We start from the raw sequence: 72,089 nt of genomic DNA, 5'->3' as shown, positions 1-72,089 counted from the left end.
ACATCCTTTTAGGTTGGTTGAAAGGTTGAGATTTTTTTTTTCCTATCGATTGATAAAACCTATTTTTTTTTTTCAATCGCTACTGTCTTTCTTCTGTGTTTGATCAAGCTCAAAAATAGTATGGCTCTTTCCAGCCCAAGGAAGCTCGGAAAGATGAAGATGAAGCAAAGGGTCAATTTAATCACATAGAAGGCAATCATTTTGCTTTGTTGAACTTATATAAGGCCTTCAAGATAAATGGTGAGTTTTTTTTTTTTTTGGGAATAATTACTTGGCATAGCTACTTCTAAGAGGTAATTATTGATAATAATTACCTTTTAATTTATTTATATTTAGTAGCTACAGTGATTTTGTAAATTACCATTCATAGCTATACCAAAATACATCAAGCTTCTGTGGCTGGAGTGGTTATTGGATGTGGCTTTGCCCCTGCGAAAACACTGTCAAATGCACGCGAATACACAAAAGGTAGCTACGAAAGGTAAGAAGGGATAATAAGATAGTTTTATATGTAAGTTTACCTTTTTTTTTTTTTTACCCAATATCTATATGACTCTTTTCTATTTTAATTAAGAAAATAAATAGACATGTGTTTCAATACACTACCTTGGTTCTTATTGCCAAAAAACTTTTAACATATCTAGATATTTGAATAATTTGATTTAAAATTTTAAAATATTAGGCAAAAAAGTCTAATAGTATAAAATTGAAAACTTCAAATTGAGGACATGGCGCTGAATCATGCCTTTATATTATTGAAACAATAGTTTAAAGTTTCTCATTAATGTCCAAGTTGAAATGCAGCTCTATTATATATGGTGTTAATTACTACTCCCTCAGGTTCAAAAAAAGTATCCACTTAGTCATTTACACACCTCTTAAGAAAATATTAATTCTTAGGCAAAAATAGGTAAGTTCACTAAATTATTTCTAATTAATTCGGTATTGAAATTTGGTCACTTAACACTTAATAAGGGAAAATATGAAAAAATAAGGTTAATTATTTCTTGATTTGGTTAGTGGACACTCTTTTTGAACAAAAAAAATAAAAGCTAAGTGAATACTCTTTTTGAACTGGAGAAATATCAATTATGTATTCAATTTGTTTCATGGTGTAACACCTCGTACCTCCTAACTAAGTTACGTTCATGATTCGAGACTTAGAAACCAAGACGGAAGTGTTGGGGTTAGAAAATTTGCCTCAGAACGATAATAGTATGTCTGCGTCAAAATATACGAGCCGTACTTCTTGAACGCACCTCACATAGGAAAATTAGACGTCACTGGAATTTGACAATTCTAGGGAGCCATTTGGACATGATTTCATCTCATGAGATGAAATCATATGATGAAATCGTGAGATGAAATCATGTTTGAACATGCAATTTGGATTTCTTAACTTGCAGTTTTTTTTATAAACATAAAAACCCCACAAGTTGTGAAAACATCAAAATTTTCCCAATTCTTATACAATCTTACCAAATGAGTAAATCATAGTTCATAATAAAATTAATACGCTACTAGAAGGCCTTTCTAAAAAATACAACATCAATTGATCAAACTTTAGTTCAATAAAAAGGAAAATTTAACATGAATAGTAATGTAATTACTCTTTAATATAATCCTCCCACATGGTAAACATGATTGGTACATATATTTTACCAACTTGCAGATTAATATTTAATACAAATGGTTGGTAAATATGATTGGTAAATATATCTACCAACTTATGGGTCTTTTTTTACAAAATATAAACGTATGGGTCAAATTTTACATTTATATTTTTTGAAATCATGATTTCAAATCCCAAATCATGCCTTTTTGGATGATTTGGATTTCATCTCATGAGATGAAATCGCATGTCCAAACGCTGATTCCATCTCATGATTTCATCTCATGAGATGAAATCGCATGTCCAAACGCCTACTAGGTATGGGCAAGTTATACGGGCCGTTCTAAGTACGGGCCGTACTTTTCATCACGTACCTTACAGACTAAAGATAGTGGTTTCTAGAATTTGACACATGAGGTACGCCCAGATTATATGAGACGTACAATATTGTACCAGCGTACATTATGCTCGTACTTTCCCTGTTTCAGCAAATAGTATAAATTCGGGACTTCAGTTTTTAATCTCACTTTTCATATTCTCAAGCCCTAACACGAAGTTCTTCTCCTCTTACCATCAAGATACACTAAGATAAGCCTATTCTAAGTCTTTTGAGTGAATTCTAACATGTATCCACGATTTCTAAATAAGAATTGATTGTTCCTAACCTAGGGTTTTCAAGGAAACCCATCTAAGGGTTTCAAGATTAAGGCTTTTGGATTTCTTCTCCAAGTTCAGATAATTGTTGCAGGTTTTAGAGCGATTAAGGTATGTAGGGTTTTTATCTACGTGTGGGAATATTATTGTTCTTCCCCACGCCACATTCTTCCATGATTATACGAAAGTTCACCAAAAACTAGAGTTCTAGACATATTCATGATAACCCTAAGTACATGTACCATGATATACCATGTTTGCTTTAATAATTCGTTATTGTGTTCTTAATAGTCCATTTTGGTTATTGAGAATCTGTCCGAGATCCATGACAACCCATACATTGCATTCCATGAGTTCTTAAATGCAAGATATGAACTTTTAAGTTTATTTTCATGAACTTCTACATGCTTCCGTGTTTTCATACAAGTTATACTATATATCTATCTTCAGGTTACCATACAATCATAAATCATGTTTACAATCATGTTTATATAATTCATGGGCTACTAAGCGAATTATATCCATGTTCATGTTTTGGGAGTTGCACAGATTACCGAGAAAGTTTAATACCTAAAACTATGTATGCCAGCGTAGGATAAGGTTCGTGCCCAGTTAGGACGATTCCTTCATGTTTACCCATTGCGGGTTATTGGATCCATTCATTTCATGTTCATGTCTTGTACTCCGGCAAGATACAGAATGGCTTAGCAGATCGGGCAGAGATCAGACGCCACGTGCTTACGTGGTGGTTACATGTCGGTTATACTAGTGCTCTCCCACAGATATCTTTACAGACTTAAAATATCTTATTAATGTTATACATATTCATGTTAGATGATATCCATGTTCATGTTTAGCTTACAGATACAGTTTCAGTTTTGTTTTTTCATGTGTCATGCTTGTTTCATTCAGTTGTTTTACCTACAAGTACAATTCGAATGTACTGACGTCCCATTTTATTTGCCTGGGGGCTGCATTTCACGATGCAAATTTACAGGATGACGGATCAACTCGTTAGGACTCTACACTTACCAGCTATTGGTGAGCCCCATCTCATTCAGGATTTTATCTTTATTTATTTATTGTCAGTTATGCAGTAAAGGTATGCCAGACATCTTGTTTCGATAAACAGTTTAGTAGTCAGAGGTTTCATAGACTAGACTAGTTCAATTATGTCATGTCAGATATTCAGAGTCGTATAGTCAGTATTGGCTCAATATTTATCATTTAATTTCAGACTTATGATTACTTAACCTATGCTTCATTCTCATCATGCATGTTATATTATATTCCGCATCAGTACATGCCCCATGTTGATTCAGCAAGCCATGTGGTTCGCTCGGTCACATGCAGTAAGGCACCAAATGTCGTGTTTCGCCCAGACTATGGTTCGGGTAGAAGTTTGCCTTAAGACCTAACTTTTGCCCGAATAGGCCAAATTTTGGACCAAATGTTAGGTCTTAAGGCAGAGGTTTTCCTTAAGGCCTAATTTTGGGTAAAAGTTTGCCTTAATACCTAACTTTTTCCCGAATAGGCTTAATTTTGCTACAAACCTCTGCCTTGTGATTTTTTTTTACTGAGTCGGGGTTTGAACCCAGAACCTCGGGGTATTAGGCGAAAGACAAAAATTAAAGACCAACAATTTGAGGGGCAAAAATTAAAGACCACTGCCTTTGAAGGCAATCGTGCAAATAACCCATTAACTCTTCAGTTATAATTGATGGATTCATAATAGAAGAGTTAAACCTTTCCTGAAATGTTTCTTTTCTGAAGAGTTGTGTATATTCTATTTAAATTTGTTGTGGTCCTGTGCCACACACGTTATTATTGTTCTCTCTCCCCATCACAGAAAAGAATCAGAAAACATTAACGTGTGAAGGCTCAGAAAATCATGACTTCTTCAGTCGATTCTTACAATGGATCAAGGTAAGTGTCTTTACCATTGTTTTAGGTTTAATCATCACTATCTAATGATAATTGAGATTCTGAATTAGTTTTCCAACACAAATTTCACTATTTGGATTATGAGTAATTTTTTTGTTGTTGTTTCAGATTGGACTTCGCCGGAGCGATTCAGTTCATCAAAGGCAACGCCTTTTTTTTTTTTTTTTTTTTTTTTGCTGCTTATAGTTCGGGTTTTTATTATTGTTCAGTTGTTTGGTTATGGATATCAATTTTCTGTTATAGTATTGATTTTGAAACAAAAATGAATGAATGATTTGATTTGATTTATTTTTCGGCTTACTGAGAATTTGTTGATATGCTGCGTGCAGTGGCAATAGTGGAGGAGAAAGAAATTTTAGCAGTGAAAGAACAAATAAAGGGGAGAGATAAATTGGTTAGGGTTGCTGAGGTGGCATGCCAGATGACATACACCTCATCTAATGTGACACGTAGGATTGGATATCCACCTCGAACAATTTTAACGTAGAAGGAATATATTTGAACCAATAATATAATGATAGAGGTATATTTAAACCCAAAGTATAACGAAAAGTATATTTAAACCTTTTGTCATAATAAAGGGGTATATTTGATCCTTTTCTGTTTCTTTTTTAATAATATTTTAATAAGTGTTGTCATGAATTATTGAATGTTTTTTGAAAAATTCAGTGTATGCATCTTTTTCTTCAGTGGACTCTTGTATTTTCCTCTATCAAATTTCGTGCAACTCACCACACATATTTCAATACTATTTATAACATTTTAAAACTTTATTACTGCTCACTCCGTTTATTTTTATTTATTCACTATTTTCTTTCATTTTTACATATCAAGGTAAGACAAAAGAAAAATCATGTTTTACTCTTAGCATTTATTACTCATTTTAAATTATTTTCCCAACTTTAATATAATTATACACCATTTAATAAGGGTATTATGATAAATTACCTACCTTAATTATTATTTTTTAAACAGCACGAAAAGTCAAAATGTGAGAAGTAAAAGTGAACCGGGAGTAATTAACATGAAAGCTCGTGTTCGAAAACTAGTTTTCTTAAAAACAAAATTTTGACCAGTTCTTTTTCCTGTTTTCTTCCGCCATGTTCACTTCTTTCTTTATGGAGTTTCACAGTCCAAGTCTCACAGTCCAAATATGCAAGATCCCTAATTTGTTCAATCACACAGTAATAAATGACTTACAAAAATGAGGGAAATTTAATCATCTTCACCTAAAACAATCCAGTCAACCAACTCTATTATCGAACATGCAAACCAACCGCTACTCGTGGTTTTGTCGTCAATTTCTTCCAACCCTGGAATCACCACGCAATCTCCTTCCAATAATAATGCTGAGGAATTTGACATCTCAACAGCAGCAAATTCAGCACTAAAGCTGGACAAGCTGTTGCAGGGACTGTCCAGTTTAATTTGCAGTCTCAACTTTTGGCTTCAGTAATTCATCAGATGAGGTGTTGTTAGGTAACAGATTCAAATTTGAATACTGATATCTTTTCTCATACTCATTCCTCACCATTTAATGCAGTGTGAGAATAGAAAATGCCTTTTTCCTTTTCATATTATAGTCTTTGGTTAGAAATGGAGTTCAACATGTTAATTTTACTTTTAAATTATATTAGTGGCAATAGAAGAAAACACTAACGTGTTTGTTGAAAAGTTTAATAGAGAAAACATCACATCATAATTTATTTTTATTTTAAAAAAAAGTTCAATGGATTTGAATTCTTGAAAAATGTGAAAGCTGTATTGAAATAGAATGAAACATTTTGCAATGTCCCCAAATAGGAATTGTGTCATATAAATTGCAACTGAGACAGTAACTTATTATGTAACAATTTTTGTTTTGGGCAAGCCATGGTGGCAGGGCTAATGCAGGGTTAGTTTCATCAAGGGAATTTCCAAGAACAGCATTTTCAGGGTTTGCAGGCAACGGGATCTCTCAATTTGAGCTCTCAACTGAGAACAAATGGGCCCCTTGCATATGCCCAAGAAAGGATGAACAAAGGTCAACTAAGGCAGACATTGTCTCAGCAAGCTTCCCTTGCCACCAGTCAGGTGACAAATTTTGATATCTCCAGCAATATATATTTGACTGTAAAATTTAACTGTGGTCGGAATGGATATGATCTCTGTAGGTTGTTTAGTGTATTTATTCTCATAATTGAGGTGAGGTAGTGCCCTCCAAAGAAGTTGCCATAGCTTTGTTTTACAACTTAATATGATCATGAATCTAATTTGTATTTAAAGCCATCAAGCTGAAGAAAATCCGTTGATGTTTTGTTCTTTTGGGAATTTCCTATCACATGAGGTATTTTTCCTTCAGAATGAACAGAATGGCTGCAGGTATTATGTCTTATAGTCGGCTTGAAGTTCCTTCACTCATTTGCTTTTGTCCTTTCAGCTCGGGATGCCTAATGCCTACCTATTATTTAGTGCTATAGGCTATTGCCATAAATCTCCTTTTGGGTCTTCTTCCGTTGCAGGAGGTTAGGCATTTTTCTATGGGACCCCATTTACCTTTGCTACTTTAGTAAATCTACTAAAGGAAAAAAAAAAATACCATTCTAACTGTAATTAAATTTTCTTTCTTGTTGATTCAATGATTAACAATTCGAAACTAGGTCTGACTCTTAAAGATCATTAATTAAGATTTGATAGAAATTAGCTATTCCAAGAGATATGGTGCGACTGCCTCCTAATGGATGTGAAACTTTCCGGTAGGGGCAAGAAGCTTCATAAAGTGGTTCTTGATGGATGAGATGAGTAGAAGTGTTGAGTCCATTTCTATAAACTAACATGAGTGTGAGCCCTCGTGCCCTAGCCTTGATGGATAGGTTTACGTGGAACCTAGATTGTCAGGAGTAGCAAGTTTCCTAGTCAATTATCGAGGTGTGCGCAAGCGGACCCGAACCATAAAGAAAGGAAGTTAGAGAACTCTGTTTGGTGCTTGAAATTAAAGAACGGGCAGGCAGTTGTTCATTTGCATGTTCGATTATCTTGTTCAGTAGCTGATCAGGATCATCACTGTCTATAATAAGAAGAAGCCAGAGAACTCTTTTTGGTGCTTAAAGTTAAAGAACTTGCAGCAGGAAAATGCTTCATTGATGGGGCTTATATTTATCATTTCATGCTCGACTATTTTGGAATCAGTAAAGATGATCCACAAGTATACCTCTTGCACGGTCAAATGTTAATACGATTGGAAATCAAGTGAAATTACGTGTCCCTATATCTTAGACTTGCTTTGCATGTAGGATGATGGTCATTGCTGGCCATCCTTGGAAAGAAAGATGCCCGAAAACTATAAATCCCTTTTTAAGAAAAATGATGTCAGCTAAAGGTCATTGCAATTGTTGCATTTAGGTCCGTATGTACACCTTTAGGTTTTCTTGTTAATTCTCAACACTTAGCGTCATGCTTGTATCCTGCGTGCGTCATGCTATACATTGAAAAGTATATCCTTATTAAAAAAAAAAATGTAGCTCTGGAACAAAAATGTCGGTGTGTGATTGTAATTAAAGTTAGGTCTGCATGTTTTTGCGTGTGCGTTGAAGCTCAGAGTCATTTAAGGCTGTCTTTATTATGTGATTATCTTCCCTTGTTCAAATTTGCTTTCTCCTTTTGGGCAGATCACGTATAAACTTGTTGAATTTAATGTCTTAGCGGTAATTCATGTCGCCTTCTCTATTCTGTTGTGGTAATTTGTTCGTTTCTGCTCACTTTAGTGTTGTAACTTTCTGTAGAAGGACATCATGTGTGAACCCTCGGTTACCAATGGGAAATCTTCTACGATTCAATATACTTCATCACAACCTCAGTGGCTGAAGCAAATGCCTATAATTACTTCTCCAAATTCGGCCTCTTACCGTCTTCAACAGCAGAGGCAGCACCAAATGCTTATGCAGAAATAATTAGCTTCACTTCAACACTTGCGTCAAAAATCAATGTGTTTGAATCCAGAAGAGTTATCCCAAACTGCGCAGCAGGAACAGCAACTGGGGCATCCCGAGATGCATCAGCATCAGCAGTTCCAACAGCAACAACAACAACCTCAGCAGATTTTGCATCGGCAGCAGTCTTCTCCAACAATGGCTGTCCCTACTGACCACAATTCTCTGAGTTTGACTGGATCAGAACCAGATGCCACTGGATCTGAAACAACGACTCCTGGTAGTAGTTCAAGCCAGGGGACTGAAGGAAGCAATCAGCTTCTTGGGAAGAGAAAGATACAGGATTTAGTTTTACAGGTTTTCCCTTCACCTTGTTAATCTCCAAAACTTTCAGTTCTCCTTGGTGGTTACTCAAGCAAACCATTGGAGTCGATTTTCAGTTTTCTTATTTTCACAATCAAAACTTTCAAAAAATTTGGTGCACAAATTATATTAAAAGTGATCTCTCCCTCAGGTTCCTTTTTCACTACCCTCAAACACCAATTGAAGCTTCCAATTTACTTCAAATAACGGCATAGAGTTGTCTGAAGTATTTTGCTGAGGAAGTTGAATTTGACTAAACTGTACTCCAAAAAAAAAAAAAAAATTAATAACAGTTGAGTTCGATATATAGGTTTTGTGGTTATTAATACTGCAACTTTTTTAACGGCTTTCCTCATTCTATGGTAATGTTTCAGGTGGATCCGCAGGGAAAAGTTGATCCTGAAGTTGAAGAGCTTCTTTTAGAGATTGCTGATAACTTTATTGATTCGGTGAGGCACAAACATAATTTGTTCCTAGTTATTGTTATCTTTTTTTTTTTTTTTTTTGATGTGTGAGGATTGGGCTCGGGGGGTGGGGGAAATTGCGTCTATCGTGTTTTTCATGACTGCCAGTTAAAGAGGATTTTTTCTTTTAGGTCATCGTCCGCTGATTCTGGCCTCTTCTTTCTGCACCTCCACGCCACTCAAATTTAAACCAATAATAATAAAGTGAAGAACCCCCTCAACTGGGAAATGAATTTAATCTTTCGGAAACAGCCTCTCTGCCCCTCAAAGGTAGGGGAAAGGTCTGCGTAGATCCTACCCTCCCCAGACCCCACTTGTGTAAACCCCACTTGTGGGATTACACTGGGTATGTTATTGTTGTAATTTATTTTGATGCATGAAACAGTAAGATCAATAGCCTCCTTTTGAAATACTTTCTGCCGAAAATAACTTATGAAAGTCAACATATATGATATATGCATTACCATTGATTGTTTGTCATTTTCTTTTGCTAAGTTTCATGTTCCATTCCTCTTTGTAGGTTACTACATTTGCTTGCAATTTGGCAAAGCATCGGAAATCTTCGACTCTGGAGTCCAAAGATGTATTGTTACATTTAGGTTTGGGCCACCAACTGCTAAAGATGCAGACTTGTTTACTTTGTTTTGTTTTCTTAAGGAAAAACAATCAACTCATCACTTTTTTAGTATGTAAGATAAATCATTTCAGACTTTTTCAAATATAATAGAATAACAGAAATTAATGGTCGTCGTGCTGCGTATATTTTCATAACGAGATCATTTTTATTGATTTCAGTTTATGAGTGTTTTCTTTATGTGATTATATGATAAGATCCTCCGCATTTAGTCTGTACACATGTTTTCTATCTGGAATGTAATTAGAGTCACAAAATTTGACACCATATTCCTATATTGGGACCAAATTTAGTTTTCATGGCTCTACGGTGTACCTTTCAGTCTCCGCAGTTTAATGTTTTTCTAATAGCTGCTCTTCTCTAGTGATTCACTTATTGGACCAATACTAGTTTTTTCTCCTTGGCACCAACTTTTACCATTATTATCTACTTCGCTTTCTTTAACTCTTTAAGCTTTTAAGCTACTTATGCACACAGCCAACTACTAGAATTTTTATTCCACCACCTCATGTGTATGCATCAGAGTTGCCGGGCAACAATATGATGAAAGTTTGAATAGCTAATCTCTCTTTAGTCATCAGGAGTGGCTCTGAGAAGTCTGAGTTGTGTGTGACCTGATTGAGAGTTGAATATCTGAATTGTCCTAGTTTCATCTGAGAGAGTGACATTGCAGTCGTATATGGTACATATATGGGTTCCTATTTTGTGAATAGATTTTGACTTCCTCAATTGTTTAAAACATGTACAACGCAACTAACCTATCTTGAATCAGCACAATAACTCCGGGTAAAATTTTACTAGGCAACAACTTTTAGCTTTGCCTAAATGCAGTTGATTGGCTAGTTTTGACAGAGGGGCTTCTTAATGATCTCATCAATGCAGTAGTTCCTGAGATTGTTCACGTACGCCATATCATTGCTTAAGATGTTTTTACATAATTTGACTACTGGTCTAATTTAAATGTGATATATTTACAGAGAAAAATTGGCATTTGACTGTTCCAGGCTTTTCAAGTGAGGATAAGAAGCATCCTTCAGTAGATGTAAGCTCCTCTTTCTCTCTCAACTTTCCTGGGTGGTATACTGGTATATCACATATATGTCTGCAAATAGTTGAGGTTTTTTTTTGAGTTATGATGGATAACTAATAATGATACATGACCTATGAGTACTGAAAGTACCCGATAACATGTTATTGAGAAAAACAAAGAAAAAAGCTCAATAACTTAGCTTTTTGCGTAGTCTTGTTTATGTAGTTTTAATTTCTGATTACAGTCCACTCATCGCGTAGTATGTACTTATTTCTCTTTTCGGCCAAAAATAGTATCTTCAAGCTGAGTGAGAATTCAGGCTGTTTTTATGACATCATGTTTTTAACTTTGTGCAGTCATCAAGTGATCTCCATAAGGAGCGTCCAGAAATGGTGAGTTTGGAGTTCTTTGTGATAATATGACCTGCATTTGTTCTAGGTGTATAATTCATAGTCATGGTACTTGACTCAGGTACGCACCATGATGGAGGCTTCATCAAAAGCTGAAACAAGTACAAGCGGTAGCACTAAGGAGACCATCAGTCCTGGGCTGGGTGACCATGTTGGTTCGAGTGACATAGTCGGACCACCAAGTTCAGATGAATTGGGTTCAGAGCCTAATGATCAAATATAATGCAGCATTAACTAGGTTCTCACATCCCTGGAGTTTGGCATACCCCTAGCTTCACTGTAATAAAGACTTGTTCTAGAATAAGTTCAACTGTAATTTGCTTTGTCGACTGAAGAACATAAACATGGTCGTTGTGAATTTGCTTGCCCGCTTATGTTATTTGCATGATTGCTCTCCCATTATGCCATTTTTGTCATTCCTTTTGCCACCTCCTCAAGTCGCAAATATGAAAATCGACAAGTAACTGTTGCAAGGGAAAGAGAATGAGTAGTAGTTACCTTGTGGCCATAGCGTGCAGCTAATGTTAGTTGAGGAGTAACTGTTGTAGGCAAAAGTCCTGACAAAGGGGACCTTTAATTTGACCCTAATAGAGACCGTTGCTAGACGTAACATGCACTTGCGAGGGAAGGAACATTTAAATATATGGCCCTTCCTCCTAATTTATATCGCAATATACAATTGGTGTAATACCCCCACGTTTATATATGATTTTTGCTACTCCCTCTCAAAGGCAGAGCGAGTATTTGGAGTTTTGGGTTCGGAATTCTAGTCCTTATACAAGTTACAGGTTGCTTCTAAATTAATGATTTTCGACATATTTGATGAATTTCTTAAAACAAATACATGATTTGTATCAAAGCTACTTAGTTCGGCCGAACTGTGGCCCGTAACCGTTCATCAAATTTGATGAACTCTCAGAGACATCCTCGAATATTAGTCAACTCGGTTATTGTATGTAATTATGTCTAATAGTCTCATGCCCTTAATTCTTATTGATCTCACATGCTATATAAATTATTCATAAGTAAGGAACTTAAATGTAGATTACTTGGAGCGACTAAGTGAGGAAAAAACTAGTTATTCTTTGTTGTTTTTCAAAGCAAAATTGTCTTCCCTGGCTATAATACCTGCCACATGCTAGTTGCTCCATACTTTATATTAGCTGATCATTATAACATGAAGTCTGCAAGTTAACTGCTTTTAATTTCTGAATTCACCTTTGAAAATGGAAATACAAAGAGTGAAAGAGGAATAATTCCACAGACAACTACAAATCAATTAATGGTTAAAAAGAAAGACAGAGAATATTAAAACTGACCGAATTGAATTAAATATGCCATGTATAGGACTTAGAAACCTTGGATTCCCAGGCAAACACTGTGGAGTGGGTTTTGACATTGTTCTAATAAGAGACGTTAAAGTTTTACTATAATTTATAAGATCTATGCGTGACTCTCAGACGTCAACAATTGTATTATAAAAATTGGGCATCTTTAATCTATGAGCGAGGAACGCTCTCTTGCGTTTAAAATCTTTTTTTATACGTGTGGTCATTTTATCTTAAAATTTACAAGTACAATGTTAGATAGAGTCCAACTAATTATTGTTCCAATAATACAAATTATTGCATTACAAGAACTTTTAAGGAGCCTCGCTTAGGGTGGCTTAGCTTCACCTTATGGTTATGATGGCAGATCTAGGATTTTCACTCAGAGAGTTCAGAAATAACAACAAATGCTAAACATAAAAAAGTAATATTGTTGTCATTGGGAATCAAACTTGGCACGTTGGAGAGAATTTTGAACACACTGGACCACATGACCTAACCTTTTGCATTTGTTCAGGGTATTCAAAACTTATACTATATATACATAAACACCCAAGTTATATATAATACTCTGTAATTTTCGCCGAACACCCTCCATCCCTCCTAAATCCGCCCCTGACTACATATAGGTGGAGAATTTAATATTGGAGTCCCATTTGCATGCTGATACAGCCCAAGTTGCATCAAGGTCTTTCACAAGGAGCTAAGCTCGTGAACTTCAAGCAATGCAACAGTTATTCATGAAGAGGGACGTACTTCAGTACACTCTAGAGCCCTCCCGGGGATTTCAAGTGTTGATGATTGCATGGGAGGACGGATTGGAGAAGAGTATTGAAGATGGTTATGCTTGCAATGAGGCTATTACTTAAAGGGAGAAAAGGACCAAAATCATTCATAATGTTTGGGTTTGGATCAAAATCATACATATTCTTTCACATGGTGCACTAATAGTACATTATGTTTGCATAAGTGGTGCACTTTTAGTCACAATCCCAAATAAATTTAACGGAAAAGAACAAAAATGCCCTTGAACTTTTAGAAAAGGTATAAAAATACCCTTCATTCATCTATTTTGCTAAAACTACCCCTCAATTCAACTTTTTGAGAATTTATTCCCCTTGACTAACGGACAACACTAATTTTTTTTTAAAAAAAATAAAAATAAATTGCACATGACATTTTATTACTGAAAAATTGATTTATTCTTTTAAAAAGAAATCTGAAAAATCGTTATTTGTAGAATAAGGAAAAATAATTTTTCAACATCCATTTCTTTAAAAAAAACAAATGTAGTAAGCCTTTTATATATATATATATATATATATATATATATATATATATATATATATATAAAAACAGAATTGGATTTTCATTAAAACATGTGGAATTTTTTTAAGTTTGGAAAAAAAAATTTAACGGGTGAAAACCCCATTTTTTTTTTTAGAAAATTCAATTTTTAAATCTGAAAAACTGATTGTTTTTTTAAGTAAAATGTGCAAAACTAATACTCCATAATTTTCTTCTAGATTTAAAAAAAGATAGTTTTCTGGTTTTTTTTTTAAACACAGTTTTTCCATAAAAAATTTAATTTTTTCAGATTTTTATAAAAATCCAATTTTTCACATTTTGAAAAGAAAAAAAAATTAGTGTTGTCCGTTAGTCAAGGTTTTACTCATTAAAAAAAAGTTTTCCAAATTTAAAAAAATTCCAAGGTTTCAGATTTCTTTTTAAAAGAATAAATCAATTTTTCAGTAATAAAATGTCATGTGCAATTTAATTTTTTTTTTTTTAAAAAAAAAATTAGTGTTGTCCGTTAGTCAAGGGGAATAAATGAGCCAAAAAGTTGAATTGAGGGGTAGTTTTAGCAAAATAGATGAATAAAGGGTATTTTTATACCTTTTCTAAAAGTTCAGGGGCATTTTTGTTCTTTTCCGTTAAATTTATTTGGGATTGTGACTAAAAGTGCACCACTTATGCAAACATAATGTACTATTAGTGCACCATGTAAAAGAATATGTATGATTTTGATCCAAACCCAAACATTATGGATGATTTTGGTCCTTTTCTCTACTTAAAGGCTAGCATTTTCGAGTTCCATTTACAAGGAAGACCAACCAAACAAGTCCCTTAATTCATTAAGGGTAGAATTGTAATAGCATAATTGTCTTCCTTAGTTTTTTAGTATAATAACTTGTCTAAACATTTCCTAGGGTAGATTTTATGAATATTGAAATTACTAAACTCATTGAGAGTAGAGAGCTTGTGAAGCTTTTGATTGTGAACCTTGTTGAGAGAATTGGTTGCTTGGAATCACAAGTCCCTTGAGGTCATTCTAAGAGTTTGGTACTCTATTTACTTACAATTTGGAGGTCTTAGTTATTATAGAACTTTGATTGCCAAATTGTGTCTTTAGTTGTGTCAATCTAGTTATCCTTGGCTTTCCTTGTTAATTTCTTGTCTTTTCATTTCCTTTATTGTATCATTTGGTATCAGAGCTTAGTTTAAGTTTGTTCCATCAAATCTAGTTTTCGGTTTTGATTCTACAAACAAATAAAAAAAATCAAAAATTAAAACCCCAAAAATTTCGTGTTGTTTTATTGATTCTAGTGTTAGATTTGAGTTTCTTAGTATTTTAGGATTTCAAATATTGAGTTTCAAGTCATTTTTGAGTTTTTCACCATTAAAGAACCTTGAAGGTTGAAGAACTCAAAGTGAATTTTGTAGTAGAACTTGAAATTGAAGTTTGAAAGTTATTGGGTTGTGTTCTCCTAGTTAAGAAGGTTTAGAATTCGAAATTTGGAACAAAAAGGAGTTGATTTAAAAGAGTTGAAATTTTGAAAGTTCTTGATATTCTTGAAGATCTTCAAATCTTTAAGAGGAAGAAGAAGGCAAAGAAGGTGTTTGGTCCACAAATATTCAAGTCTTTGGTTGAAAAGTATTTGTGAGCCAAGAAAAAGAAACAAAAAAGGGAAAATCAGAAAATCTAATCCACATTTCAGGTGTAAATATATATATCCACATTAGCCGTTGACGTCAACAACGCGCCAGACCAGAACCCAGAGCCTGCATGAGCGCGTGAAGTGCAGTTTCAGAGAGTGTGCATTTCCAACACTTAGAAAAAATTTCTAAGGGTTGGGAAAACCACCCCAAAATTTTTCTAAGTGTCCAAAACTTCTCCAATTTTTTTTTCTAAGTGTTTGTCCACTTCTTATCTACTTTCTTTGATTCTCTAAAACTAATTAACAACTAGTAATTGTTCTTACTTGATTGTTAATTAGTTCTTGAGTTCCATTTCTTTTCGTACCAATTCTACTTTAAGGTTGTCCTTCAAAGAGAGAAAGTTTTGGATTCAAACTCTACCTTAAGGTAGAATTTGAACCTTATAAGGCAGAGTTTGGGCAAAAGTTTGCCTTAAGGCTTAATTTTGCTACAAACCTCTGCCTTGCGATTTTTTTTTTTTTTTACTGTGACGGGGTTCGAACCTAGAACCTCGAGGTATTAGGCGAAGGGCAAAAATTCAAGACCAACAATTTGAGGGGCAAAAATTAAAGACAGTGCCTTTGAAGGATAATCGTGCAAATGACCCATTAACTCTTCAGTTATAATTGATGGACTCATACCTCAAGAGTTATACCTCTCCTAAAAGATTTCTTTTCTCAATAGTTGTGTATATTGTATTTAAATTTGTTGCGGTCCTGTGTCACACACGTTATTTGTTCTATCTCCCCATCATAGAAAAGAACCAGAAAACATTAACGTGTGAAGGCTCAGAAGATCATAACTTCTTCCGTCGATTCTTACAATGGATCAAGGTAAATGCCTTTACCATTCTTCTAGGTTTACTCATCACTGTCTAATGATTTACTTGAGATTCTGGATTGGTTTTCCAACACAAATTTCACTATTTGAATTATGAGTAATTGTTTATTGTTGTTTCAGATTGGACTCGCCGGAGCGATTCAGTTCATCAAGGGCAACACCTTTTTTATTTGCCTCTTTCTCTTTTTTTTTTGGTAATTTTTTTTTTGTTTGCTGCTTATAGTTCGGATTTTTATTGTTGTTCTGTTGTTTGGTTATGGATATCTGTTTTCTGTTATAGTATTGATTTTGAAACAGAAATGAATGAATGATTTGATTTATTTATTTTCGGCTTACTGATAATTTGTTGATATGCTCGGCAGGGGCAATGGTGGAGGAGAAAGAAATTTTAGCGGTGGAAGAGTAAATAAAGGGGAGAGGTAAATTGGTTAGGGTTGATGAGACACGTAGAATTGGATGTCTACTTTGGACAATCTTAACGGGAGGAGTATATTTGAACCAATAATATACGGCAGAGATATATTTAGACCCAAAGTATAACGAAGAGTACATTTAAACCTTTTCTCATAACAGGGGTATATTTGGTCCTTTTCCGTTTCTTTTTTAATAATGCTTTAATAAGTGTTGTCATGAATTATTGTCATCGATTATTGAGTGTTTCTTTTTCATCAGTGCGCGCTTGTATGTTCCTCTTTCAAATTTCGTGCCACTCACCACATACATATTTCAATAACTAGATGGTCTATGCCCGTGCTGTGCATGTGCATGCTCAGTATCTAAAACTTTATTATATTCGTGTTTGCTACGAAAATTTATTAATACTTTTTAAAAGAGAAGACTTGTTTAAAAGAAAATTATTTTCCTCTCTTTGAGATAAAACAATAGCAATATTTAAGCATCAATTGATACTTTCAATTTTAATTCGATTAATTTAAAGGTGTAAAATACTTATTATTTTTTATCAAATTTTGATTTGGATAATTCTAATTAAAATTATTAAATTAATTTTACATGTTTGAAACAAAACAAAGTAGAAATTGATTTTCTATTTAAACGAAGAAATACTATTTTTTAATTTTTGGTAAATATTCTCGATTTAGTTTATTTTACTTGTCATGTTGTTTTTTGCATGGTTTTTTAAGGAAACGTGAATTAGAATTATAGTTTGACGAATTTACCTTATTCATTATTTGATCTCCATTTGATATTAATCTCTTTTTACATTTATTAGAGTAAGAATAAAAATGAAAAAGTAATTAAATTCTATCTTATTTTAAAATATAAATATTTTAAGTATATTTATTTTAGTAATCATAACAAATAAATGACATGGCGGAATAGCAAATACAACAATTATATATCTAGATTAGATCTCAGGCTAATATAAGAAAAGAAAGAAAATTGTATGTATTTGCCTACTAAACCTTTTGAAGAAAAACAATAATATGGGGTCCATGTTTTTTGCTGTGCAATAATTTCATTTGCTCTTACTAATGGGTTAATACGCATGTAGCAATGAATCCACTATTATTGACTTGATGGGGATGCTTTGGGAATTACATGAATATTGTTTGATTTTTTAATATATGGGGTGCACGTATTTTTTTTTTACATTGCTTTTTTTTAAATATGGGATTCACTTTTTTTTATGAGTTTAGAGAGGGCGGGATCAATCTTTTTTTTAATGAGTTTGGAGAGGGCGGGGTCCATTTTTTTTTTTTTTAACTATATAGAAGCACTTTTTTTATAGAAGCATTTTTTTTAAGAGTGACTGACGACAAAGCATGGGTAAACCGATGCTTCTATATAGTAGAAAAATAGAAATATAATAAAGTATTTCTATCTACTTTTTAAAAGAGTTGGTAATATAAAGTATAAAATGTCATTTTTTTTTGCTTTAAATAAAAAAGTAGGTGGAATCACAAAGGATTTTTTACCCTTAAATAAAAAAGTGGGACCAAAGGACGGACGACGATCTTGCTTATAAACTGGCTCTTCTATATAGTAGTAAAGTAATATATATATTGTTTAAAACACGATTAATATAACATTGTAGTTTGTGCTTCGTATCCAAAACTTTATTATATTAGTGTTTGCTACGAATACAAAGTTGGCAAAAATTTACTAATAGATTTATTCAAAAGGAAACCGTTGATACTTTGAATTTTAATTCGGTTAGTTTAAAAGTGTAAAATATTCTATTGTTAATGTATGCAGATTGGGCCTAAACAATACCTATTTTTTTTGTTTTTTATCAAATTTTGATTTGGATAATTCTAATTGAAATTATTATATTAATTTTACATGTTTAAAATGAAACAAAGTAGAAATTTGATTTTCTATTTAAATGAAGAACTACTATTTTTTAATTTTTGGTAAATAATTTTTGTTTAACTCATTTTACTTGCCATGTTTTCTTTTGCACGATTTTTTAAGAAAACGTCAATTAGAATTATAATTTCACTAATTTACCTTATTAATTATTTGATCTCCATTTAATATTATTTTTTCTTTTATGACATTAGTCTCTTTTCACATTTAGTATTTTAAGTATGTTGTTGTATAATAATTTCATTTGCTCCCACTAATGGATTGATACGCATGTGGCAATGAATCCATCATTATTGATTTAATGAGATACTTTGAAAATTACATAAATATTGTTTGATTTTTTAATATGAGATGCACTTTTGTTTTTTTGACATTGTTTGTTTTTTTAATATGAGATTTTTTTTTTTTAATATTGCTTGATTTTGCTAATATGGGGTCCACTTTTTTAATCTATCATTATTGATTTAATGAGATACATTAGAAATTACATAAATATTGTTTGATTTTTTAATATGGGATGCACTTTTTTTTTTTACATTATTTTTTTTTAAATATGGAATTCATTTTTTTTTACTATTGCTTGATTTTTTTTTACTATTGCTTGATTTTATTAATATGGGGTCCACTTTTTTTCCGTGAGTTTGGAGATGGGGGTTCCACTTTTTTTTTTTTTTTTTTTTTAATATTGGTTGGTATTTAGTTGGGGCCCACACTTTTTTTTAATATTGGTTGATGTTTAGGTGGGGATCGCACTTTTTTTTTTTTGCAGTGAAAACGGACGACGAAGCATGGGTGGTCTATGCCCGTGCTGCGCACGGGCCCAACACTTTAGATTATAGTGTATCTATGTATATGTAGTTGTATTTGGATAGTGATAATATATATATATATACACGAAGCATGGGTTTTGTGCTCCGTATCTAAAACTTTATTACATTCGTGTTTGCTACGAAAATTTATTAATACTTTTTAAAAGAGAAGACTTGTTTAAAAGAAAACTATTTTCCTCTCTTTGAGATAAAACAATAGCAATATTTAAGCATCAATTGATACTTTCAATTTTAATTCGATTAATTTAAAGGTGTAAAATACTTATTATTTTTTGTCAAATTTTGATTTGAATAATTCTAATTCAAATTATTAAATTAATTTTACATGTTTGAAACGAAACAAAGTAGAAATTGATTTTCTATTTAAACGAAGAAATGCTATTTTTTAATTTTTGGTAAATATTCTCGGTTTAGTTCATTTTACTTGTCATGTTGTGTTTTGCATGGTTTTTTAAGGAAACGTGAATTAGAATTAGAATTTGACTAATTTACCTTATTCATTATTTGATGTCCATTTGATATTAATCTCTTTTCACATTTATTAGAGTAAGGATAAAAATGAAAAAGTAATTAAATTATATCTTATTTTAATATATAAGTATTTTAAGTATGTTGCTGTACAATAATTTCATTTGCTCCTACTAATGGATCGATACGCATGTGGCAATGAATCCATCATTATTGATTTAATGAGATACTTTAGAAATTACATAAATATTGTTTGATTTTTTAATATGAGATGCGCTTTTTTTTTTACATTGTTTGTTTTTTTAATATGGGATTCATTTTTTTAATATTGCTTGATTTAGTTGGGGTCCACACTTTTTTTAATATTAGTTGATGTTTAGGTGGGGCCCACACTTTTTTTTTTGGTTGATGACAACGTCTGCTTTTTTTTTTGTTTGTTGATGATGACGAAGCAAACGACCAAAAGTAGTAAAACTCGTGCTTCTAATAAGTAGTAATATTTATAACATTTTAAAAATTTATTACTAATTAACATGAAAGCACCTGTTAGAAAACTAGTTTTCTTAACAACAAAATTTTGATCAGTTATTTCTACTATATTATAAGAGTGGGTTTGGTCATCAACAACCCACTCTTCTAATATAGTTAAAAAAAAATAATTAAGTTGGAGCCCACTCTTCTACAATAGTAGAAATAATAAAATTTTTAAAAAAATAAGGTGGGGTCCATGTGAACAATTAGGAGACAATTGCAAAAAAAAAAAAGGACATTTAAATAATGATAATAAGTTCAGAAAATGGTAAAGTTACGCTTAGAGAAAATTTAAAGAAGAGAAATTCATGAAAAAAGAAATAACGATTTAAATTGAACACAAAAACCGCTAAAGAAGTCATAAAACCAAAAGATTTAAAACTTATACCTTTGGGTATAAGTTTACATACGTCTCACACAAATAATGAAGAATAACATCAAGAAGACGAAATATAAACGGTCAAAAAACGTATACACATATTTTCTTAAAATGATGAAATTGGTCTATAGTTAAAAATTTAAGACTACAACATATGCTAACACATGAAAGCGTTTTTCAGTGTTGTTGAGTAGAAAGAGATGATGGCATGAAACTCGGTAGGAGAAGGTGTATTTCAAATCTTTCAATTGGAGAACCAAACCAGGAAAGTCATATATGGGAGAAGCGGACTAAGTAAAATAATTTATTGATATTTTCAATTAATTGAATTATAATACTTTCTATAATAAAAATTTCATAATTATATTACTAAAAAGGTACTCTCTCTGTCCTAATTTATGTAACATAGTTTGACTAGACACGAAGTTTAAAAAAAAAAAAAAGATCTTTGAAACTTGTGGTCTAAAACAAGTATATTTGTGTGGATTTAAATCATTTCATTAAAAGTAAATAGGAAAGTTTCAAGTTAAATGATTTCTAAACATAAAAATATATCATTCTTTTTAAGACAGACTAAAAAAAACGTGGTACTATTTTTTGTGTTGGGCCTTTCATCATCTAGTACTATATATAAGCATGAGTTTGGAGGTGGTTTCGTCGTCCACCTCCAACTCATGTAAAAAAAGAAAAAAAAATGTGGATCCCATATTAAAAGATCAAATAATATCCATGTAATTCCCAAAATATCCAAGTCAATAATGGTGATTAATTTTTCAAAAGTAGTTCTAAATATATTATTATCAAGCTTCATTTTTTTAAAGTTACTCTTACAATTGATTACATTTTGTAGTTTCATGAGTGATATCTTACCTCACCAACTGTAATTCTATAATCAAATTAATTGAATATTGTTACAACTAATAAAATAAATTACTCGAATGTTTATTGTAGTACTATTTAATATCCTAAAAAGAAACTAAGATGGATATTACATTCTCAAAAGGCATTTTCCAATGTCTTAAGTTTCTAATTATATACAGAGCAACATAGTTATTGAAAGAAACATGAGAGAAACACCACCTAAAATTTCCTTTATCATGTTCATTTTCCTGTTTTCTTCCACCATGTTCACTTCTTTCTTTATGGAGTTTCACAGTCCAAGTCTCAACCCCGAGAAAATTCCAAACTCCCCAATGAATTTCTTGGTCTGGAAGATCTCTAATTTGTTCAATCACGAAATAAATAACTTCCAAAAATGGGGGAAAATTTATCATCTTTACCCAAAAACAATCCAATTAACCAACTCTATTATCGAACATGCAAACCAACCCCTATTATCAACAACAAATAGGTTAGATGGATAGTGGAATTTAATTAAGTCATCATAATTGGACAAACTGGCCAGCTGCCTATGTTTTCTGGACAAGCTGTTGCAGGAACTATCCAGTTTAATTTGCAATCTCAAGTTTTGGCCTCGGTAATGTCTACTTACTAGCACTCCTAGGATTCCTCAGATGAGGTGTTCAATAACAGATTAAAATTAATCTAAAAAGTTCCTCACATCAATATTGGAAATCTAAAAAGTTCAATGGATTTGAATTCTTGAAAAAGTGAAAGTTGTATTGAAAAAGAATGGAACATTTTGCAATGTCCCCAAATAGGAATTGCGTCATATAAATTGCAACTGAGACAGTAACTTATTATGTAACAATTTTTGTTTTGGGCAAGCCATGATGGCAGGACTAATGCAGGCTTAGTTTCATCAAGGGAATTTCCAAGAACAGCATTTTCAGGGTTTGCAGGCAATGGGATCTCTCAATTTGAGCTCTCAACTGAGAACAGATGGGGCCCTTGCAGCTGCTCAAGAAAGGATGAACAAAGGTCAACTAATGCAGAAGTTGTCTCAGCAAGCTTCCCTTGCCACCAGTCAGGTGACAAATTTTGATATCTCCAGCAATATATATTTGAATGGATATGATCTCTGTAGGTTGTTTAGCGTATTTATTCTCATAATTGAGGTGAGGTAGTGCCCTCCAAAGAAGTTGTCATAGCTTTGTTTTACAACTTAGTATGGTCATGAATTTAACTAGTGTTTAAACCATCGAGCTGAAGAAAATCCGTTGATGTTTTGTTCTTTTGGGAATTTCCTATCACATGAGGTATTTTTCCTTGAGACTGAACAGAATTGCTGCAGGTATTATGTCTTATAGTCGACTTGAAGTTCTTTCACTCATTTGCTTTCCTCCTTTCAGGTCGGGATGCCTAATGCCAACCTATTATTTAGTGCTATAGGCTAATTGCCATAATAGCTCCTTTTGCTATGTGACCCATTTACCTTTGCTACTTTAGTAGATCTATAAAGGGGAAAAAAAAACCATTCTAACTGTAATTTTATTTTCTTTCTTGTTGATTCAATGATTAACAATTTGAAACTAGGTCTGACTCTCTTTAAAGATCATTAATTAAGATTTGGGGTGTGTTCGGTATGGAGGAAAACATTTTCGGAAAATGTTTTCTAATTTTCTCATGTTCGTTTGGTCAAAATTTTTGGAAAACATTTTCCTCAAAATTGGGGAAAATGACTTCCCTAATAAAAGTAGAGAAAACTAGTTCACAAGTTCATTCCACCAACCACCCTACCACCACCCAACCCAATCCCAACCACCAAACCCTAACCACTCCCAACCCCCATGCACCACCCCCCCCCCCCCGCGGCAAAATTTTTTTTTTTTTTTTTTTTAAAAAGTTGACTTTTTTTGCACCCCACCCCACCCCGCACCCTACCCCCTCCTCTACCCCTCACCCCCTCCTCTACCCCTCACCCCCTACCCACCCCCCTCGATAAAAAAAATATTTTTTTTGAAAAAGAAGTTTTGATTTTTTTTTGCACCCCGCACCCTACCCCTCCCCCACGCCAACCCTGCACCCCTACCCCCAGCAAAAAAAAATTTTTTTTTTGAAAAAACAAAATGTTTGTTTTTCCACCCCCACCCCAACCCGCACCCCTACCCCGTCACACCCCCGAAATTAATATTTTTGAAAAAAAGTTTTGACTTTTTTTTTGGTTTTTTGCACCCCCAAACCCTCACCCCACCCCGCATCCTCCCCCCCCCCCCCCCCCCCCCCCCCCAAAAAAAAAGTTGACAATTATAAAAATTGAATGTTTGCATGGTTAAAAATTAAAATTTTTGGAAGGGGTGATAGAGTATTTTGGTGGGGTGGGGGGGTGGGGGTGTGTGGTGAAAAGATTTTTTTTGGGGTAGGGGGTGTAGAAACCTGCAAAAGACAATAAAAAACTTCAAAAAAAAATGTTGGGGTTGGGGAGGGGGGTGTTGGTGTGGTATGGTTTTCACGCAAGGGGGGAGGGGGGGGGTGATGGGGGATGTGGTCGTGTAGAAAATTTAGAAAAAATTTTTAAAACTTCAAAAAAAATGCTGTGGGAGGGGGCGGGTGGGTAGGGGGTAGGGTGCGGGGGGAGGGGGTGGTGTATGGGTTAAGGGAGTGGTTGGGGGTGGGGGTGCAAGAAATAAAAATAAAAAATAAAAAATGGAGGGGGGCATAGGGATAGGTGAGTGGGAGTGGGGTGTGGTTGGGGTGGGGGTGGGGGGTATGGGGTTGGGTTGGAGTTGGTAAGGGTTGGGGTGGGACTGCAACAAAAAAAAAAAAAATCAAAAGAAATTTTTTTTGGAGGGGGGGTCGGGGGTGGGGGGTAGGTGGGTATGGGGTTGGGTTGGAGTTGGTGAGACTTGAATGAGTATTTTCTGGAAAACGTTTTCTATCAACCAAACGAACATGAAAAAATAAGTAAGAAATTCATTTATTTTCCACTACCCAAACGAACATGAGAAAATAAGTGGAAATTCACTTATTTTCTAGGAAAAACATTTTCCTCCATACCGAACACACCCTTGATAGAAATTAGCTATTCCAAGAGATATGACGCGACTGCCTCCTAATGGATGTGAAACTTTCCGGTAGGGGCAAGAAGCTTCATAAAGTGGTTCTTGATGGATGAGATGAGTAGTAAGTGTTGAGTTCATTTCTATAAACTAACATGAGTGTGAGCCCTCTTGCCCTAGCCGTGGTGGATAGGTTTACGTGGAACCTAGATTGTCAGGAGTAGCAAGTTTCCCAGTGCATTATCAAGGTGTGCGCAAGCGGACCCGAACCATAAAGAAAGGAAGTTAGAGAACTCTGTTTGGTGCTTGAAATTAAAGAACGGGCAGGCAGTTGTTCATTTGCATGTTCGATTATCTTGTTCAGTAGCTGATCAGGATCATCACTGTCTATACTAAGAAGAAGCCAGAGAACTCTTTTTGGTGCTTAAAGTTAAAGAACTTGCAGCAGGAAAATGCTTCATTGATGGGGCTTATATTTATCATTTCATGTTCGACTATTTTGGGATCAGTAAAGATGATCCACAAGTATACCTCTTGCACGGTCAAATGTTAATACGATTGGAAATCAAGTGAAATTACGTGTCCCTATATCTTAGACTTGCTTTGCATGTAGGAAGATGGTCATTGCTGGCCATCTTTGGAAAGAAAGATGCCCGAGAACTATAAATCCCTTTTTAAGAAAAATGATGTCAGCTAAAGGTCATTGCAATTGTTGCATCTAGGTCCGTATATACACCTTTAGGTTTTCTTGTTAATTCTCAACACTTAGCGTCATGCTTGCATCCTGCGTGCGTCATGCTTGCATCCTGTGTGCGTCATGCTATACATTGAAATGTATATCCTCATTAAAAAAAAAATATTGCTCTGGAACAAAAATGTCGGTGTGTGATTGTAATTAAAGTTAGGTCTGCATGTTTTTGCGTGTGCGTGGAAGCTCAGAGTCATTTAAGGCGGTCTTTATTATGTGTTTATCTTCACTTGTTCAAATTTGCTTTCTCCTTTTGGGCAGATCACGTATAAATTGTTGAATTTAATGTCTTAGCGGTAGTTCCTGTCGCCTTCTCTATTCAGTTGTGGTAATTTGTTCGTTTCTGCTCACTTTAGTGTTGTAACTTTCTGTAGAAGGACATCATGTGTGAACCCTCGGTTACCAATGGGAAATCTTCTACGATTCAATATACTTCATCACAACCTCAGTGGTTGAAGCAAATGCCTAGAATTACTTCTCCAAATTCGGCCTCTTACCGTCTTCAACAGCAGAGGCAGGTAAATGCTTATGCAGAAATAATTAGCTTCACTTCAACACTTGCGTCAAAAATCAATGTGTTTGAATCCAGAAGAGTTATCCCAAACTGCGCAGCAGGAACAGCAACTGGGGCATCCCGAGATGCATCAGTATCAGCAGCTCCAACAGCAACAACAACAACCTCAGCAGATTTTGCATCAGCAGCAGTCTTCTCCAACAATGGCTGTCCCTACTGACCACAATTGTCTGAGTTTGACTGGATCAGAACCAGATGCCACTGGATCTGAAACGACGACTCCTGGGAGTAGTTCAAGCCTGGGGACTGAAGGAAGCAATCAGCTTCTTGGGAAGAGAAAGATACAGGATTTAGTTTTACAGGTTTTCCCTTCACCTTGTTAATCTCCAAAATTTTCAGTTCTCCTTGGTGGTTAATCAAGCAAACCATTGTAGTCGATTTTCAGTTTTCTTATTCTCACAATCAAAAACTTCCAAAAAATTGGGTGCACAAATTATATTAAAAGTGATCTCTCCCTCAGGTTCCTTTTTCACTACCCCCAAACACCAATTGAAGCTTCCAATTTACTTCAAATAATGGGATAGAGTTGTCTGAAGTATTTTGCTGAGGAAGTTGAATTTGACTTAATTGTACTGCAAAAAAAAAAAAAGTGAATTTGAATAAACTATAACAGTTGAGTTCGATATATAGGTTTTGCGGTTATTAATACTGCAACTTTTTTAACGGCTTTCCTCATTCTATGATAATGTTTCAGGTGGATCCGCAGGGAAAAGTTGATCCTGAAGTTGAAGAGCTTCTTTTAGAGATTGCTGATAACTTTATTGATTCGGTTAGATACAAAAATAATTTGTTCCTTGTTATCGTTATCTTTTTTTTTGTGTGTGAGGACTGCCAGTTAAAGAGGATTTTTTCTTTAAGGTCATCGTCAGCTGATTCTGGCTTCTGCACCTCCACCCCACTCAAATTTAAACAAATAATATTTTTTTTTTTTAAAAGAACCCCCCCCCCCCCCCCCCCCACACACACACACACACACCCAACCGGCCATTTTGAGTTGTGAGGCTTCAAAAAGTTAAAGGCATGATGATGAAACTTTCTCAAGAAGAGTTGGATAAACGAAAATAAATAAATTTTGCTGGGAAATGAATTTAATCTTTCGGAAACAGGTAGGGGTAAGGTCTGCATAGATTCTACCCTCCCCAGACCCCACTTGTGTAAACGCCACTTGTGGGATTACACTGGGTATGTTGTTGTTGTTGTTGTAATTTACTTTGATGCATGAAACAGTCAGATCAATACCCTCCTTTTGAAATATTTTCCGCTGAAAATAACTCATGAAAGTCAACATATATGATATATGTATTACCATTGATTGTTTGTCATTTTCTTTTGCTAAGTTTCATGTTCCATTCCTCCTTGTAGGTTACTACATTTGCTTGCAATTTGGCAAAGCATAGGAAATCTTCGACTCTGGAGTCCAAAGATGTATTGTTACATTTAGGTTTGTGCCACCAACTGCAAAAGATGCAGACTTGTTTACCTTGTTTTGTTTTCTTAAGGAAAAACAACCAACTCATAACTTTTTTAGTATGTAAGATAAATCATTTCAGACTTTTTCAAAGATAATAGAATAACAGAAATTAATGGTCGTCGTGCTGCGTATAGTTTCATAACGAGATCATTTTTGTTGCTTTCTATTTATGAGTGTGTTTTTTACGTGATTTTATGATAAGATACTCAGCGTTTAGTCTGTACACATGTTTTCTATCTGGAATGTAATTAGAGTCACAAAATTTGACGCCATATTCCTATATTGGGACCAAATTTAGTTTTCATGGCTCTACGGTGTACCTTTCAGTCTCCGCAGTTTAATGTTTTTCTAATAGCTGCTCTTCTCTAGTGATTCACTTATTGGACCAATACTAGTTTTTTCTCCTTGGCACCAACTTTTACCATTATTATCTACTTCACTTTCTTTAACTCTTTAAGCTTTTAAGCTACTTATGCACACAGCCAACTACTAGAATTTTTATTCCACAACCTCATGTGTATACATCAGAGTTGCCGGGCAATAATATGATGAAAGTTTGAATAGCTAATCTCTCTCTTTAGTCATCAGGAGTGGCTCTGAGAAGTCTGAGTTGGGTGTGACCTGATTGAGAGTTGAATATCTGAATTGTCCTAGTTTCATCTGAGAGAGTGACATTGCAGTTGTATATGGTACATATATGGGTTCCCATTTTTGTGAATAGATTTTGACTTCCTCAATTGTCTAACATGTACAACGAAACTAGCCTATCTTGTCCCAGCACAATAACTCTGGGTAAAATTTTACTAGGCAACAACTTTTAGCTTTGCCTAATGCACTTGATTTGCTATTTTTGACAGAGGGGCTTCTTAATGATCTCATCAATGCAGTAGTTCCTGAGAATGTTCACCTTCGCCATATCATTGCTTAAGATGTTTTTATATATTTTGAATACTGGTCTAATTTAAATGTGATATATTTACAGAGAAAAATTGGCATTTGACTGTTCCAGGCTTTTCAAGTGAGGATAAGAAGCATCCTTCAGAAGATGTAAGCTCCTCTTTCTCTCTCAACTTTCCTGGGTGGTATACTGGTATATCACATATATGTCTGCAAATAGTTGAGGTTTTTTTTGAGTTATGATGGATAACTAATAATGATACACCTATGAGTACTGAAAGTACCCGATAACATATTATTGAGAAAAAGAAAGAAAAAAGCTCAACAGCTTAGCTTTTTGCGTAGTCTTGTTTATGTAATTTTAATTTCTGATTACAGTCCACTCATTGCGTAGTATATACTTATTTCTCTTTTTGACCAAAAATAGTATCTTTAAGCTCAGTGAGAATTCAGGCTGTTTTTATGATATCATGTTTTTAACCTTGTGCAGTCATCAAGTGATCTCCACAAGGAGGGTCCAGAAATGGTGAGTTGGGAGTTCTTTGTGATAATAACCTGCATTTGTTCCAGGTGTATAATTCATAGTCGTGGTACTTGACTCAGGTACGCACCATGACGGAGGCTTCATCACAAGCTGAAACAAGTACAAGCGGTAGCACTAAGGAGACCATCAGTCCTGGGCTGGGTGACCATGTTGGTTCGAGTGACAGAGTCGGACCACCAAGTTCAGAGGAATTGGCTTCAGAGCCTAATGATCAAATATAATGCAACATTAACTAGGTTCTCACATCCCTGGAGTTTGGCATACCCCTAGCTTCACTGTAATAAATACTTGTTCTAGAATAAGTTCAACTGTAATTTGCTTTGTCGACTGAAGAACATAAACATAGTCGTTGTGAATTTGCTTGCCCGCTTATGTTATTTGCATGATTGCTCTCCCATTATGCCATTTTTGTCATTCCTTTTGCCACCAACTCAAGTCGCAAATATGAAAATCGACAAGTAACTGTTGCAAGGGAAAGAGAATGAGTAGTAGTTACCTTGTGGCCATAGCGTGCAGCTAATGTTAGTTGAGGAGTAACTGTTGTAGGCAAAAGTCCTGACAAAGGGGACCTTTAATTTGACCCCAATAGAAACCGTTGCTAGCCGTAACATGCACTTGCGAAGGAAGGAACACTTAAATATATGGCCCTTCCTCCTAATTTATATCGCAATATACAATTGGTGTAATACCCCACGCTTGTATATGCTTTTTGCTACTCCCTCTCAAAGGTATTTAGAGTTTAGGGTTCGAAATTCTAGTCCTTTTACAAGTTATAGGTTTCTTCTAAATTAATAATTTTCGACATATTTAATGAACTTCTTAAGACAAATACATGATTTGTATCAAAGCTACTTAGTTCGGCCAAACTTTGTAACCTGTAACCGTTCATCAAATTTGATGAACTGTCAGAGACATACTCGAGTATTAGTCAACTCGGTTATTGTACGTAATTATGTCTAATAGTCTCATGCCCTTAATTCTTATTGATCTCATATGCTATATAAATTATTCATAAGGAAGTAAGGAACATAAATCTAGATTATTTGGCTGGACTGAATGAGGAAAAAGTAGTTATTCTTTGTAGTTTTTCAAAGAACAATTATCTTCCCTGCCTATAATACCTGCCACATGCTAGTTGCTCCATACTTTATATTAGCTAATCATTATAACATGAAGTCTGCAAGTTAACTGCTTTTAATTTCTGAATTCACCTTTGAAAATGGAAATACAAAGAGTGAAAGAGGAATATTTCCACAGACAACTGCAAATCAATTAATGGTTAAAAAGAAAGACAGAATATTAAAACTGACACAATTGAATTGAATATGCCATGTATAGGACTTAGAAACCTTGGATTCCCAGGCAAACACTATGGAGTGGGTTTTGACATTGTTCTAATAAGAGACGTTAAAGTTGTACTATAATTTATAAGATGTATGCGTCGACTCTCAGACGTCAACAATTGTATTATAAAAATTGAGCATCTTTGATCTACGAGGAACACTCTCTTGCATTTAAAATCTTTTTTTATACGTGTGGTCATTTTATTTTAAAATTTACAAGTACTTTATTAGATAAAATTCAATTAATTATTCTTCCAATAATACAAACTATACAGGCAAATTATTGCACCACAAGAACTTTTAAGGAGCCTCGTTTAGGGTGGCTTAGCTTCACCTTATGCGTATGATGACTATATACAGGTGGAGAATTTAATATTGGAGCTAGTCCCATTTGCATGCCATTGTCACTTACATTTCTTTGATTATAGTATATGATTTTCTTCCATGTCTGAGAAGGTGAGAATGATAGCCTGTCGTTGAGATGGTCGTGATTCCTCGTAAAGTCAAATTTTCTTCTTATAATATAGTCCCATAAATTGAAAACAAATGAGAAAAAGACATTCTTCTTCTTTCAACAGACAAACTAGATTAGCGTGAAGATTCAATGTTACAAGAATTTAACTTGTTACCATCCACGATAAACTTTCGAAGCTTTGAGTTCTGCTTTTTCGTTTTTAACTCTTAGACGAAGATACACAAATTTTCCGAAAAAGCTGGTCAAATTTTACATTCGATTTTTTTTTTTTTCAAATAAAGATACTAGTAACATGCTTTACTACTAGAAGGCATATATCTTATGTGATGAGGACTTAACTCGATTTTGTAAAAGCAGAGGCTAGAAATACCATCAAGGCTCATGATGAAATGGATAATAACCTCCGACCCATAATTATAAGACTCGAAATTATGAAAAAATCCTAGTAAGAGAGAGATTATCCCTTTAATGGGTCTTACACAACATGAATCCGGATTAATCGTTGAATTTCAGTGTAGAGAGTAATGCGACTTTTTACCTGATACAGAATTATGCGTGTTGGTCATGCATGCCACTACTCGATAATTTTATTCACTTGAATAAAATGTCAATATGCTTTGTGCAGGGGCAGAGCTACACTATAGCAAGGGTGTTCGGCTGAACACCCTTCACCGGAAAATTATATTGATTATATAGGTACAATTTCGCAATAGTAGGTAGGGTGTACAAAGTAAACCGACAAACCGCATCAAACCGATAAACCGAGTCAAACCGAGAAAAAAATCCGACTAGTGGTTTGGTTTGACTTGGTTTGGTGTTGGAAAAAAAAACCCGACCATAATTGGTTTGGTTTGGTTTGGTTTTAACTAAAAAAAGTCAAACCGAACCAAACCAACCCGACATTACATGTATTCAATTTTTAAAATATTTTATACGTGAAAATATTTATTTGTAAAGTAATTTAAAAATATTCTTAAATTTTTTCGTAATTTCTTATCTATTATCATATTATTCAAGCTTGAACTTTGAATTTTGAATGTCAATAAGTTTTATATCCTATGGATGTTAGTAACTCAAATAAAGTCTAAACCAAAACCAACTCAACACTAATCCTAACAAAAGAAATTCAATTTACCACTAGAAATGACAATAATGTTGGATATCTATTCTTTAGTTTTGCATAATTGATTTAGAGAGTAAAAATACATAACTTAAGTTTTTTTTCTTTGTCATATAATCAATACTTATTTTAGCATGACTTAGTATTTTTAGATTATGGTCATTTTCTTTTATGGCTTGTTAATTAGCAATATTTATTTTAACCGATTATATTAGCTTTTGTTGAATATTTTAATACAATGTCATCACTCTTCTCACATTTTAAGTTATTTTCTTAAAAAACACCTTAATTATATAATTGTATCTTACTAGGACTAAAGAAATATTTAAAGTAAAAGTTATATGTTTTGTATCAAGACTATTCCGAAAAAAAAAAACTCGAAAAATCCGAGAAAACCGAACAACCCGAGAAAACCCGAAGTTGAAAAACCCGAATTTTATTGGTTTGGTTTGGTGTATAAATTTTAAAACCCGATGCAATTAGTTTAGTTTGGTGTTTAAAAAATCCAAACCAACCCGATCCATGTACACCCCTAATAGTAAGTTATATACTGCGTAATGAACACTCTCGGAACAATTGTAAGATGCAGCTCAGTAGTGAAGGTCATTCAAAGTGAAGCTAGGGCCCGCCGGTTCGGTCCGCGCTGAAACAGTGCAATTTACGTTGGCAATTCCCATTTTTCACTTTCTATAATCTTCCTAATGTCAGCAATAAATTAGAAAGGTTCTACTCATATATTTTTCTAAAATTTCAAATTATACCAATTTTAATAATTGAAGTTACAGAAATCGAAGCCAGGAAAAAAGTAAGAAAACTAAATACATACATAAATAAATTAACTTTTTATATAATTAGACTAATGTAGTTATGTATTAAACCTACCGGACATATATTTATAAGTGATTTTTTTTTTCTTTTTATAAGTAAATTGATAATATAAAATGCAGTTCAATATTAAGTTTAAATCTAATAAAGATGTTTATATTTGTGACTTAATTAATATCTTATTAATTCTTATATGTATATACTTCAAAGTGCTTGACTAAATTTATAAAAGTGTCCTTTTAAAATTTATTAATGTATTTTACTAGTTTTATTCAAAACAAAGTACGTTTGACTTGCTTTCTAATTACTCAAGAAGTTTGTGTAAAAGTTAAAAACTCATTGTCTTGACCATCGGACACGCCCAAAAATGGTTTTATTAGCGCCGGGTGATTTTTTCTTTTTAATAGACTCCTTTGTGCGATTTTCTTTACTCAAATAAAATTTTGTGCTTGCATAATGCTTTGAGGACAAACTACGAAGAAAAAAGGCAAAGATAAAAATGATGTAGTTTGATTTAAAAAATTTGGTGCACGCACTCATTGAAAAAAATTATTTACTTTATAAGTTTGAACACCTTTAATCAAATCTCTGGCTCCATTACTGATTTGGTGAAGCTATCTATAATTACCTTTTAAGTGATCTTCCAAAGTAGTACTCTCTCAATCTTACAAAAATTGTTTTAGTTTGATTCGACACGGGATTTAAGAAATAAAGGAAGATTTTTGAAATGTGTAGTCCAAAACAAGCCTTAAATATTTATGTGACTGTGAATAATCACATAAAGTTAAATTATTTCTAAATATAAAAATGTGTCAATCTTTTTTAAACAAATCAATAAGAAAAGTAAGATAATTTTTTTTTGGAGTAGAGGGAGTGTAACTTTTTTTTTTTTTTTTCATTAATGATGCATAAAATTTTAACGCGTATCAAAAAATCAGATCCAAAAGCTCTTGCATGGTATTGGTAGTACATTACAGGCGAGAGTGACAGTGTGGCCAATGAAAAGATGTTTGCATTTTCTTTTGTGGTTCCTGTGGAATTAATTTCCCAAATTAGACCCACCATTGAACCCCTTCACACGTTCAATTTCTCTCTCTATGCCATCCTCTTCTTTCTCCTATCTTCTTCATCCCCCATTTCTCAATAACAGGGGTCAAGATTAACCATAAGAGATAAAACACAATTTATGACCCGATTTATATTCCCATACCCGACCCGTTTCCCTGGATAATTAATCACCCCGGACTCCAATTTCGTGATGCCCTAGTTCTTCTGGGCATCATCATCAAAACAGTTCCCTTAATTTCTTGAAGAAATCAACATTTTGGTGGGCGCCATTTAGTTGATTTTTCAAGATCAGACTCATTGCAATTTTCCGAACCCTAATTCGTTATGTTATGCCCACTTGTTTAAAGCTCGGAGAAATTTTTGCTTAATTGGAGACCGACCCAGATGTTAGAAGGCTTTTGGGGGTCTTATTTTTAAATTTTCTTGAATTCTTGATTTGGATTAAAAAGAAGGGTTTCAAATGAAGCTATGAGAATTCATATAGTTGATTTGATCCTTAATTAGCTTTAAATTGAGGTTTAGTGATTGATTTGCAGATGTATGGATCCATCATTGTTGATCTTAACTTTGAGTATTTGCTTTTGTTTCCTTGCTATTTCCGTACAATCTCAACAAAATGTGAGTCCTTTATCACCACCACCATCATCACCACAACCTCCTCCGCCACGTCAGCAGAATCACCATCATCCACCACCTCCAAAACCTTTGCTTTCTGCTCCAAAATCGACAACCTCGGATAGTAAAGACTCGAACCACAATAAAAATAACGATAAAAAGCACCATACATTGAAAAAGAAGCCAAAATGGGGGAAGAAACTAGGATTTATGTTTGTGGGTGCTGCTGGGATATTGCAGGTGTGTGTGCTGGTGTTCTTGCTAATCAAGAGAAGACAATTGTTAAAGGCTGAAAGGAACATTTGAATATGGATATATATATATATATATATATATATATATATATATATATATATATATATATATATATATATATCAGCTCCCATTTGTTTTAGTAAATCTCTTTTGATGATGGAGCATGTTAATAGCAGTTAGACTAATTAATTCAGATTTTTAAGTGATGGTTGATAATAAGCTCGGCATTGATGAATTAGAAGAATTAAGGATTCAGCTGAATTGTTGATTTCTGCATTTGCGCTGGTCGCTACTGTCAATTTGGTAATTCTTGATCGGCTTTCATTTTCTCAATTTTCTTCGGCTTTTGCTGTTAATATTACGTTTCTAGTCTTAATGAATGAGTATCAATGTATCATGTATGACTTATGTGAATGATTTAGAATTCATTGTGATTTTTATGTGTTTCATTGTTTGGAAATCTATTTTCTTTGTAATTGTGCTGTTGGTTTTGGTGAGCTTTTATTCAACGGGAGGGTATATTAGGATGAGATCGAATATTCCAGTAGTGTGAAGCTACACAGTTTTTATCAAAAGTCATCCATGATGAGTCCTTTTTTGCTGGAATATTCTGTGTATGTTTGGTATGAGGGTTGGTCTGCTCTTTAGCCGAAATATAGTGTACTGCTGGAAAGTTTTATCTGTTATCCATGAGAGTGAATTATACAGAATGCCCTTTTACAGTGCATGTTGATGGATACCTTGGATCCAAAAGTAGACATTAGCAGATAAAGTAGCCGGAAATAAAGAAGGATAAGGAGAAAAATATAGATGAAGGTGCACATTAGGAGTGCTTTGTTTCTAGTTGCTTGTATGTGTAAGAATCAGTTTTAGTTCTCAACTAGTATCATCTGTAGGGGCTTTATATCTTTCAAGCATGACTTCGAGTATCCTGTTTCAAGCATAACTCAATTAAGACTGACAGGATCAGAAGTGAAAATCGAATTTTAACTCTGTTCTTCTTCTTCTTCTTCTTCTTCTTCTTCTATTTTTTTTTTTTTTGATAAGTAAAGATTTTATTAAGAAAGTACCAAGTTGGTACAGAAAAAAAGTACAGGACCTAGCAGCAAACTCTTTAATCCATATTACATATTATCTCCTAGCAAGTGTAAAAAGTCCAAATACTTCTCCATCCTATCTATAGTACTGCTATTACACCAAAAGTACAGATTTTTAATGCATTTGTTTTGTACTCTACAAATCTGTAACTTCTTCCCATCAGATCATGCCTTGTTTCTTTCCAGCCATAAGGTCCACATTATGCAATTGGGAATAGTTTTCCATATTGGTTTTAAGCTCTTTTTAACCTCCTGAGATTGCCACACTTCCAAAAGGCTACTAATTTTCTCTGGTAACACCAAAGATATGCCCATTATGCTAAAGAAAAGTTCCCAACATTGCCGTGAAAATCTGAAATGCAAGAAAAGATGTTCAACTGTTTCCTCCTCTGAATTGCAGAAATAGCATCTACTACACAAGGAAAAACCTCTCCTTTGTAACTTGCACTGTGTTTGGCAAGCATCCCTAGCTGCTAACCAACTAAAAAAGGCTGCTTTCGTAGGTGCTTTGGTTTTCCAAATCATCTGCCATGGCCAGTTAGGAATTCCTTGACTAAACTGTTGCAACAACATTTTGTAGCAGTTATTGACTGAGAATACCTTATCCTTGCTGTTGACCCAAACTAGTCTGTCTGCTCTGTTGCTGAATTAAACTCTACAATATAACCCTCTTTGTTCAAAGCACAGTTGAACAAGTCTGGAAACCTGCTCTTGAAACTCTCATTTCCACATCATGTGTCCATCCAAATTTTAATCCTCCTACCTTTTCCCACTTCCAATCTAGTGAACTGTAGAAATTCATCCCACCAGCTACTAATCATCTTCCAGATTCCCCCACAGCTTTTCAATTGTGAAGGATTTTGTTTCCACCCTACCTTTGCACCATATATGGCTTCCAAAACTTGCTGCCAAATCTCATCACTTTCCTTACTATATCTCCAGAGCCATTTAAAAAGTGAACTCTTGTTATGCATTTTCAGATTCCTTACCCCAAGTCCACCATCCTCCTTCTCTTTAATAACCATTTGCCACTTGATCAGATGAGTCTTTTTTTTCGTTTGAGTTTCCATTCCACAGGAAGTTTCTCCTTATAGAGTCTAATTTCCTTTCAACTGAATAAAGACATAGTGTATGTAGGTATCCCATCCAAGACACTGTTAACAAGAATCAACCTACCCCAAAAAGATAGGTATTGTTTTTTCCATGGAGTGAGCTTATTCTTGCATCTATCAATGACCCCTTGCCAAATGCTATTGTCCTTTCTTTTTGCCCCTAAAGACAGCCCCAAATAGACAGTAGGAAACTTCTCTACTTTACAGCCCAGAATGTCTGCCAGCTCTTCTATATTCTCATCAACATTTATGCTAAAGATGCTACTTTTAGCCAGGTTAACTCTTAGCCCAGCAACTGCCTCAAAACAAAGCAGAACCCCTCAAATGTAGAATTTGATCTCTATTAGCTTCACAAAACAAGAGAGAATCATCCTGTGCGCACCCGAAGGGTAGCGGCTGCGGGTTCCCATGTCATCAAAAAAAAAAAAAAACAGAGAGAATCATCAGCATACAATATATGATTAAGTATCATACCCTCCTGGTCATTTCTGCCGATTTTGAGCCCCCTAATCCAACTTAGAGATTCTGCCTTCCTCAACATGTTGCCGAGAATTTCCATTACCAAAACAAAAAGATAAGGTGAAAGAGTTTAAATGATCTTGCACCTTTACTAGTTTAGTAGAAATTAACTAATTAAAGTACCAGTTAGGGCCTGTTTGGAAAGCCACCCAGGTAATTGGAATTGGGTGTAACTGGGTGTAGTTACACAGTTTAACCTATTTGTTTGACCAAGTAATTACACAGCTAAGTGGAAATTGACTGTAATTGATAGGGTGTAATTACACTCTCCAATTCTCAAGGGGGGGCTGAGAGGGTGTAATTACACATGTAATTAGAGGGTTACTTTTTAGTTTGTTTATTTTTTTACTTTAATTTCTTTTTATTTTTAATTTATTTTTATTTCTATTATTTTAATTTTTTTGATTTTTAATATTTTTTAATTTCTATTTTTTAATTTCTTTTTTATTTTTTACTTTTTAATTATTTTTATTTTTTAAAATGTATTTTTCTTTTTATATTATTAATTTTTCATTTTCTTTCTTTTTATTCCCAACCTTTACTTCTTGTGGTTCCATGTAATTGCTCGTATTTTTTTATTTTATTCATTTAACATAACCGTGTTATTATTCTAATATTTGAAACTACACCTCTTAATATTGGAAAGAATGAGTCATTAACAAACTTGACATATAACGAATGACATTATTAAAGTAGAATTTTATTGTGAATGAGGCTATGGACTTATATTTTTTCTTTGTTTTGAATCATTTACTTAGGTTACGTTGGAACTGACTTATGTAATGTTGGAATTTGACATAAGAGTATTATGTTGAACTTTTTCTTTTTCTTTTGAATTTAGGTTATATTTCCAATTTTAAGTTATTTGCTTTCACATTACATGTTGTTTATTTTTCACTTACATTTGATGGATTTTTTGTGTCAAACATTTGAATAATGTTATGGCATTATATTTATTAATGTTATTTTTTGGTCAAACATCCAATCCATGACGTTCTCACAAAAAAAAGTCTTCTTTTAGTTCTATAATTAATTAAAATTAAATATTAATTTGAAAAATATATATCAATTATTTTTGTTACAATATTAGTTATAAATATATGATTATTAATTAATATATTTTCAAGAAACAATGTTTTATTAAATAACTAACTTAATATCATTTATAAAGGCAATATTTTTTAAATATTAATTTTAAATTTTTTATAATTAAATTTTATTTTTAAATTAAACTGACTATGTAATTACACTTGTGCAACTAAACAACAAGCTTGTAATTACACTGTAATTACGTTGTGACAAACAAACAGGTCGTTGTAATTACACTACTATGTAATTATTAGGCTGTGTAATTACTACCCTAGTAATTACACCAATTCCAATTACCAGGTGGCTTTCCAAACAGGCCCTTAGTATAGATGTGGTGACCTTTTCCCTTAATTTATTTGATATGATGTGTGATGTCTGGACCTGCTTGCGCGTACCTCGACTAATCTCCCCCGACAACCTGCGACATTCCAAAGAATGGGGACTTAATAGATACTCCTTAAACTTCAATTGAATGTAAAACTAAATCTTGACGATGGCAGTTGCTTGGTTTGTCTAGAAAAAACAACTAAGCCTCAATCCCAGACAAGTTGGGTCCGGCTATATAAATAGTCACCTGTTCATTTAAGCTCATTTCGTATCATCATTGCTTGGTTTGTCCTACAAGACTAAAGAGAGAGTTGCTTGATTTGTCCTAGAATTAGTTTGCTGTTTATTTACTGCTGCTAAAATGTGATTTAAAGTTCTGTCTATCAGGAAAAATAGCTTAGTTACTTATGCTTCCTTGTTGTGTTTCTGTAGGAATGCCTACTTATCATGACTTGTTTTTTTGGTATTGTAGGTCTCAAAAGGAAAGTTTTCAGATGATATCTTGCCTTTGTCAATTATAAGGAACTGTATTGGATTTGTTTTGGAGAACATAGTGTTACATCTTCTCTGTCCGGTGAGAAAAGAGTGCTGTAGGGAAACTAGCATACTGTTGATGGAGGCATTACCTGTCATCGTCGAAGCTGAAATATGATTTCTAATGTAGAGGTTAAACACTATGAAACTGTTTAACTGTTGGTATATTCTAACTGTTGAATCTGATGTGAAAACTTATACGCTGGCAAAATAATATGTATATCTACTTTATTCTTGAATAATGTTGCTTTATTGAGTTACAACATCTACGCCTGAAAACATATTTCGTACCTTGAATGTTCAACAAATGAGCGGTGACGCTAGGACCACTAAAAAGATGTCATCTTTAGCCAGTTATATATGTTCCTACAGTCTGAAATTTGTTTCTCTTTGACATGATAATATGAAGGATTGTCATTTTCCTTTTTTCTTTTGTGCAATGTAGGTTCATGGTTGCATCTCATTATTCTTTCTGTAACTGTAAATGAGTTTTATATGCGCCTCAATCTCAAGCAAGTTTGAGACCGGCTATATCAATACTCATTTCTCCATTTAAGCTCAACTCATGTTATTATCATACCAAATAAAAATCACTTTATTGTATAAAATTATGTGTGTGTGTGTGTTTTTTGGATGAAGAAGCCCCAGCTTTTTTCTAAACTTACATCACTCCATTAACAACCCTAGTCTTAACATAACAAAGTGTCATTATAAAATGTAGGGAAAATACATTAAACCCTCCCCCAACGTATAGCCGGATTAATTATGACGCACCTAACCTTTGCGGGCGACATATTATCCCCTCAGTCTTAATTTTTCAGTATATTAGTAGCATTTTCGGCTGACGTGGCAAAAAAAAAAAAAATGGCGAGTGAAAATTAACGAAATGTGATATTTTAATAAAAATTAATCTTTAGAAATTTATTTATATTAAAATATCTCACCCCCACCCTCCCTCTCTTTCTGCTTCTTTCTCCTCAACCACCGCCTCCGTCGCCGCCACCGCCTCACCGCCGCCCCATACTGCCACACTGCCGTGGCCACACCGTCGCCGCACCGCCACCACACCGCCGCCAGCAGCAGTAGCAGCAATGGGCGGATACATGGCAGTGACGTGGAGTGGGGTGGGTGAGATATTATTAATGTGTTAATTTAATTATTAATGTGTTAATTTAATTAGTAATGTGTTATTTTAATTAGTAATGTGTTAATTTAATTATTAATGTGTTATTTTAATTATGAATGTGTTAATTTAATTATTAATGTGTTAATTTAATTAGTAATGTGTTAATTTAATTATTAATGTGTTATTTTAATTTGAATTATTAAATGAAAAAAAAAAGTGGCAGTGACGTGGCGGTGACGTGGCGATGACATGCGGTGACGTGGCGGAGAGTGTGCAACACTCTCCACTGTGCAATTGGGATTCAATTTTTTTTTTTTTGCCATGTCAGCCAAAAAATGCTACTAAAATACTGAAAAATTAAGACTGGGGGTAATAGGTCGCCGCAAAGGTTGGGTGCGTCATAATTAATCCGGCTATACGTTGGGGGGTTTTAATGTATTTTCCCTAAAATGTAGAATCGTAGATGTTATTATTGGGATTTTACATAAATTACCACATTTTAGGGTTTAAAATTTTCCATAGCTAAAGTTTCAATATTTACATGGCATAGCTACTTTTTTCCCACTGTATTCATAAAACGACCTCGCGAATAAAAATTTATTCAAAAATTATTTTCGCTGTATTCAAGTTAGATGTATTCAACTCAGCTGTATTCACGTCAAATGTATTCAACTTAGTTGTATTCATTTATAGCTACTTTTACATTATATTCAATTTATTGTATTTAAAAATCGGTTATATTCAAACAACATAAATACAAACAAAAAAATTGTATTCACCTTATTGAATTTTAAATTCGATTGTATTCGACTAACATAAATACAAAAAATAGATTCTGCTGTAATATATACATTAAAATACTGAATACAAAAAAATAGATACACTAAAAAATTAACCAATACACTCAAAACTGAATACAAAAAAAAAAAAAATTGAATACAATCTAAAAAAATAACGAAATGAATACAATATAATCCCTCCGCCGCACTTATAATCAAAACGTGACTGGAAGAAGCTCAGATCTGAACGATCCCTCCGCCGCACTTCTCAGTCCATTGCACCGACAGTGGCGGAGAGCTCACGACGACCACGACGGCGGTTCGTTAACCAGATCTGATAGAACGACGGTCACAACGGTTGTTGCACATTTTACAAATGCAGATTTGGTGGGTCACGACTTCAAATGCAGATCTGGTTTCAAATTTGTTGTTGTTGTGGTTCGTCGGAGAGTGGTTGACGGTAGTGGGGCGCGGATGATGGAGGGAGTAGAAGGAGAAGGGAACGGAGGGAGAAGTGGTGTGTTGTTGTTGCTTGGTGGCCGGAGTTCCGGCAGCGGTCCGTTGGCTGAGAGTAGAAGCAGTCAAGATAAAAAATTTATAAATAATAAAAATAAAGTATTCTACTTTAGTTGTATTTAACATATTACTCTTAGCTATAGGATATAATTAATCTAAATTATAGCTATTAATATAAATATGTACTAGTAGTAGTTATGCCATGTAAATTTCCCTATTATCTATTAGGGGCTTTGCAGTAATTGTGTTCCGGAGAGTATGTCCGCTAACATGAACGTTATAGAATTTTTATTACTCCTTCGTAAAAAAATAAAATAGAGAAAAATATTGTGCGTGATAAACATTTTCCTTCGTACCAAACACACCCTTGGAGAATGTTTTAAGTTAATGTTATACTTGAGGGCATGGTGAGCAAATCGTCATGTTGAAAAATCGGAAAACAAGGCTTTTGCGTTTGTGAGATCGGTTTTGAAACCAATCACCACTTCGAACTTCCAATTTTCCTTTGATGTGGCAGTTCTAGAACCTGAAAGACTTTACTGTCTACTTTATTTTCTTTAATCTTGAAATGGATAATTATTATTTAAAAATCAACTCATACGTCACAATTCATGACGTTCCAATTTAGATTTTGTTTCGTCAGCTGAACAAGTGGCCTTGGTGTTCTTTCTTCTTCCTTTTTTTTTTTTTTTTTTGTTTTTCTCCTCTTTTGTGGAAAGGTTTTCAATGATTTTGCATTTTGACGAGGAAAATTAAACACGCTCCTTTTAAGTTCTGGTGCATGTATCCTCTACACAACAGGTTATGGCGATTCGTCAATGGCAAACCAAAACTTTTAAACCATGGATGCTTAACTATTTTAAATCCGAAGATTGCTATTGAAATTGGATGCTTAACTAATATATTCGTATTAATTACTACTCCCTCCGTTCACTTTTACTAATCCACAATGGACTTTGCACGTCTCTTAAGAAATAGTAAATGGAGTGCATATTTTACCATAATACTCATATTAACGGTGTATAGTTCAATGAACTTGAGAAATAATTTAAATTATGAGTAGTTAATATTAAGGGTAAAACAGGAAAAATAAAATTATCTTTCTCTTGATATGCGAAGGTGGACAGGTAAAAGTAAACGGAGGGAATAGTTTTTCTGTATAAGTAATAATGTTTGGCTTGAAAAGTAATGAGTGCTTGAACACTGATAACCCCAACAAACTCTGTTATCGTCCGTTAACAAATATCATTACGATATGTCAGAATCTGTGACAAGTTAAGTTTTGTGCGTTAGCAAAAATCCTAGTATTTCCTTAGGATTTTGTTGTCAAGTTTTAGCTACAAAGCTAATTTTGCAGAACTTCAACTTAAACAATCATAACACAATACCATCTCTTTCACAGGGCTCAGACCCGACAAATAATAATTTCCTTGTCAAGACTCAGCAATAGTCTAAGTTTAGCCAACTCCATTCATTTTCATCCGTTGCAAGTCTTCTTTTTATTCAACGACAGTTCCCACGCTTTTCTTTAATCATAGAAGCCTCCCTACAAATTAATTATTAGAGTTACAGACTGTCTCTTTGTTTTCAGTTTTCTGTATGGAGACAAATTATCCTATTAATTCACCAGTTTGTCCAATAGCATATTATATGTACGTTGAGAAATTGCACTAAAAGGAGAACCTACGAATAGGACATGTTTTTTTTTTTTTTTTTTTTTTTTTTTAATATTAGTCAAAGCATACTAGCAATTTTTTCCCTTGAAGGAAACAACGTACAGTTAAAAAATTATCTATTAATATTTGTTTTTTCTAAGAAGAATCAATTAATAGTCTGAAAGACTCTTAACAAATGTTTGGTATAATAAGCAGCGAAGGATTTGAGACGCAAAGTCACAAATTCCATAAAACTATACCATTAAGGTCCAAATTAAAACCTAACTTCTTGTCCACCTACTAAGTAAGAAGTTGAACACCTCCTTAATATTCTTCATATTAAAGGAATTCCAGCCAACAGATTTCGATATTCGCTTATGTTTAAGACAAGATTAAGAGCCCGTTTGGCTTAGCTGATTTAAAGTAACTGATAAGTAGTAAGTGCTGATAAGTATTTTTAAGTGCTGAAGCTGCTTTAATAAATAAGTAGTTACGTGTTTGGATAAACGTGCTGAAAACTGAAAATAAGCAGATGAAGTGTTTGACAAAAAAGTGTTGATAAGCATTTTTTCTGTTAAAATGACTTAAATATCCTTAAAGTTGTTTACACTACTAAGAACGTTATTTTTACAAGATTTTAAATTCCAAATTAATTCAAATACAAAATAACTTATGCCTCACTTTATTTTTCATACAAAATTAATTAGATAAGGTTATCTTTTTTAAAAATATAAATTATTTTATGATAAACTAAATTCAATCATAAATTGTAATGAAATAATTAATAATTTGATTAAAGCTTGTTAGTCCACAAAATATTTCCATACAAGAAACAATTCCATTTATTTTAAAATATATAGCTACAGTTGAAAAAATATGTGTTCAGGCCATATGCTAATTCCTCTTAGAATAATTACTGTCTTGTTTAATGTTAAAGAACTCCAACTTACATGGACTTTTTAGCAACCACTTATTGAATGGCCATCTTCATCTAATATGGGTATCCATCTGTCGATTACATATCTATTCAAGACTACCGCAATAGGGAGATAAAGATTTCTCAGGAAGATCAATTCGTGCTATTGCTTTTCACGTAGAAGAATTTCATAATCTTCTTGTAATTTGATGGTGGCCGATGGAAATTGATGTATTATCAGAGATGTCGTGAAGTGGGTGGGGGAGTAACATGATGGTGATGGAGACGGTTAGGAGTTTTATTTCAATAAGGATATTCAAGGAATTACAAAATAATATTAGAGATAAAATAGTAAAATTCTTGGTCAAACTAAAAGTATAAGCTGAAAAATAATAAGTTGGGGAGACCAACTTATGACTTATGATTTATTTTAGCTTATAAGCATTTGATTTATAAGCAGTTTTATTTTTACCAAACGCGAAGATAAGCTGAAAAATGTTTATAAGCTGGTCAAACGCATAAGCTTAGCCAAACACCCTCTAAGATTTTATATTGATTGAGATCTTTTTGTTTCTTATTCGATGTTCGGCAGCAACTTTAGAACCTTTATTAATTTGATTTTACACCAAAAATTTGCAATTTAATGTAAAATACTTCCTATTATATGCGATTTCACTTTCAGAACTTAAATCCAAGATTTCAAAGTGTTTATCCCCGCACAGACGATTTAATAATAGTGGGAAGAAAACTTAATACCAAGACAGAAGAACGCGTTGACGCCGATTTTTCTTAGGGTCATGATATCCACTGCATGGCCAATGTTCCAGCTCAACTCCTCTACCTACCACGGCATAGTAATATTTCTTAGAGGAATAATAGATCCTTCAATTTTTTTATAAGTTTTGGTTTTAATCTTTTTGATATTTGATTAAATATATTTAGCTTTTAATTAAGTGAAATGTGTTGTTTTTATCTATTTATATGGAATTATTTTATATTTGAATATTTTTAGAACTAATTATCCTCAAAATATGAAGTAACAACACAGATTCACCATAACATATAAATGCTAAAATAATTTAAAAGTGAAAGGTTCATTAAATTTGTAAGAATTTACGAGAGGAAGGATCAAAAGTGTACATTACAATCTATTTAAGATTATATGTGCTTCCCATATATGTTACAAAGGTTCAAAATTAAAATTTATCAATAATCGGGGGCTATAAGTGCGATTCATTTTATTTTCCTCCACTTCTCTTTTTTCTTTATTTACTCTTCCTGGGCTCTCCATGTAATAAAAATTTACATAGAACAAAATAAAATAAAAGGTGCAGCTCTCTGTGCCTGTAGTACAATTGATTGTTACACATGGAAAAAGAGATTATCAAACTAGTATAAAAGGTGCATTAAATTGTTAGTTAAGAATTCCTTATGATATAACTGTATAACTTAATTCTCTTAGAAATCACACATTTTTTTCGTGAAATAAATGGTATTACTAATAAACTAATCCCACAAGAATTAACAAAGCAAAGTTACGCTCGACGTAAAAGGCCGAGTTTAAAGCAACAATCTTTCAGCACGTGCTTATCTCTCTTATTTTCCATCTGATTTCTTCTGGAAAAAAAAGATGTAGATAGACATAATTTCTTTTTCTTTTTTTTAAGTTTTTCCCACATTTGGAAATTACCAAAATAAATGGAGAACAAATTGGAGAAAAAGTATATACTAAGAAAAAAAGAGTGTTGAAGGGAGAGATGAGGAGCAATTTTGTTACTTATTAAACTAATTAAAACCATAAAGTAAAGTGAGATTTTAGATATTTATTTGAATGCCAAAAGAAACTCTTTTTAGCAATCAACATCAACCTCACCTTCCCAAAAAAGATAAGACAAAAAAGAAGAAGAACTATCTTGAGAGCTCTTCAAATTAGATTTTTGTATTTATTTCTCACTAAACAACTGCATTTATTTGAAATTAAGAATTCTATCCTTTTTTCATGATTGTCTCTGCAATCTTCTTTTTGTAGCTACTCTTAACATTGCAACTAATTAGTTCATGACTTCGTACATATATTTATTGCTTATTCAAAAGTTCCGTTCTATAATTACACGGCAAAGGTTAGTCAACAATTCTCATATATGATAAACCCGTTGACTGTATGATAATTATTTGACCAATTAAAATCATCATATCCTAACAAATAAATAAACAAATATGTATACAGATTTATTTTTCTGTATACTACATTAAAAGCGCATATTGCATTCATGAAGGATTGTATAATTTGCAGGGCTGTCCATAAAAACCAGTCATTGAAAGGAATATCAACAAAATTTTGCCTACGGATACGGAACATCTCCTTTCAATTTTATACGTGAAGATAATCTAAACTCAATCCAATTGTAAATACATTTCTTGAAGTTGTGGTCTCTTGAGTTCATTAAGTATTCATCCATAAACATAGGGAAATTATTTAAGATTTAGTTTACTAAAATAATGATTTGTTGATTCAAGTTAGTCAAAATTTTGGTTTTAACTACGAATAGTTTAAAGCTTTTACATAGTAAATTAAACGATTTTACTTGGTAAACCATCTACTTTCTTAGATAGCCAAACAAATTACTTAGTTTAAACACTTACGCCTCATTTATTTTTGTTAAGATTAAGACGTCTAAATTTGAATGGACATCTTAATGATTAAGATGTTATCCGTAGATCTGGACACTGAATGATTAAGATTGTTTTTTTTTCAACATCTGAATGTGCATAATTTATTTATTTGTAAACATAATAAATATATAATTCAAATAAAAAATCAATTAAATATTAGAAAAAAATATAAACTTAATTAAAAAAATCATTATTTGATTAAAACAAAAATGAATCATTTATGTTCACTAGTGATCGCGAAGATAGTTTATATTGGTGGCGGTGGTGGTGGTTGGTATTAGGATGATTGGTATTAGTGGTTAGTAATGATGGTGGTGATACTTGTGATGGAGGAGGTGGTTGGTGTTATAGTGACTACCGCGATAGTTACATTTGGTAGCCAGTGGTTGTGATGGTGGAGTTGGTTGATGTTGTGATAACTGAAGAATGTGTGGTGGTTGATGATATGTTGGTGATAGATGGCGGTGGTGCTAGACCGTGGAGGTGGCTAGTAGGGATTGGCCACGATAGTGGTAGTGGTTGATAGTGGTAGCGGAGGTGACGGCTGCAGTGACGGTGGTGGCAGTGGATACAATTATAATGATGGAGGTGATAGGTGTGACAGTGACTGACAGTAGTGATTGGCAGCGGTGGTGGTTGCCAGTGGTTAGCGTGATGACAGAGGTGATTGGTGGTTGACGACTGTAATATAATTGTGGTTGACAATGGTGGTGGTGGTTGCGAAGATAGAGGTGGTTAGTGGTGGTAGCTAGTGATTGTGGATAGAATGGTGGTGAAAATTATCGATACAAAAATATCTCTTAATGATAGTAAGACTTTATTCAAGATCTTAATGATTAAGACATGTTCAGACCAAATAATTAAGTGCTTAAATTTTAGTATAAACAAATGTGGCCTAAGATTTGAACCATTTAGATTCAGATCTCCGTGAAGTGCAAACAAATGAGGCCTTACTTGCAATTAACTTTTAAAGAGTTTAACTTGTTTGACCCCTATAGTGTAAAATATCAGGTTACCCGAAAATATATATATATAGGTAACACTTTGTAAAAATTTAAAATTAAGATAGGTTACCCGCCACGACAAATAATTAAAAATGATCTAATAATGTAAACGTTTCTTCAAACTATCAATTTATATAAGTTAAACTCACATTTAAATGCTAATCTGTGTAAACAAATATTTTTGATAAAGCGTAATTGGGGGTGGTAAAAATAGATAATGCAAACATGACCACTCAATGCCCCCAAGTTTTCGAGGATTAAAAATACACATTTAATTTATTAACTGAACTCATTTTAACTCCTCCAATTCAACATATCTTAAAGTTGGATTGATTTGCGCTAAATATATAACCCCAAATTGACCCATGAAAAAATTTATTAATTTTTTTATTGTTTGATATATTATATACATAATGAAGAACTTTATGTTGAATAGTTTTGTTTGATAATTAATCAAATTATAAGAAAATAAAAAATTAAATTGGCCAGTAAAATTTGAACGAATTAGGCTATGACCCATTATATTAGCTATCTTAACTTTATTCATTTCAGCTCAAGTAATTTTTGAGTAGCTTAATGACCTACTCAGAATTCATTTGTTAATTCAGTGCATTTTAATCCGTCCAAATTCAATTGTTGAACCCGTCCATTTACACCCTAGCTTAAATTCTCTCGGTAATGTACTACTCAATTAGTTTTTATACCTTAATATTTTAGAACGATTGATGCATTGCAACTTTTCAACCAATGAATGTGCCTTTCCTGATTTTTTTTACCACTATACTTTTCCTTTCTTTTTCCTTCAATTTCTCCTCTTTTTTGTTTTCTTTCCTCTATTTTCTTTAAGACCCTAATTCATGATAGAAGTTTCTATGCATTCAATGTTTCTGTCTCAAAATCCAAAATACTGAAATAACAGCGAAGCTTGCTCAAGAAAATGTGCTCAAATCTCAGTACAATATAATATGCTACACGCTCTTTTTTAAGTCAAATGAAAAACGACGACTTATTGGGTGTTTCTTCCACTTGCCTACTCGGCTTTACATATATATATAAGCTTATATTATGCATTACAGCTATAGAACAAATTAAACCGCCCCTTTTCTAGACTTATTACAAACCTTATTTATTTTCTGTTTGTCTTAACTTACACATCTAGTCAAACATACGGAGCACTAAATATCGGACAACTCCAGATTTATCCAGATTTACACCAGACTCTGATAAAATTTCATCAGATTTAATTAAACAATATGGTGGGTTGCAAAATTGCCTGGAAAGCTATTCTACCAAATTGCTTCAAGGCCAAGAATGATAATAATGTTGTTCCTTCAGAGAAAAATGTGATAGAAATCTGTAAACAGATTAATTCTGGTCATCATAATAGGTTTGCTATTTCAGATATAAGTACTGATTCCAGATCAGTGTTTATATCGTTGGATGATCTCTCATCGAACGCGGTTATCGGTTCAAATCTTCATGTATTCACACTTGATGAGCTTAAACTCATCACGAGTAACTTCTCGTCTGCGAATTTTCTTGGTAAAGGTGGATTTGGACCCGTTCACAAGGGGTTCGTTGATGATAAAATTAAGCCTGGTTTAGATGCTCAACCTGTTGCTGTTAAATTGCTTGATTTAGATGGCAATCAGGGCCATCAAGAATGGCTGGTAAGTAATTAAGTACCATTTGTACCTAAAAATGTGTACTACAACAACTGCTTTTTGGTTTTCAAGATTAATTTACCTTATATATTTGTCGAATTTTCAGACTGAAGTGGTCTTTTTGGGACAATTGAGGCATCCCCATCTGGTGAAATTGATTGGATATTGTTGGGAAAATGAACAGAGACTTCTCGTTTACGAGTACATGGCGAGGGGCAACCTAGAGGATCAACTATTCTCAAGTATGCATTGATATTCTTATGTGTGTGCAATCCCTGCGAATAATATGTTATTGATTTAAGTGCTCAATTTACTGCTGTTTCTTCATATGATCACTTTTGTCAATTGTAAAATGAACAAAACTTTTGGCCCCTATGTTTATGATTTTCCATTTGATGCATCAAAACAGGATATTCGAGTTGCTTGCCATGGTCAACCAGAATAAAAATCATGGTTGGTGCTGCAAAGGGACTAGCGTTTCTTCACGGGGAAGAAAAAACAGTAATCTACCGAGACTTCAAGGGTTCTAACATCCTCTTAGACTCGGTAAGTTATCTACAAAGTACATTATTTTAACATTGAAAAGTTCAACTTCGATTTTAAGATACCTTTATTCAGGACAAAGTAAAATATTGAAACTAATAGTATGAATGAATTATCAGGATTACAGGGCCAAGCTGTCTGATTTTGGGCTAGCAAAGGATGGACCGGAAGGTGATGATACGCATGTCTCGACTCGTGTCATGGGCACTCATGGCTATGCTGCTCCGGAGTACATCATGACTGGTAAATTTTTACATATCACTGTATTTTAACCTGTTGTAACATGTTATATGTCTCATTTTCCATGTTACTACTTACTAGTCCCACTTATTACAAATACTTAACCTTCCTTTTCCTTTTAACAGGTCATTTGACAAGTAAGAGCGATGTGTACAGCTTCGGAGTAGTTCTATTAGAACTAATTACGGGACGACGAGCCATGGACAAGAAACGCCCCGTCAAAAAAGAGCGAAGCCTGGTGGATTGGGCAAGACCAATGCTAAGGGATCCACGCAAACTCGACGGAATAATGGACCCAAGACTTGAAGGCCAGTACTCGACACAAGGAGCAAAGAAGGTAGCTGCATTGGCTTATCAATGCTTAAGCCACCAGACCAGGTCTAGGCCAACTATGAGCGACGTGGTAAAGGCCTTGGAGCCTGTCTTGGACATGAAGGATATACCAATGGGCCCATTTGTATATGTTGTTCCAACCTCAAAATGTGACAAGGAAATGGAAATTGGTGAGGTGAAGACTAAAGTGGACGAACAAAAGGCGAACATAAAGGGAGAAAAAGAAGAAGAAAAAAGAGATGCAGGGGAAAATAGAGAGGATAGTAATACTAGGCAGCGCGGAGTCGGACACAGGCATAAGCATAGACTGAAGATTGATGCTGCTGACTTTAAAGCACGAATTTAAATTTCCGAATAACAAATAAAATTCCTTTTAATTAGTCACAATGAAGAGAAGAAAACAAAGAACTATCAAAAGTGTAAAGATATGTGAATATAGATGGTTTACTGAAGTTTTTTTATTTTTTATTTGAGTTGACATTTTAATCGCAGTTTTGGACAAGATGGATTCATTTCATGTTTTCATTCTGGTGATTGAAAACAATGTACATAGAAGATTCTTATGACTTTTAGAAGTTTGAAAAAGTTGTTTGAACAAGAAAAAGTAGCTATGAAAAAAAAAGGGAAAAGGGTCAAAAATGCTCCTCTACGTTGGGAAAAGGGCTAAAAATATCCTCCATTATAATTTTGGGTCAAAAATACCCCTCTACTTTGGAAAAAGGGCTAAAAATATCCTCCATTACAACTTTGGGGCAAAAATACCCCTCCGTTAAGATAGGGATATATTTGAAAATTTTAATGACGGGAGGAATATTTTTTATCCAAAATTATAACGGAGAATATTTTTTAGCTTTTTTCCCAAAATAAAGGCACATTGTGACCCTTCCCCCACCCCACAAAAAAAAAAAAAATCCTCTTTGTGTAACAGTTTCCTTCTACTCCGTAATGTTCAAAGTCAAGACCCTAAAGGATAGAGAGTAGATGGGGCACAAGGGTTGGTGAGGTGCAACAGTGCAATATCACTAGAAAAGGTCTTCATGGAATACATTGTTTGTGTGTGGTAGGCTCGGGCAAGTTTGTTGGAGCACGTCCGTCGATGGTTTTTTCCTCGAGGTTGCTTGCAAAGAGCCAATATTATTCTGAGATATTAATAGAGACGGAATCAAAAAGCGTCCAGTTCCAACGTACGCGTACCACAAACGTGAATCACCACGGGCTCATAAAGCAAACTAAGCGTCATAGGGCCCTGAGATTGAAGGAAATAGATGTAAGCCCTCACTACCACAAATTATGATGTAGGCTCGATTATTTGGGTCGACCTTAGGGCACCCCTTCAAAGTGCAATAGAACTCACCAGCCTAGGCCATGGGACTTATTGATGGCACATTGACCCAATCCAGATAAGCACATTGACCCCGTCCAGATAAGTAAAAATACATAAGTAAAATATACCTTACAAGAGAAGGAAAAATAATCATAGAAGAGTTATAGCAATTTGATCAATTCCTTCCCTTAATCTGAGTTTCATGCTGTTTTGGTAAACAGTTAAAACTACCACCGTTAGACTTAAAGTAATTTTGAAATGTATAGATTTGCGTTTAAGAAATTATGTCGAAGGCAAAACATAGTTATGGTCCGCATCAAAGTTAATTGAGCCTTAAGACTAATTAATTAATTAATTAATAGCAAAACCCACTCGCTAACACTTTTACTTGTCCGCTTTTGACGATATACATCCCTTAAGAAATAATAAATGAAGTACATAATTTACCAATACACCCATATTAATTGATGCATATTTTTATTGTATTTGAAAAATAATTTGAAGTGGATATTTAATACTATGGGTAAAATAGAAAAAAAAATTGTCTTCTTTTAATATGTTAAAAGTGATAAGTAAAAGGGAAAATCTATTTTTAGAATAGTGAACGGGGCCCGGGAGATGGAGTACTTTAGGATTATATTCCACGCTGAGGATTTGTGCTTGTGGGCCCGGGGGAGTATATTTTTGTTTGACCCTCCACACGTTTTCTTAATCAATAATCCACAAGTGTATCTCCTGTCACAGCTTGCGTTTTAAGACGGAAAAGTTGAATTCCAACGAGTCTTGATGCGTATCTTATAAATAATTATATATGCTTTAATAATATGATCTAATTAATCTGTCTTGTCTGTTACCAGGACTTGTTCTCGTGATCTTCAGATCATCAAAGGGACAAAACCAGATACACGTTAGCATGGCTCTTTAATTATATCTATTAAGTGGTCCTGGTTTCTGATTCATTTTTATATTGAGTATATATTATAATCAGTAGTGACAATTAACATGTTCCATAATGTCCAAATTTAAAGGGGAGTAAGTAAACATATGACATCAAACCTGTCAATTTGAATGATCTATAAGACTGTAAGTCTGTAATAGGTTACCAGAAGTGACAATGACATACCAAAAAAATGAAATACTCTAGCAAGCTATAGAACCCGAGACTTAACATATTTTAGTTGGAGTACAATATTGTATTTTGGAGTTCTCCTTAATTCCCCTTATGCTTTATTTTCTTTTCGCAAAGATTATCCATAACTGTGTGATGAACGCCTTTGATTTTAAGTGGCCTATCATCATAAGAAAAGAAAAAGAAAAAAAAAAAGCAAATGGGACATCTTTGAGATTAGCTAACGTTTGACTCTTTTAACCTTAGTTTGAACATCTACAATTTGGGTGGAACAATTAAAATCGGAATCATTTACTCCATATAAATATCACTATTCTTTAATTACATCTTTGAGATTAGCTAACGTTTGACTCTTTTAACCTTAGTTTGAACATCTACAATTTGGGTGGAACAACTAAAATCGGAATCATTTACTCCATATAAATATCGCTATTCTTTAATTTCATTCCGTGTGCATCAACGTTTGCATGGGAACACTGTTTTCTTCTTCTTTTTCGTTCAACAGTTTATTAATTAGCAATGCTCTAATTGGCCTTCTTTTTTTTCTTTTTTTTTTTTTTCTTTCTATACATGTTTAGCCAAATTTGAACAAATTAACACAGGCTGGGTTATTGAATTAGATTGTGACTCATATAACTTAATTACTTAAGCGTTCTTTCCTTTTGGATCGAGATGAGTTGAAGAGCGATCATAACTTAATTCGTTCATTTTAAAAAATCACCTTTTTCACTTATTTGATTATCTTAAAATCCAAAAAAGGAAGAGACAAGGCCATGTGATCTCTCTAAGCTCTAAGCTATACTTGCTTCAATAACAAATTATACATCTCTAATTCGTTGTTTCTCTCTGGCGAAGCAACCTCTCCAAGGAATTATTCCATTTGCTTCCCCGTTTTAACATATTTTATTTATACTCGGATGATTTTCTATGATTCGGCTGTCTTTATAAATACAAAATCTTGTCTGTAGACTGCAATAGTACAAAATAGAGATATTGTTGACAACTTCCCGGAGTTGGCAATATGCATGAGCTTGGTCAGATCTTAGGAAAAGGATACAAATCTGCACACACAGATCGGAAGAGCTTCATTTTCCTGAAAGTCCATGGAAACTTTGAATAACTAAACATGAAAAAAAACTAACACAACAGATCGCTTGAAAAAGTATCAATTTTCATTTCATAGCTTTCACTAACACATTACACTTACCACCGAAAGATTATGATGGTGTGGTAAATATTCTCCTATTATTAATTAGAAATTTTGAGTTGAGTCCCAGGTCGTCTTTGGTGGGAGCGTTTTACCTCCAAATCGAACTTTCCTCCGCAAATTTAAATTCATTGAACGAATACCGAGGACTGATCGGCAGAATTGGGTATAATTTCTGTATGTTCACCACTTCCCTAATTCAATACCCATTATTCCCTCCGTCTCATATTACTTGTCAACTTTTTTAAAAAAAAAAAAAGTCAAACTATATAAAATTTGACCAAACATTTTGAGATATATTTTTTCACCATATTAATATGAGAAGAATTGCAACTTGTAATACTTTTCGTGTGTTTTTGAATATATATAGTTTTAAAATATTGAATTAATCTAATTAAATTTAGCTCCGATAATTAATCAACTTAACTCTCAAAAATGAAACAGGACAACTAATATGAGACGGAGGAGTAAATATTATACTATACTCATTGACTATGTAATACTTTCTCGTAACTTGTTACCCTAATTTAGCTCGCTCACACAAGAGTCACTTTGACCTTCCGGGAGTTTTTGGTGCTGCTTAGGTTCAACTTCCCAAAAATAAAGCATAAAAATGCACATACATACATTGCATGGTATGAACATTGCAATTATTAAATGTCACGTATTTGACTAGTTGTAAAAATAAATTATTACTATAATAGTAAATAATAATAATTGCTCTGTGCATTTTCCTAAATCAAAGGAAAAGAAAAATCTTACACAACCTAATTCCAACAAAGGTTAGATTTTTGCGTTTGATAAGAAAAAATTCTTCCGTTCTAGTTTATGTGACACACTTTTCCTTATAACTTGTTTAAAGAAGAATGACATGCTTTTAATTTTAAAATAATTAATTTTACATTCTCATTTTATCCTTGATGAAATTTTTTTATAACCACACAAATGTTATGACATATTTAAGGCTGTAATTTCAAAAAAACATTATAGTCACACCAATGTTCTGACATGTAAAAAACATCAAGTTTCAAACAATTTTTTTCTTTCTTAAATTAGGTGTCAATTCAAATTGTGTCACTTGAGTTAAAATGGATTTAGTAACATATACTGAAATTCATTATTTTTAAAAATTGATGATATATTGAAGATTTTATTTTATGATTTCAATTGAAATAATTATGATTTCACTTATAAATTCCTCGACTATTATCCAAGTAATTAAAATTCACAATTACATCTTCGAAATGTTTCTTTTAACTTACCTTTAAATATTTTTTCAAACTTTATTACTACTCCGTCCGTCCCAATTTATGTGACACTTTTCGCTTTTCGAGAGTCAATTTGACTAAACTTTGAAGCTAAATTAGATTAGATTAACTTAATATTTTATATTTGAAAAGTACTATAATTTACAACTTTCTCATATCAATTTGATGAAAAAATACATCTTAAAATGTTGGTAAAAGTTCGTACAGTTTAAATCTCGGAAAACGAAAAGTGACACATAAATTTGGACAAAAAAAGTATTAGACACATACTTAAACAAGCTCAAAAAAGGCTAAAAATGTAGTAAATATTTACCAAAAAGATTTTGTTTAACGTCGTTGATCGGTCGTGCTGCTCTCAATTACGTGCCATAGTGATTTGGAAAAGTATTGAAAGAAAGGCCCATCACTGGAACCGCAAAAGAAGTCTCCAATAATAAACGTTGCTGGAACGCATCCAGTGTTCCTCCATTTTCCATTATATCTTTCACTACAGACTGATAATATTCTTTCAGTTTTTTAAGCAAACACGCGTACTTTAACTTCAGCCACCTCAATCGGACTCGCCGGAAAAGCTTCACGACTGAGAATCCTCGGCGAGTGTTGTTGCTCTTTCCGCCTCCTAATCGCACCGTCGGTAACCTCTTTTTCCGTAATGATATTTTCCGGCGGACTGGGGCCCATCGGAATATGGTAGTTGGATAGGAATGGGTGATGATACTACTTTTTTGGACGCTATTAGTAGGATTTGAGGCCATTGTTATTGGCTATCAGTGGTTTTTTGGGGACTATTATGGTATGGGCAAGATATTGGAGTAGTAGTGTAATATATATAAGGAGATGCAAATGGGCATGTGCAATTCTGCTTAAATTAAGGTTCACATCTCCTGCATTTTCATTAGGTTTCTTGTTTTACACCTAACAAATAAGAATTTAAATTATATATTATGTTGTAAAAAAATTTATATGCATACTTCTAACCTGTAAGGATAGATTAGTACTATCATTTTTACCCAAGAAGTTTACTTACTAATTTGTAAGTGATATGATTGTTTAAATATTTTTTTGGTCATTCGTACACATATTTAAAACTTGATTATGCGTTTATATACTCATGAGTCATGTGTATTGACAGGGTAGAATCTTTTAATCAATCACTCAATCAGATTAAGTGGATTTAAAATAATACGTAGTTAACTCTGTATATCAAACATGATCAAAAGAGGATCCATTATTTGATGTTTATGAATTTTGTATTATTAGATTTATTGGGGTATGTTTTTTTAAGGGAAAATAACACTATGTGGCATTTCGGGTAAAGTATTTACCCGAAATGGCCATAGTTTTTTTTTTTTACATTTTGTTGCCTTCATCCCCTTTTTTAAAAAAATAATTACCCGAGATAGTCACCCCCCCCCCCCCCCCCTTCCCCGCCATATCAAACTCCAAGATGCTATTTTTCCTTCCAAATCTCTTTCTAATGTTGGTGTTTTTTTAAGGGTAAAGTATGTATAAAACACATACATTATGTTACACTTTTAACACTATATAAACACTGTATAACACTGTATAAACATTGTATAACACTGCATAACACTGTAGAAGTGTGTATAAACAACTCTTATACGTTATTATACATTTTTATACAAGGTTTATATATTGTCTACAGTAGGTGTATAAAGTTGTATATTGTTGTATAAAGTTGTACATTGTTGTATAATGTTGTATATACAAGTTGCGGCCATAATATGTTGGGTCATAGTAAAAATATGGCTACGCAAATGTAATTTTGTGTGCTAAATTGTACATTACTGAAATTTTCCTTTTTTATAATTTATACATATTAAATAGTAATTTTTTTACAATATAAAATTTGAGTCAGATATACTGAATTGTGCTGAATCTTACCGTAAATGGTGCATCCAACCCGGTTGGTAACCTAGCTACAAAACAAATTAGTGAATTTTACTTGGGTAGAGAACATATAAGTAATATTCATACTATTTAGTAACTACACTTTATTTTAATTACATCTGGTAGCTAAATATTGTGTTTCAATTACACAAGATAACTAATACATAACTATCTCCTCCTTCTCTCTCTCTCTCTCTAACGTCTGGTCTCTTCCCTCACCGTCTGGTCTCTCTCTCTCTCTCTAAAGTCTGGTTATGTCTTCCTCTCTATCTTCTCCGATGAGTCTAACTGCCACCGGTGTCGAACCACCCTTAAACACCATTGGAACACCCTGCCGCCATCATACTCACACATATATATACACGTATACTCGTTGTATATCGTGTATCTACATGTCCACTTCATAACACTAGGTTTTTGGATTGTTAACAGTTCATTTGATTTTTGTGTGGATGTGTGTTGATTTGAATGGATACGACGTCGTCTTCTTCGTCAATGGCAAAGTCGCCGTCTTTCTCTCCATCTTCTCCGACGAGTTCTAACCCCGCCGCCACACACCAATTGGAAAAGGAGTAGGTCGGTAAGGCCTAGATCTGACCGGAAAATACACTGTATTGTCCAATTGGAAAATACACTGTATTGTTGTATACATACAATGTATTTTGTATTTCGTCAGAGATCTAAAGTGTATTTTGTGTTTTTCGCCTGTATTTTGAAGGAGATCTTTTTGTATACAAATGAATACAGTGAATTTGAAGTGTATTTTGTTTCTTGTATCTCAAATCCGAGTGTATTTTATTTCTTATATCTCAGATTTAACTGTAATTTTTTGTGTATTCGTTTTTTTCTAGTGTAAAATACAATGTTTCTCTATGTATTTTGAAGGAGATTTTTTTGTATACAAATGAATACAGTGAATTTTGAATACAACTGATATCCCTGTATTTTTTTGTATTTATATTGTTTGAATACAACCGACTTTAAATACAATAAGTTGAATACAATGTAAAGGTAGTTACGAATGAATATAGCTGAATTTGAATACACGTTACTGTAGCTACGAAATATAATTAGCAAAAGTATAGCTGTGCTTTAAAAAAAAAAAACAAAGTGCAGTCATTTGTGTAAGTTGCTCAACAAATTAACAAGCAATAATCAATTAAATTGTATCGATAATATACAGAATTGTTATTGCATATAACTTGACTAAACTCATAAATAAATCCTATATATAAGTGTTAACTGTAACCATTTTTATGCTTCTAGATAAGACAAAAAAGGGCAGCCCAATGCACTAAGTTCCCGCTATGCGCGGGGTCTGGAGAAGGGCCGGACCACAAAGGTCTATTGTACGCAGCCTTACCTTACATTCTGCAAGAGACTGTTTCCACGGCTCGAACCCGTGACCTCCTGGTCACATGGCAGCAACTTTACCAGTTACGTCAAGTCTCCCCTTCTAGATAAGACAGTTTCCTTAATTTAATATCACAAAATAGAAGTTTAGATGTGTGGATCTCCTCAATAAAATATACATTTAAGGTACTTAGCTAAGAAAGAAAAAACAAATCCTCACATGAGAAATAAATCAATAGTTTCACTCATATGTCTTTTGCATGATCCAAACTGCTGGGGTTGGCCCCTTCGCTACCCTCTCCTTTTTTTTTTTCTTTTTTCTTTCATATACAAATACCGATCTCTATACCCAATTGTCTACACATGTTTGTTTTGTGTAAATGTGTTTCAATGAAAGATTACAACTCGTTTAACTTTTTGACAAATTAAATTAGCACATAGTATGATTTAGTTATGTGTCTTAACTCTCAAGTATATTTGCTGCAATACACACTCATCTCCACCTCTACCTTCACCCCAAAAATAAAGGCGGAGTCAGGATTCGAAACTTGTGGAATTGGGGTTCTAATTCTTTAAGTTACTGGGTTCTAAATTAATAATTTGTACATATTTGACGAAAAATCTAATACAAATATATGATTCAGACAAAAATTATTACGTTCAGCCGAACCCACACCCGAAGGGCTAACTCCGCCCCCGCACAAAAATTCAACTACTTGGGACCAACCTATGTCCCACTTTTTCCTATAAGTTGAGAAACATAAGAACAATAAGTTGCCACTAACCATTACAGCCTTACAGGATAGGTGCGAGCGCAAAGGGACAATAAGCTTAGCTAATTGTGATAATTTAAAATTTTGGAGAACGTGAAGGCTAATTTTTTTTAGGAGATCAAAATTATCCTTAAATTTGAATATTCAATGGCGACTACAAAATAATTACAAGCGTCAAAATAGTAGCCATTTAGCTTCTTCTAGCATCGTCTATAGGATGTGTATGGGTGAAATTCGCGCCTAACACGTGGACTAATATATAATTGACACGTGTCAGTTAAATGCAATGGCGTAGAAAGATCAGATGATAACGCCGAGCACAGCATCGCCGAATAAGAAACTGATACCGATGACATGGACAACGAAAAGAACATCAACGGGAACAACATACAAGATCTTCTTAATTACGCATTAAATAGAATTAATGCAGTAACGGCGAAAACGGTTTCTGACAGCAAGAATCAAGGAACTAAAGGATAATCATTTAATTCAGCAATTAATGATGGCCGTTACGTACACACAACGGGAAAGGAACCAGACATGATCAAATACCTATAAATAGTACTTTCACTTGTATATCAAGGGCATCGAATACTGACTAAAAAATACATTATTATTGATTACTTCTGCTTATTATCATTCGAATTCTCTTATCAACAAGCTCTTGTTCATACTTGAAAAAGGAGAAAATCATTATTGTTATTAATCACATTTGGCATAAGTTTACTCTTTCCCTTTGCCTATTTATTTTTTATCAAACTTTAGTAATTCGTTTGTGTTAATTCAATCATTTTTATCAAATTACTACCAATTGTGGTTAACCTTATTTAACTTTTAATACAAATTTAACTATTTGGGCGAAATATGATTTTTGACTCAAACAGTTTGGCGCCGTCTGTGGGAATTCTACAGTTGGCCTTGTAGTTTGATCTCTATTTACGCAATCGTTATTACTTTGGTATTTTCTTTTGTTTTTGCATCTCAGAAATGACAAGAGATAAAATAAATAAATAAATAAATAAAAACACCGTGAAATGGATTTGATTAAACTCACAACCCAAAAACGACAAGCGGGAAGGTACTGCAATGATAAGGCTCAAATACAGAAACTCAAACTCGGGGACTTGGTCTCGTGATCGGTAACCTTGGTCTCGCGATCGGTAACCCCGATAAGCAAGATCCCGAATGAAGGTAAGGACCATACCGAGTTGCAGGAAATGTAAGAACATGAGCATTCCAATTAGAGACTATGGATCATCGCCAACAATTGCAGCATAAGCAGTTTGAAGCTTTATCATTCCCAAGAACAGAGATGCATTCTACAAGTTGAACTTTTTACCTGGGCTTCATCCTGATCGAGGTTTCTCGGGAAAGCTCTTAATGAAGCAGTAAGTAGGATATACGGGCATGGTATACATACTACACTGCTTGAATATTCATACTTCACTCCCAAACAATGGGGGGCTATTAATAGGGACTGCTAATTATCCCGATTAAGGCCTCCGACCTGCGACCTGTATGAAATGTATTTATTTCATCAATGAAATTAAAAATTTCTCAAGATTACAGTACCTTTGTTTTAGTGATTAGTATGGTTTCGAAGTTGTAACTTTGACTGGTTAGCATACAATTACGCTTATAATACCAGTCGGGTATATAACACAATGAACATTACACAAACATGAGCCCGATTCATTTAGAAATAATAACTCCGGTTATTTAAAATTACTATTTGGTCATGCAGAGAATGATTCAATCCCGTCAAATTCAATATGTGAAGCTAACGCGCCCATGGTGCAATGAAAATGAGAAAACGCACTCATAAGATGATTCAAGTAAAAAGTTCATTCATTTAAGACAAAGAAAGTACAATAGAAAGACACTTGGAAATACTAAAAGTATACATGGATTAACTCTTTTACTTAAAGATAGCAGAAATCTAAGAATCAGCAATGGTGAGATAGTAAGAATCTAAGAATCGGTAATGATGATCATAACTTTAAGCACCAAGATTAGAATTATCTGATGACACCACGAACCAAATCAGCACACACTTTTTCAAGATTCTTAACGTTCTTGGAGGAGAGAGCGATTCTAATTTCGGGGATCCTTTCCAGAATCTTCTAAATCTTCAAGAGATGATGCTGCAGCTTGAAGGTCATTAGTGGTAGCTTGAAGAGATGTGGTCAAATTGAAACCTGGAGTGAGAACTTCCTCAAAAGCCTTTTTCCTAGATTTAAGGATATCCACATTGCGTTGAAGGCGCAATAGCTTACACCGGGAGTAGCAGCGTTCACGAGAAGCTTCAACACTTCTAAGTCGATCTTGAAGATTCGCATAGGATGTGTTCAATACTTGTATTGCGTTATCCCGATGCCGTAACGCACCAACAACATCTTCCAGGCGCAGCATCAGAGCAGCTTCAACAGAGTCGGAATCACGAAGGTCAGACTTAAGGTTTTTTATTTTATCTTAAGTTGTTCATTTTCTTTACTCGTTTTAGCAACATGTGATGAAGAAGCCGCAGCAAGGACATGACCTTGTAGAAACATCTCGGAAAGATGATCCAAAGATAACTCTACATGACCAGGAGACATTCTGTCACGACCCAGCCCCGTGGGCCGCGACTAGTGTCCTTCTGGGACACCCCAAACGAACTCACACCCAGACCATCGTAATCAGACTCGTCCAAACTCAACGTACGTTATTCGAACTCATCATCGTAATCAGACATCTACCGAACACTTATCCTAAGCAGTCGCCCGTACAGATCAGACAAATCACAAATCAGAAGGAAGGCGGAATGTACATCGCCAAAGTTCACACACACACATCAGAAGGGTGGCGGAATGCACATCGCCCCCAAATGCATACACATACATACAAACTCAGAGGCCGACTTGGCCATAGTAGCGTACGGGCCACTTAAGATCGTAAAACAGACTCACATGCAAACACACCGGACCCACGACCCACAAATCTGACTACAGGCCTCTAGACAAAACAGAACATAAGAACATAGGACGGGACAGGGCCCCGCCGTACCCACTCATCCAAATATACAGAATACAGACACAACAAAAGATGTGTACCAAAGTAGGCTCCGGATCAAAGGGGAGCTCTCCAACACAGCAGAATGAGTAGCCTAAACTGGAGGACCACCCAAACGAGCTTCTGTACCTGCGGGCATGAAACACAGCCCCCGAAGAAACGGGGGTCAGTACGGGAGAAGTACTGAGTATGTAAAGCAGAAGGTACAGAAATCACAAACACAGCTGGAGTCAGAAAGAACCAACACACCAACATCGCAAACAAAGCAAACCTGTGCGGGAGGCGAACGTACAAATGCAAATCAAATCATGTATAGGGTTTAGGAACGTGGTCACCCCCCGACGCTGGTGCCACAACACATCATAACTCCAGAAGGTTTCAAATCTCCGTACAATCTCCAGACACATCATATCACACACACATCATATCATCAGAACGTATCAAATGCCATATCACATCATAACTCCATAAACGGTAACCGGCCCTATGGCGAGGCCTCGGAAACCGTAACACATCATAACTCCCGAATATATTATAGTGCGCACGATCACAAAGTCGGCCCGGGTACCGACGAACGAAATCATAGCAGACAGCACGAACAGAGTAGTGCAGAAATCATATGCATATCAAAAATAATTTGTCGGACTTAACATATAGTTTACGTAGAGGTATATACTGACGCCCGAAGGATCGGAGTAGGAATCAGACTGATCAAAGTATGCGTATAAAAGTTACGAAGTTCCAAACTGCCAAATTCGCAAGAAAGCTGTTCATAAGTCATTTTCCGAAAATCTCACATCATTCAAAGTATAGAACGTACATTAATGGCATAGGAAGTTTCAAACACATCCTTGGGTCCTAAACAGACGGTTGCGGATCATAACGGACACAAACGAATCAAACAAACCGAATAAGGGGAGCCTCGGGGCTCGCGGGCCCACCTCGAGTCAAATTGAGGTGGCGGACACAAATCACAGACTTTCAGCTCCATAGAGCCATCTACAAAAGTTTCGAAGAGTTTCGGACACAACAGCACAAGTTATGGAGGTACGAACATTCTTTTAACCAAATGTGACAAAGAGGGTTCAATCGCGCTGAGTGAATAGTGCTCGAACTTGAACCTCGATTTCCAAGAGTAGGATTATTCCCGAGGGGCCGATCTTAACCTAGTATATCTAGGACATGCCAAAAGAATGATAGGTAGGCTTTACATACCTGGTTGGCGCCTTACGCTCCTCAAATCGCAATTCCCGTTTCGTCCAGAAACTGCAAATGGTCACTTTTACCAGTTACTATTCATGGGAGTTAGCATTTTCATCTTTGGGGCTATACTTGGCTACTGAAATTTCGGCAGCATTTCCCCTATAAATCTAACATCCCCGAGACTTGGCTCGGCTCAAAATACAACAACAACAACAACCCAAACATCATTACACAATACAAACCACAATCAAACCACACTAGCTTCAAAATTTCACCTTAATACATAAGTTGGTAATCCTATATTCAAACTTCACAATTCTAACTCATGTCCACATTATTGTATTCATTCATTCAAGATTATTCCACCACATAACATACAAGTTCCAAACCATATACGAAGTTTCTCAAAATCCATTTCTTTCCCTATTTCATTTCAACCACCAAAAGTTACGACGAATATTCTAACTTGCGTCGTTTCATTCCAAATTCATCAACATCAACTATAAATCATATTTAAAGTCTTTAGTATCATAAATATACTATGATATATACAAATATACCAAAGGTGTACACTTTCCGATAACGTCCGAAATTATTTTCTAACACCAACTCAATTCCTTAATCAATCCTTTACAACATAATGACCACAACAACACATCATTCAAGCTAAATAAGATCAAATTCTTATGCCTTAAACCTTATAAAACCCACGACCAAACACACTCTTTTTGCACACACACGCCATGCACAAACACAACTCCATCCCACAATTTTCATGCTAATCCAATCACTAACACATATATATTCATTTCATAACATTAAAACATAAAAATCTTACCTTTTCTTGAGATTTCGATTTGCCGCAAACGTCACTCTTTCACCAAACAAATTGTACCACCATGAAGAGGGTCTCGAGTACTTCACCACTATGCAAAACTCAAGATTTTTAAGGCTAAGATCAAAGCTTGCCAATTTTTTTTTCTTCCTAAACCCACTTCGGCCGAGAGCCTTATTTGATGCCCCTTTTCTTTTTTTTTGTTTTTTTTTTTATCTTAATCTTGGTGATTCCAACTCATGGCTTTGTATATATCCATTACATAGAGGTCATGTGCATAACACATGACCATTTAAATTGAGTTTGGGCCTCCTCAATGGCCGGCCACTTCAAGGTCTTGGGCCTAAATTTTTGTATTCCATTTTCTTAGCCCAATTCATAAAATGTCCCGTTTTGTAATTCCCGAAACTAATTTCCGAAGTTCCAAATTTACCCTCGGCCTTCCCCGACGTCTTAACATTAATAACTCCCTAACCAACATATTCATATTCACCAAAATCAAAATATTTCCTCAACACACAAGTCTTCTTTATTTCTTGATTTCCCGTCATACGAAAATACGGGACATAACACATTCTTGATAACGGTAAGATCCCGAAGAACTTTCTTGTTGGAAATAGTTCACACTTTTCGGAGACGCACCCTTTACTGAAGGCTCGGGATGAGGTGGATGAGGAGCAACAGAATGATAAATACCAACTTGAACCTCCTCGTCATCATCTTCTATTACGATTACCTCCCTCTTTCGTTTTTCATTCGAGGGTCCAGGCTTTTTTAAAGGAAAAGCTGAGGGAAGAAACCTTAAACTTCTCCAACTGCGGATAATATCCCGAGAGGCTCCCAACAAACCTGTAATCCAATCAAGAATATATGTAATCTCGTTCGGATCAACAAGATTCAGAGTTGGGTTCCGTGTCTCCGGGAAAGCATTGTCGGAGAGGCAATGGAGTAGTTCTGTTCGAATTTTGACAAATCGATGCAATTGATCTACGTCGCCTGAATCAGTAGAATCGATTAGGTTGCACTCTCTATGAGGAAACAAGTGAATCAAACCACCTCGGAAAACAAAGGGAATGTATAGATCGATCAGATGATCCAAGGTAAAAGGAAGATTAGCCTTAATAGCTAAATACTGAAAACAGTAAAATAATCGCCAGTTATCATGCGCAATTTGGCCAACACACACATTGTATCGACGACAGAATTCCTCAATGACAAGAGGGATGGGTAAAAAAAACCCAATAAGAAAGGTAAAAATAGGCATTAAAGAAAAACCATCAACATGGTGATGGAGTTGTGACATCAGGACCCAAGCTGCATTCTTGAGCAACCGAAGTGATATTTTCAGGAGGAATAGAGGAGTCAATATCCTCTATGGGAGAAAATGGTGGAAAACTCCGAAGTCATTGGAATAATTAGAGCAAGTTGGAAGAAAGGTGTTAGCAAAAGCCTCCAGTTCAGAAGGGTTGGATGGAATTTCAGAAGGATTTTTGTCAGAAGAAGAAGACATGGTGTCAGAGAAAATATGGAAAGATTGTAGAGAATATTGCTTACTTTGCAGAGAATATTGCTTACTTTAAGTGATTTAAGAAATGAAAGAAGATTTGTGTGATATTTGATTAATGATTCACTATTGTGTAATATTTGATCAATGTCAGTTAATGCAATGGCATAGAAAGATCAGATCATAACGCCGAGCACAACATCGACGAATAGGAAACTGATACCGATGACATGGTCAACGAAAAGAACATCAACGGGAACAACATACAAGATCCTCTTAACTACGCATTAAATAGAGTTCATGCAGTAACAGTGAAAATGGTTTCTGACAGCAAGAATCAAGGAATTAAATGATAATCATTTAATTCAGCAATTAATGATGGTTGTTACATACATACAACGGGAAAGGCACCAGACAGGACCAAATACCTATAAATAGTACTTTCACTTGTATATCAAGGGCATCCACTACTAAAAAAACGAAAAAAATTGTTGACAAAAACCGACGTCCAGCGTCAGTTTTTTTAATGAAACCGATGGGAAACCGACCTTTTAAGGTCCGTCGATTTTCATAGCCTCGCTTTTGGAAAACCAACGGACCACGTCGGTTACGTAGTCCGTCGGGTTTTATTCAAAAATTTTAAAAAATAAAAAAAATTAAATAAACCGACAGACAGAGTCGGTTTTATTAATTTCTGATTTTTTATCTTATATATAAATAATATATATTTTATGAAAAAATCGACGCAGTTCATATAAATTTTTTTATTTTAATTAAAAAACCGACACAGTGCGTCGGTTTTTTTTATAAAATTTAAGAATTAATTTCCAGAAAACCGACGGACAGAGTCGGTTTTCTGGAAAATCTGCAAAATTAATTTCCAGAAAACCGACGGACTGAGTCGGTTTTCCGTCGGTTTTCTGGTAAATTTCCAGCATGCAAATCATGCATTTTTTGCAACCACACCTGCACAGAAACCAGTACCAAAAGCTGCTCAGAAACCAGTAACAAAAGCTGCTCAAAACTAGCATTAAAATGCTCCAAATCAATTCTAAAAGAGCTACAACACATAAAATCACCCTAAGTAATAATAAAACACATCAAACACTATCTAAACACATCAAATACGATCTAAATAGACCTTCAAAGTTCAGAAATATTTAAATGTCCAACCAATTTTAACTTTGAATTCTCAATAACAATTCTAACTTTAATAACTTATGGATTCTAACTTTAATTCTAAAAATTGAAAAGTAAATCTAGTCAAATAAAGTCTACATTTTAGTTTTGAGGTTATAGAAATATTATAACTTAATAATTCTAACATAACTTAATAATTCTAACTTTGAAAAGCACAATTCTAACCAATTCTAAAAATTGAAAAGTAATTCTAGAGAAATAAAATCTACATTTTAGTATTGAGGTTATAGAAATACTATAACTTAACAATTCTAACTTTGAAAAGCACAATCTCAACCAATTCTAACTTTGAATTCTCAATAACAATTCTAACTTTAATAACTTATGGATTCTAACTTTAATTCTAAAAATTGAAAAGTAAATCTAGTCAAATAAAGTCTACATTTTAGTTTTAAGGTTATAGAAATATTATAACTTAATAATTCTAACTTTGAAAAGCACAATTCCAACCAATTCTAAAAATTGAAAAGTAAATCTAGAGAAATAAAATCTACATTTTATTATTGAGGTTATAGAAATACTATAACTTAACAATTCTAACTTTGAAAAGCACAATTTCAACCAATTCTAATTTTGAATGATCAATAACAATTCTAATAACTTATGGAATTCTAACAAAAAGCACAATCCAACAAACAAAAAAAAACTAGTCAAATAATTAAAGTATACATTTTTGCACATATTCAACATCAATAATATTACAAAGAATGATAACTAAGCTAACACAAATACATTCACAAATTCAACATTAATAACATTGCAAATGATGTTTAACAAAGCTAAATAGATTAGCATTAGGCCTAAAATCTACAAATAAAACTAAAATTGAAAGAATTTTAAAAGCCCTAATTTAAGAGAAACTAACCTCAATTAATTAACTTCAAAACGGGTCTGGGTTGGTGGGGACGGGCTGTGCAGGCAGCGGCGCTGGGCGGCGGGGAAATGGGCGAAGGGGAGGGGGGCGGCGGGTAGCTAGGGTTTGAGGGGAATGGGAGTTTAATTGGGAAGAGGAGAAGAAATGGGTATGAAAACCCTGTCCGTCGGTTTTTCCCGCACGTTTGACCAGATTTGACCCAAAAATTAAAAAAAATAATAATAGGAAACCGACCCTGTCCGTCGGTTTCCTAAAAAAAAATTGTTTATTATTTTTTTAAAAAACAAATTGAATTGCATATTATTTAAAATATTTTTAAAAATAAAACCGACGTCGTCCGTCAGTTTTATATTTTTTTTTTTGGCGGATATATAATTTCAAATTTTGCGGAAAAAATCGACGTTGTCCGTCGGTTTTTTAATTAAAAAAATAATAAAAAATTAGAAATACACAAAACCGACGCACTGAGTCGGTTTTCCGTCGGTTTTTCAAAGAGACGCAGTCCGTTGGTTTTTTGTCCGTCGAATTTTGCCAGTTTTTTAGTAGTGATCGAATACTGACTAAAAAAATACATTATTATTGATTACTTCTGCTTATTATCATTCGAATTCTCTTATCATCAAGCTCTTGTTCATACTTGGCAAAGGAGAAAATCATTATTGTTATTCATCATATTTGGCATAAGTTTACTCTTTCCCTTTGCTTATTTATTCTTTATCAAACTTTAGTAATTCGTTTATGTTAATTCAACCATTTTTATAAAATTACTATCAACTGTGGTTAACCTTATTTAACTTTTAATACAAATTTAACTATTTGGGCAAAATACGATTTTTGACTCAAACAGGATGTTAGCCTCTGCAATCTCCAAACCTAGTATTAATTCAGCAGATATTTCGGCTCTCGCAGCGACGAAGAATGTATCAAAATGCGATAGTGAATTACAAATCTCGTGAACATCGAGTCTTTGAGCGCAAGTTGCGCCCGAAGCTATTAGATCGATGACATGTCTGTCTGGACGTCATGCAATGCTCTGCCTTGTATACCGCACACGCCTAACAACAACTCTCGGCAGCGAATCAGGCCGCTTAATTAAGAACCCGTAGGTAGTGAACTCAGACATCCACCGCATTCAAAAAAGAAGAAGATAAATTACACTAAACGTATTCTTGTTGTTGACACCTAATTTTGGCTCGACGTGCTTAAAATTAACGTTTTGGGGGGTCCTGATTCGTTAAAGAGCACGAAATACATTTTTTACACATTTTTACATTTTTTCAACAATTTATTGATGATTATCCTTATTTTAGGAATTTTCTCAATTTATTGTCATTTTTCAAGAATCATTATTTTGCACATGTACAGCGTAATACTACCATTTTTGTGCAATTAATAATTGTTTCTTAATTTTATAGCAATACATTTTCATATCATAGACATTAGTGTTTATATTTTATACTTGCGTTATTATTTATACATGTATTAATTAACTATATTTTAGTACAGTCTGACAGTGCAGAGAAAATCGGAGTAATTAATTTTTTAACGCAGAGTAAAATCGGATCAAGTCAAGGTTTCATCATTTAAAAAAAAAAAAAAGGATTAAGGTAAGCATTGAGGAGACAAAAGGGTGCAATCTTCTATTCTTTGGACAAAACAGGAGCCATTTTGCATTATAAGAAAAGGGAGGGGGTATTCATCTTCTACATATATTTACACAAACACACACTTACACAGAAGATATTTTTTCAGATTTTGCCCATTCTCTCTCTCTTGTAAGAAACCCTAAACATTTTTTTCCCTCTCCTCTACTTCACAAACAGCAGCCGCCGCCGCCAGCCCTTCACGCCGGAGCTCGGAGCTCCGGCGAACACCACCTTCAGCGTGCACACCAGCCCGCACACCACCACTCCACGACCCCGCTGCCCCACTTCGTCTCTTTCTCTCGCTCTACGCCGCCATCCCCGACCATCCCTCACTACGCCAGAGCTCCGAGCTCCGGCGAACACTAATCCACCAAACGACCGTAGAGCCACCACAGTCACGCCCATCCAAACAGTGAAGCTCTTTTCCATCTTCAGTATACCTTTGACTTCCTACTAAATTCCCAAAAGAAGAAGAAAAGAAAAACAAAAAAACAAAAAAAAGAGATTGTGCTGAAAGATTGGACCATGGAGAACTCAAAGCGCCACCACAAAAATATCAGAGAGTTGGGTTCTTCAATGAGTTCAGCACGCTAATTTTATCTACAAAGATTGCAACTTTTTGACACTTGGTAAGCAAATCATTCTCACCATCTTCACTTGTTCACTTTTCACCCCAAAAATCTTGTTTCATCATATTTGAATTGGGCTTTTTTTTTCTTTTTTTAATTTTGCAATTGAAGGTTCATTAAGAACTGATTATTCTACTCAATAGTGCTCATTTTTGTATCTGTGATACTCTTGAATAAATTCTCTATTTTCCCTTGTAATTTATTATTCTCTAGTCATATAGCATAGGTGCCCAATTCAAGATTCATTGGCTTTTCTGTTGTTTTATTTCTTTGAAATGAAGTGGGGTTTTCTTGATTTGATGATTAGAATATGTTATTGGAAGTTTCTTGAAGAGTTGCTTAAGTTTTGGGAATAAAAAAGTCAGCTTTGAGGAACTTTTATTGGGTTTAGAAAGCTTGTTTGTGTGTATCGTTATAGAGATAATGGCAGCAAAGCCATTGAATGACATTTGGATTAAAAGACAACAATGCCCTTGTGGAGATTGGAAGTGTTACATAATGGCCGATGAAGAAATTTCCGTCGATTTCCAAGGCCTTCCATGTACAAAGACGGGTTTTTATTTTAAGTTTATTCATTATTTTTTTTAATTCATCCGATAGTTATTTATTTTCTTACTAACATTTTTATTAAGTCTCACGCAGGTGTCCGGAGTTACTTTTTGAAGATGGCACTCAAAAGAAGTTCAAATAGCTTCTTAAATTCTTTGTTTATATTTTCTTTTACATTATTAAATTATGCAAGCATAAAATATAGTGAAACTTTACTTTTTAGGGTGTAGGTTGGTTGTATTTATTTATGATCTGCTTAGGTGATTTAAATTTTATGTGTTTTAGATAAATTAATATTAGACAGTTATTATTTTTGTAGACAATATTCTGATAGTTATCATGTTTCGCTAGAGTTTTAATTCAATAGCTTAGCACACTTAAGTGAATAAATAGGGTGATTTGCCTCAATATTTAGGCTTTAGAATGTACTCTCATAATTAATTGATTAGGCGTACATACTTAACTAGTTAAATTAGTTAACTCACTTCGAGTGCAAAATAATTTCATGTCCATTTTCTTTTTATACCTTTGTCACATACCCAAGTTTCTAAGTTGCACATAACCTTTTTTAAAAAAAGTAATTATTATATCACATATGTAAAAAATACATATTGCACGATTATTTATGTGAATAGTCATATTAGTTATTCTTTAGTCTAAATTCTACTAATTTTTGTAAGTAATAATCAAGCCTTTTTACACATCCCTCGAATAGTTAAATTGGTCCAGCCGGGAACCACATTTGTGGATTCTGAAGGATGCCTAACACCTTCCCTTCGGAATAATTTGAACCCTTACCTAGAATTTCACTTATTTTCGTAGACCATGTTAAGCTGCATATATTAATAATTTATAGGTACCCTAGTATACCTTAAATGCTAGGTGGCGACTCTGTACATAATTAATTCTTTCAGAGTTCCATAAGTTGTGCTTTGTTTAGCCTTTGGTAAAAATAGGGTGCAACAAC

At 34.0% G+C, this 72,089-nt stretch overlaps 4 protein-coding genes, 1 long non-coding RNA gene and 1 pseudogene across 6 annotated transcripts; 5 read left to right on the top strand and 1 right to left on the bottom strand.

The window, feature by feature from the left end:
• The first annotated feature begins 5,300 nt into the window (after window positions 1-5,300).
• On the top strand, window positions 5,301-11,393 carry LOC132645369 (transcription initiation factor TFIID subunit 12b-like; annotated as a pseudogene).
• A 10,367-nt stretch (window positions 11,394-21,760) lies between these two features.
• On the top strand, window positions 21,761-29,232 carry LOC132645354 (transcription initiation factor TFIID subunit 12b-like). Of its 2 annotated transcripts, XM_060362306.1 has the most exons (8): window positions 21,761-22,636; window positions 25,727-25,870; window positions 25,965-26,228; window positions 26,621-26,695; window positions 27,289-27,367; window positions 28,380-28,444; window positions 28,785-28,820; window positions 28,898-29,232. In XM_060362306.1, the coding sequence occupies exons 1-8, from the start codon at window positions 22,511-22,513 to the stop codon at window positions 29,057-29,059; spliced, it is 951 nt and encodes a 316-aa protein (XP_060218289.1). In that variant the 5' UTR covers window positions 21,761-22,510; the 3' UTR covers window positions 29,060-29,232. The 2 variants fall into 2 exon arrangements, with proteins under 2 accessions (XP_060218289.1, XP_060218299.1); XM_060362316.1 differs by lacking the exon at window positions 28,785-28,820.
• Window positions 29,233-34,209: 4,977 nt separating this feature from the next.
• Window positions 34,210-34,590, top strand: LOC132616653 (uncharacterized). The gene has a single exon (XM_060331209.1). It carries the CDS (start codon window positions 34,210-34,212, stop codon window positions 34,588-34,590), a length of 381 nt encoding a protein of 126 aa, XP_060187192.1.
• Window positions 34,591-34,619: 29 nt separating this feature from the next.
• Window positions 34,620-39,645, top strand: LOC132645348 (uncharacterized). Its single transcript, XR_009584092.1, has 2 exons — window positions 34,620-34,842; window positions 39,156-39,645. It is a non-coding gene; the product is annotated as an uncharacterized LOC132645348 (long non-coding RNA).
• A 9,306-nt stretch (window positions 39,646-48,951) lies between these two features.
• On the top strand, window positions 48,952-51,139 carry LOC132645344 (serine/threonine-protein kinase RIPK-like). The gene is made up of 5 exons (XM_060362286.1): window positions 48,952-49,556; window positions 49,657-49,792; window positions 49,960-50,096; window positions 50,213-50,336; window positions 50,459-51,139. The coding sequence occupies exons 1-5, from the start codon at window positions 49,140-49,142 to the stop codon at window positions 51,010-51,012; spliced, it is 1,368 nt and encodes a 455-aa protein (XP_060218269.1). The 5' UTR covers window positions 48,952-49,139; the 3' UTR covers window positions 51,013-51,139.
• Window positions 51,140-53,895: 2,756 nt separating this feature from the next.
• Window positions 53,896-56,413, bottom strand: LOC132618313 (uncharacterized). The gene is made up of 2 exons (XM_060333409.1): window positions 55,908-56,413; window positions 53,896-54,212 (listed from the first exon to the last, which is right to left on the bottom strand). Exon 1 carries the CDS (start codon window positions 56,347-56,349, stop codon window positions 55,954-55,956), a length of 396 nt encoding a protein of 131 aa, XP_060189392.1. The 5' UTR covers window positions 56,350-56,413; the 3' UTR covers window positions 53,896-54,212; window positions 55,908-55,953.
• Window positions 56,414-72,089: the final 15,676 nt, after the last annotated feature.

The sequence above is a fragment of the Lycium barbarum genome, chromosome 1 (genome assembly GCF_019175385.1).
Source record: "Lycium barbarum isolate Lr01 chromosome 1, ASM1917538v2, whole genome shotgun sequence".
Lineage (NCBI taxonomy): Eukaryota > Viridiplantae > Streptophyta > Magnoliopsida > Solanales > Solanaceae > Lycium > Lycium barbarum.
This window is presented reverse-complemented; position numbering and strand designations above follow the sequence as displayed.

Coding starts and splice junctions, on each gene's coding strand:
- LOC132645354 (XM_060362306.1), top strand. CDS start 22,511: ATGGGATCTCTCAATTTGAGCTCTCAACTGAGAACAGATGGGGCCCTT. Junction 26,229..26,620: donor TACAGGATTTAGTTTTACAG/GTTTTCCCTTCA, acceptor ATAATGTTTCAG/GTGGATCCGCAGGGAAAAGT. Junction 26,696..27,288: donor CTGATAACTTTATTGATTCG/GTTAGATACAAA, acceptor TCCTCCTTGTAG/GTTACTACATTTGCTTGCAA.
- LOC132616653 (XM_060331209.1), top strand. CDS start 34,210: ATGGATCCATCATTGTTGATCTTAACTTTGAGTATTTGCTTTTGTTTC.
- LOC132645344 (XM_060362286.1), top strand. CDS start 49,140: ATGGTGGGTTGCAAAATTGCCTGGAAAGCTATTCTACCAAATTGCTTC. Junction 49,793..49,959: donor AGAGGATCAACTATTCTCAA/GTATGCATTGAT, acceptor GCATCAAAACAG/GATATTCGAGTTGCTTGCCA. Junction 50,097..50,212: donor CTAACATCCTCTTAGACTCG/GTAAGTTATCTA, acceptor ATGAATTATCAG/GATTACAGGGCCAAGCTGTC.
- LOC132618313 (XM_060333409.1), bottom strand. CDS start 56,349: ATGGCCTCAAATCCTACTAATAGCGTCCAAAAAAGTAGTATCATCACC.